This window comes from Lathyrus oleraceus, chromosome 5 (genome assembly GCF_024323335.1).
Source record: "Lathyrus oleraceus cultivar Zhongwan6 chromosome 5, CAAS_Psat_ZW6_1.0, whole genome shotgun sequence".
Lineage (NCBI taxonomy): Eukaryota > Viridiplantae > Streptophyta > Magnoliopsida > Fabales > Fabaceae > Lathyrus > Lathyrus oleraceus.
Window position 1 is genome coordinate 125,987,220 of NC_066583.1, and position 72,089 is coordinate 126,059,308.

At 32.8% G+C, this 72,089-nt stretch overlaps 4 protein-coding genes across 5 annotated transcripts; 3 read left to right on the forward strand and 1 right to left on the reverse strand.

Annotated features, from left to right (window-relative positions):
* The first annotated feature begins 17,180 nt into the window (after window positions 1–17,180).
* On the forward strand, window positions 17,181–17,657 carry LOC127079183 (uncharacterized). The gene has a single exon (XM_051019604.1). The coding sequence runs from the start codon at window positions 17,181–17,183 to the stop codon at window positions 17,655–17,657; it is 477 nt and encodes a 158-aa protein (XP_050875561.1).
* Window positions 17,658–17,786: 129 nt separating this feature from the next.
* LOC127079184 (uncharacterized) lies at window positions 17,787–19,034 on the forward strand. Its single transcript, XM_051019605.1, has one exon. The coding sequence runs from the start codon at window positions 17,787–17,789 to the stop codon at window positions 19,032–19,034; it is 1,248 nt and encodes a 415-aa protein (XP_050875562.1).
* An 8,693-nt stretch (window positions 19,035–27,727) lies between these two features.
* LOC127088256 (RING-H2 finger protein ATL43) lies at window positions 27,728–29,284 on the forward strand. Its single transcript, XM_051029170.1, has one exon. It carries the CDS (start codon window positions 27,814–27,816, stop codon window positions 28,999–29,001), a length of 1,188 nt encoding a protein of 395 aa, XP_050885127.1. The 5' UTR covers window positions 27,728–27,813; the 3' UTR covers window positions 29,002–29,284.
* Window positions 29,285–30,739: 1,455 nt separating this feature from the next.
* On the reverse strand, window positions 30,740–40,262 carry LOC127088257 (probable ubiquitin-like-specific protease 2B). Of its 2 annotated transcripts, none has more exons than XM_051029171.1 (16): window positions 39,942–40,262; window positions 37,994–38,310; window positions 37,803–37,905; window positions 37,644–37,708; window positions 36,905–37,099; window positions 36,748–36,823; window positions 36,446–36,554; window positions 36,060–36,116; window positions 35,391–35,522; window positions 34,684–34,884; window positions 34,550–34,605; window positions 34,377–34,470; window positions 33,286–33,379; window positions 32,700–32,819; window positions 31,910–32,305; window positions 30,740–31,540 (listed from the first exon to the last, which is right to left on the reverse strand). In XM_051029171.1, exons 1-16 carry the CDS (start codon window positions 40,063–40,065, stop codon window positions 30,956–30,958), a joined length of 2,724 nt encoding a protein of 907 aa, XP_050885128.1. In that variant the 5' UTR covers window positions 40,066–40,262; the 3' UTR covers window positions 30,740–30,955. The 2 variants fall into 2 exon arrangements, with proteins under 2 accessions (XP_050885128.1, XP_050885129.1); XM_051029172.1 differs by having other exon boundaries at window positions 37,662–37,708; window positions 39,942–40,259.
* Between the last annotated feature and the right edge of the window lie 31,827 nt (window positions 40,263–72,089).

Sequence of the window (72,089 nt, forward strand, 5' to 3'; positions counted from 1 at the left end):
TAAATCGTCGACATTGAACATTTTGCCTTTCACCTTCTTATTGTAGGCTCTGGCGACTTTTTCTTTTTGCCTTTGTATTGAATCCAAGGCTAACATTCTCTCCTCATCTAAAGCGACCAGTTCGTCTGCCATCATGCTCCAATAATCTTCAGAAGGTATTTCATATTGCCTTTGGGTTCTGACTGCCTGAACCTCAATCTCTACTGGTAACACTGCATCGTGCCCATATACCAGTCAAAATGGAGTTGTTCCAGTTGCTTCTTTTGGCGATGTTCGACATGCCCACAAAGCTTGATCTAACGTCTTATGCCAATTTCTTGGCTTCTTGCCTATATGTTTCTTTATTAGGCTAATGATCACCTTATTGGCTTCTTCGACTTGGCCATTTGCATGTGCGTAATATGGGGTAGAAGTCAATAATTTGATTCCCATTTCTTTTGTAAAATCTTGCACTTTTCGACCAGTAAAGACTGACCCTTGGTCGGTTGTAATTGTTTCTGGGATACCAAATCTGCAGATGATGTGACTTTGGACAAAGTTTATCACAGCCTCTTGATCTACATTTGTCAATGCTACGGCTTCGACCCATTTTGTGAAATAGTCGATACCGACCAAAACATACCTTTGTTGTTTTGACGAAGCTGGTTTTATTTCTCCAATCACATCCAATGCCCACCCTCGGAAAGGCCAGGACTTCACAATTGTATGCAACTCGCTTGCAGGCACATGCTGTATGCCCCCATGCAATTGGCATTCCTGACAGCTTTTAGCAAATTCAATGCAATCCTTCAACATTGAAGGCCAAAAACTCCTGAGCGCATCAAAATCCATTTCATCTTCCGTCCTGCCTGATGCGCCCCACACGCTCCACTATGTACACTAGACACAACCACATATGCCTCACTTTCTCCTAGGCATTTTAGTAAAACTCCTTCAGCTGTCTTTTTGAACAATTCATCATTCACCAGGACATATCTAAGGGCCATATATTTTACCTTTCGATCTGTCGACCCTATAGGATTACGTAAATACTCGACTAGCGGTTTACGCCAATCACTTTCCCCCTCGTCGTCGACGGTCAGAATTTCAAAATGGTATTTATCTACAGCTCCCAACTTTATAATCGACAAATCTGATGGTGATAATAATGTCGCTCGTACCTTCTCTCTTACTTGGACCTCTTCTTCATCCTGATCTTTCGACGCCTTGTACCCTGAAGCTTCCTGCGCTAAATCGTTTACTCTCTGGTTCTCTTTCCGTGGTACATGTCGGAGGTTTACTTGCTCGAACCTCTTGAGTAATCTGATGGTAACCACAAAATACATGATTAAATTTTCTTTCACACACTTGTATTCTTTTGATACCTGCTTAATTACTAACTCAGAGTCTCCCATAATTTCGACGTTCCTTGCCCCCAATTCTAGCAGTAGTTCAAGTCCTGTAATCAACGACTCATATTCTGCTTCATTATCTATGCATACTCCTTCAATTTTGTATTTGAACTCTGCTGGAATTCCATCTGGAGAAATTATGACTCCCCATATCCCAGATCTGTTCTTATGCCTTGAACCATCGAAGTATAATCTCCATGGCACTATGTCTACGTAATTTTGCGCCATTTCGACCATTGAATGGTCGACAAGGAAATCTGCCACTACTTGCCCTTTCATCGCTTTTAAAGGCACGTATGTCAGAGAGTACTCAGTTAACACTAAAGCCCATTTACCAATTCGACTATGCAAAATTGGTTTAGATAACATGTGCTTAATAATATCAAAGTGAGAAGATACATACACATCAACAGGCTTAATATATTGCTTTAGTTTCATACAAGAGAAATCCAGGTATAGACATAGTTTTTCTATATCACTATACCTAGTTTCAGGAGCATTAAGCATTCGACTAAGGTAATACACAGGCCTTTCGACACCTTTTTCATCCTCTTGGACTAACATACTTCCTATAGTTGATTCTGAAGCTGCAATATACAACCTCATTGGCCTATTCCTAACAGGAGGGGCCAGTACTGGAGGCTTAGTCAAATACTCTTTAATTTTGTCGAAAGCCTCTTGGTTCTCTTCTTGCCACTTAAAGTCCTCATTCTTCAGTCGAAGGAGTGGTGAAAAGGTCTTAGTTTTATCACTTAAATTTGATATAAATCTTCTAAGAAAAATTATTTTACCCAGCAAGGATTGCAGTTCCTTTTTGGTCGACGGAGGCTTGACGTCCATAATGGCTTTTGTTTTGCTTTGTTTTACTTCAATACCTTTTTTATGCACCACAAAGCCAAGGAAATCACCCGCCTGCACACAAAAAGCACACTTTAATGGATTCATTTTCAATCCATATTTCCTCATCCTTAAAAGGCCTTTTGGAGATGTTCGACGTGAGTGAGTCGACCATTTTATTTTATCACAATATCATCAATGTATACTTGCATGAAATCTTCAATAAAATCATGGAACATTGAGTTCATTACCCTCTGATATGTTGCTCCGACGTTTTTCAAGCCGAATGGCATGACAACCCACTCATATGTTCCCAAGGCTCCTGGGCATCGAAACGCCGTCTTCGGCACATCTTCTTCTACAGTAAAAATTTGGTTATATCCAGAATAACCATCTAACATACTTAGATATTCAAAAACAGCAGCCGAATCGACCAGCATTTCTGTTATGGGCATGGCATACTCATTTTTAGGGGTAGCAGCATTTAGATCTCTAAAGTTAATACATACTCTCAAAGACCCATTTTTCTTTATTACGGGCACAATATTGGCCAACCATTCAACATACCTTGCAGCTTGTATAAACTTGCTTTTGAGGAGCCTTTCTACCTCAGCTTTTATCTTTGCCATGATCTCTGGTGCGAAATGTCTAGGCGTCTGCTTTACTGGCTTTCTTCCAGTTTTTATTGGCAGTTTTAGTTCGACCAAATCCCTACTTAAACCAGTCATTTCCTTATAATCCCAAGCAAAACAATCTTTAAATTCTTTAAGTAAAGATATTACCTCAGATTTTAACTCTTTGTCGATGTTGGCGCTGATGTATGTTGGCCTTTTGTCTCCATTTTCGCCAAGGTCGACTTCTTCTAAGGGGTCTTTTGGTCGCATCTTCTTTGGCGCCTTTGGGTCTTTTTCAAACCCTAAAGGTTCATCAAATGCAGTCCAAACGCTGCATGTTGGCGTTTCCTTTAGCCAAAATTGGCTTATCTGGAGGTTCTGGCTCAATAGCCAAATTACCTTCTTTCTTTAACACATAGGCTTCGACAGCCATGTTTTCTTCAGCCTCTAGAGCCGATTTTATTTTGTTCTCGGCAATGTATGCCGAAATCCTTTTTAGAGCTTCTAGCTCAGTCATCATCAGTGACATCTCCCCAACCTGTCGGTCGGATACCTGTATAGGGTGGATCATCTAAATGTTCCACATCCCAAATGAAGCCATGAGTCTCGTGCAGAGTTAGAGAAACAAAAGTTTCACTCAGATTAGCGTACACATCTTTAGCTGGAAAGCAAGGAGAAATGTTGGCCAGCTTTCTCTCGAATTCCTTCTTGCCGACATTGTTCACGTCAGCCATGAAGTACCCTTGGTCGGCTTCGATGTTTTTGACCACTCCATCTTCTTTCCAAATCACCAATCTTTGGTATGCTGAAGATGGCACGGCTCCGACACCATGGAGCCATTCTCTGCCAAATAGCAAGTTGTAGCTTGGCTTGGCATCTATCACCATAAACAGTGTCGGTCTAGTTATTGAACCAACCGTGATATTCACCATGATCACACCCATGGTGCTTTTCGTTTTGCCCCCGTAGTCGGACAAGACCACGTTGTTGGATCTAATATAAGTATCATATTTGCCAATCTTCCTCAGAATATGGTGTGGCATGATGTTGACAGTGGTGCCACAATCTACCAACACTTTGTTGATAGTCACACCTTCCACTTTGGCCCTAATCAACAATGGTTTCAAATGATTTTTCATAGTCATCGTGGGCCTTTCAAAAACTGCTTCTTGGCTCTCAGCAGAGCCATCATTCAACACAAAGTAGAATCTTGGCTGATGTAAAGCCATTTCTTCAGCGTCGGCATCATCTACCAACTCATCCACATCAGTCACGCAATTATATTCTTGTGGTAGAATTGACACCACGTTGACTAAGATGTCCAGACTTGCTTCAGATTCTGAATTGAAGTCATCAGTAACTTCATCAGAACATTTCTCAGTTGGTCAGCGGACATACTCCCTGATCCGTTCTTTTGCTGTTGTGTCGACCTTCACAACAACTTTCTTTCCAGCATTCGCCCCACTGGCCATGCCTTTTCCAGCTATTCCTCTAGCAGCCTCTCTTTCGGCCTGTTTACGCCTCTGAAAGCGTCGCCATTGAGTCCTCGACATGGGGTTCTTCCCCAAATAATTTTCAGAGACATGAGTCTTTTTCTCATATTTGAACTCACGCCTGTAGTTAATTGCTAGACCTCCTCTAGCACTAGCAACCCCTTGTGGGGTTTCTTGTTTCCCCTGAGGCTTGACCCAGGTGCCTCTATGAACACTTGTCGACGATACGAAGCTCCTAGGCCTCGCCTGAGCACTTTTCACAGCTTTCTTTGGGACTCTTTCATTCTGGCGCTCTCTGTTCAGCCCATTTCTTTTGCTTTTGCCCAGTTGTAGCTTCTGGAAATTTTCAGCAGCTATTTTGTCGGTGACAGCGCCACACCTAGGGCACAAGAAAACTTGTGAACCCTTATTCTTGCAGCGGTACAAGAAATCTAGCAGATCTTCATCAGCCTTTGGGTGGACTTCAGCTATGTCGACATCTGGGCTTTCACCAGTTTGCTCCAGCATGTCGGCCTCATCGTATTCGGTGATCTCGACCATGTTGATCTCGACTGGCTCCACGAATAGAGCTTCCTCCTGGTAGAGAGGGTCAGCGTCGATCTTCATTCTGCGGCCAACACATTTCAGTCTGCCTTCTTGAATCGCTTTCTGAACCAGGTCCCTGAAAAGGTAACAATTAGAGGTATTATGACCAAGATAATTATGATACTTACAAAATCCTCTTTTCTGTCTTTGTTCTAATGGTGGTATTTTAGTACCAGGTGGCACCACCATTTGACCATCTTTGACTAACAGATCAAAAATTTCCTCACACTTTGTCACATCAAATGTATAAGTTTTCGAAGGGAATTTTGGATTGTTTTCGATAGGATTTTTTCCTTGCGCAGGAAGTAATGATCGACACTCATATGAAGATCCTGGCTTTAACTCAGCCACGTCAATTTCTAATTCGATCAATGAGGTATAATCAGCCTCATATATTGGATCTGTCGCGTCATAGTCGACAAACGCTACTTTTTCTTTCTTAGCCTTATTGTGTCTAACCTTTTCTAACCTTAGTCGTTCGAGATGTCGAACTCTATCAGCCAATTGTGACATACTTTTCACAAAAGTTGGGTCTATTTTCTTCCTAATGGAATAATCTAACCCCTCAACAGCCATCTGAACAAGTTCATGTTCTGGTACTTGCGTAAAGCACCTGGCCTTTAATGATCTGAATCTATTTAGATAATCGTCGATGCTCTCAGCAAACCTTCTCTTGATACTAGACAATTCTGCTAAACTATTTTTGGAGTGTCCTTCGTAAAATTGTTCATGGAACTTCTTTTCTAACTTGGCCCACGAATCAATCGAACTTGGGGCCAAAGAAGTGAACCATGTGAAGGTAGCCTTAGTCAGAGAGGAAGGAAAGTTTTTTACTCTCAAACACTCATTATGAGCTAAATCTCCTGACTCTGTTAGATATCTGGCAATATGCTCTATTATCGACTCACCATATTCTCCCCCAAACTTAGTGTACTTAGGCACTTTCATTCCTCTAGGTGCCTCAGTTTGGAGAATAAACTCAGCCAACGGGGAAGCATATAGTGGCCTTTGCAATGTGGCACTCATACCATTCCTAGCCATAATCCTTTCGACAATAGTTGTCAAATTATTTTCTACTGCTAAGTCTTCTTGTCGATGTTGATCGACAATTTGATCAACGCCTTGGTGTCGGTTAACCAACACCATTTGGTTACGTCCTGCTACTCCTGATTCAACGCCTTGATTTTGCTGGGGTCTAAGGATTTGTCCCTCGTGGACTGTCTCATCTTCTGCTGCCCCTATCTCCATCTGAACAGGAACGGTTTGTCTAACCACTTGTGCCATCTGTCGAGTCGGTGCCCCCAGAAAATTACACAAGCGCGCCAATTGATTCGCCACCTGCCTATTTGTTTCAGCAGATTCCTGTATCACAGGATTAAAAACTGTACCCATTTGATTAGTTAACATATTAACCAACTCATGGTTACTATCATCTATTTGCTGCCTCAACACCGCTATTGAAGTGTTCGACAGCGGCATGGTTCTATTCTGAGTATTATTCTTATTCTGAACATTGCCCCATTGCGTTGATCCTTGCAAGGAGGGATTAGTATTTTGAGCGTTGTCTGAAAACAATGTTACACTTGATGTCGACTGATATCCTGGCATTAAGGAATACAGCATTCCATAAAGAGGATCTGTGGTGCCAAAGCGAGGCACATAAGGTATGAACGTCGTTATTGTTGATCCTGAACCTCCTGGTGGAGGTAAAGGAATTGATGCTCTAACCGCACCCGTAGTCGACATCGTTGAGGTTGCACTTGTCATCGGCGGCAAAGTTGCAACCTGTGAGATTACTGTTTCCGTAGTGGATAAAGTCCCTTGTGGCACTTCATCTGTATTGGAGTTTGACATTTTTAAAGTTTCTTATGGCTTACTATATAGTTTGCCACTTCTAAGTTTCACGCAATTTCGTAACTGCACTAGCACGGTCCCACTGGGCGTGCCATTTTGTTTACTATGGAAATTGGTAAACAACCGCTGGTCCTCCCTAGGCCTTAAAACTAAGGGTTACTTGCAGGATCGACCAGTTGATCCTAAGACATGTGCTAGTGCAAGTGTGGCTTATTCAATTCGACAACACAACTTTGTGAAGAACGGCTCCTGACAAAGTATTGAACAAGCGCGGGCTTTTTCCACACGAAAGGTTTAAATGATGTTATAGCCTCTGGGTGACTCGTGATCGACATCACTACAACATTCAAAAGACGTACACGACGAACACGCTTTTGGTGAACTCTATTATCGTAATAGAATCAGTGTTTATAGCGTAGACGATAACGTAAAGTGATAACTCGAAAGTAAATGAAATTAAAATAAAATGTTCAACGGGAACAATTGAAAAGTAAGGAAGTTGCATTGAAATAAATGTGATGATTCACGTACATAGCACTCTTAAAAACTCTTGCTTCCTCGTGCTGGGAATGAGAAGTTTTTTACAAGTGATTTTAATACAAGGTGAACACTCCGAACCCCTCGTGGGATATCCTATTTATACTAAACTAAAGAAACTGCCTACAGGCCAAAAACTTCTAAAAAATAGCAGAGGCCGTGCCACACGATCTGCAAACTGCTTTGTACACGTTCTGCAAACTGCTTCATATTCTAGCGCTTATTCTTCTTATAACTGCTAGTCATTTTCAATTTCAAACTTCTCCCGCCCAGGTATTTAGGTCGACCCTGTCTTCTATGTGTTTGACACAACCCAAAATTCCTTAAGTCCCAATCTTCATTTCAGTCGACAGAATGGGCTTTCGATCAAACGTGATTCTTCTGTCGGTTTCATCTCCTAGTGACTTATGTTTTTCTCAACTCTTGCTTATCTTAGGCACATCTCCACCCCTTGATGGTATAAACTTTAAATTCATAAGGCACTTTCATTGATTATGCCTTCAACATGCCTTATAAATTTCTTGTGGTAACACACAGATGGCCTTTGCAACCTCTCATGCATTCATCCTAAAGTTTCCTTCTCTCGGGCATTGAGGGGAATCGCTACATTCCCCTAATCATCACACTCACGTAAAATAACCATGATAAAAGAATAAAGTAAGAGTAAGTAAGGCAAGAAGTAATACCTGAGACTTATGATTGCAAAAGCGATTCGTAGAAAGGCACAAAAACATGGTCAACAAATCTTGAAAAGAAACGAAGGTCGAAAATGATGAGCAAATGAACAAAAAGGGTAGGGTTTTATGGAAATAGATTTTACAACAATCAGGAAACCCTATCGAACTAGAGTCATGATAGCGATTGGCTTCCCCATAAAAGTCATCATGACAAACAGAGAGAAGAAATTTGACAAGACGATCATCATTATTACTCTTTAAAAAACCATTATCACACGTTAGCGGACCATAAAGGTGACTCTTGGACGAAAATATGACCTAATTCAAGAAGAAAATAATTCCAGGATTCTTTACCTGAACACTTCATCCCATTGAGCCTCGTGATCAGATGGCTTATGTAGATCTCAAAATTCTCAAAGTCGAGTTATAAGTCACGGAGGTCGATCATGGAGAGTCAATATGCAGAGTATTCACATAGAATGACCAAGTGTTGAGTTTCTATAGATGAAACAAGTCAGAAATCTATGTTGTATGGTTATTAGAGACACATTTTTAGACGACATGTATAGATCGGCGTAACGGCTATGGGGTAGTTCCAAGATTTTATGAGAGTTACAAAAGGTGATCAAGAAGACGTTACATGATAATAATGAGAGCAATAGTTGTTGTGACTATCATTTAACATGAAACTTGAGGAGAGACTTCTTAATCATTCTAGAGAGTGAGATAAGTATAGAAAAGCTTCTCACATAGAGGACACGAGACAAGCAACAAGTATCACTTAAATTGCAATACATTTGTGGTCTCACCTGACTCACCTCATGGAGATTATTCAAAAAGTGTTTATTAGAAACAATAATATATTATAATAATTTATTATTAATTGATTTTTAATTTATTTAATATTATTTATTAGTTTTATTTAATTTATATTTTTATTATTTTATTTCTTTAAAACATACTCTCTCCATTCTTTTTTATAAATAAATTTTGACTTTTAAATTTTTTTGATTAAATAATATATTTGGATTATATATAAACTAGATAGATACATCAATTATTCAATAAATTTAAAAAAAAAATTAAAAAGAGAATGAATAAAGTATTTGATAGTTGTCATTTTTGTAATATTAATTTACAATATATTATTTTATTACTTTCATAATATTAATATTAATAAAAATATTTATCATTTTTAATTTAAAATTTTAAAAATCGATTCAAATCAAATTAAATCATTCAATTTTTTTAAATAGTCATTCAAAATTAAATTAAATCATGAATAACTTTATCTTTATAATATGGTGAACTCTATAAATTTTTAGAACATTTATTACTCTTATTTTGAAATGTGTTATATTGACACCAACAATGTAATAGCCTATCCTTTACACTATAGCTACGCAACTGTGACACAAATCCCAATGCATCTAAATATAATAAAAAAATGGAAAAAGTTTATATTAAAACCTAATGTTATTATATAACTTCTCTTTTACTTTCTAAAATACTATTTCCTCCGACATGACCTAATTGATAGTTTTATATAGATTAAAAATAATGAAAGAAAAAAAAATATATTTTTACTAAAATAACTCTATTAAATATTAAAAAAAAAAAATTAAATAGTAAAATTATAAAAAAATATATTAAAAATTATAATAAATCATTCATAAAAGTGAATGTACAAAAAGAACTGATCTTAAGATAATACTCCTTACAAAAAATTAATCTTAACAAAACAAACAAAATTTATTTATTTTAAAAAAAATCATTCGTAAAGTGAAAAGGATAAATAAATAAAAAACACGTTAAACATCTATACCTATAGATAAAGGGCATATATGAAAATGGTATGGCATTTTTTTCTTTCAATTTTATCCTTTATCAATATTGTTACAATTACCATCAATTATTAATTTATACCTATAGATAAAGGGGATAGATGAAAATGGTATGATCTTTTTTTATACATATAGATAAAGGGGATAGATGAAAATGGTATGGCATTTTTTTCTTCCAATTTTATCCTTTATCAATCGTTACCATTACTATCAATTATTAAATTTTAAAAAAAATACAAAAAGAAATTCATTTATTAAATATGTAATCTCCATGAACACATCAAATAACTTCCTCCAACACATCAAATATACTAAATAACTTCCTCCAACACCAAATAGAGAGAATAATGGTTTCAAAATACAATTGCATAAGAGATTAATTACTATACACTGTCAGTGTAAAAAGTTTTACACCGTCGATTCATCACCATCACCCGTTTGTATTACTTTATAGATTTTTAAAATAAAAGTCAAACTTCTTTTAAAATCCAACGTCTATAATTAACTGATGGTGTAAAATCCTTTTACACTGACAGTATATTTCAATTAATCTCATTGCATAAAGGAAACATATATTTATATAAATAGAAGGAAACTATAGATTTCAAAAATAAAAACATTTCTTTCTTTCTCTCTTTTTTTTTCTCTCTCCTCGCTAAAGTTAGGAGAAAAAATCATAATCATACCAACCCCACCTTTGTCTTCTTCCTCTTTTACTATATATCTCTCTTCCATAACCAAATCATTTTCTCAAATTCATCTTTTCTTCATTTCTTTTCTTCTTTGTCATAGTTAAGTAACATTCTCTTAATGTCTTAAATCGAGAGTGGATACACACTTCTCCTTTATTCCAAATCAAATATCATATTATTCTCATTTTTCCCTTTTTCGTGTTGTTTAATTTTTTTTATTCAATCTCTTTTCATTCTCAAAATATCTCACAAAACCACATATATTTTAATTGTTTTTGAAGAACTCAGTTTCGATAATATTGTGGAGTTTTAATTTTAATATTCAAGATGGCTACTATCATATAATGTATTTGAGTGCTTCTTTTGAGTAAAATCTATAATAAATTTAACGTTTAATTGTCTTTGTAATTTTAAAAGTATAAACATAAAAAAAAAAAATAACTATATCGTAAGTCCACTACAAATTACTATCCAATAATGATATTTTACGTGAAAAGTTTTTTTTACGGATAATGTCAATTAAACTACATGAAACAAAGCAAATTGAAATTTGTGATCATAAAGATCAGTTCTTCATGTTAATAGATGGTTAATTCAAACTTATGTTTCATCATTTTTGTTTTGCTTTATGACAAGAGTTTTAATACTATTTTGGATGGGATACTTGATAATAAATTTTTACAAATCAAACATTTCTAAATTTACCATTTGTAAACATTTTCTTAACCACTTTTATGATAACTTCACTTTCAGTTTCCTTTCATTTATTTTACATTATAATTTTTTAAGTTTTATTTTTTCACTCTTTTCAGCCTTTGTAGTTAATATATTTATATTTTTTATTGTTTAAAATCTGTTTTTTTTTCTTATAATATATCAATAAGTTAGTTTTTTTTTATATAAGTGATATTTTCATAAAATAAGATTTTTATTTCTTATCAATTGCATAGACATTTAAAAAACTGTTGTCATCTCATTTTATTTTTTTTTATTATTTTAATTGCTTTCAAAAAAACTTGCAGTAAGAATAGATCATGGAAAATGTTTAGAAGAGCAAAAATTATTGTATGATTATATCAAAATAACTAACTTTCAATTTGTATTTACCTTTATATTTGTTTTCAGAGATCTTATATCAAGAAATACCGCAGGAATAAAGACAACCACCACCTTATCAATTTGCAAGTCTTGAGAGACATCAAGAGTAAGATTAGATTACAAGTGAATTTGTGTTCTTGAATTTTAATACTTACGCTTATTCATAAAAGGTAAATCCAACCACCTTATCAATTTGTATTTACCTTTATATTTATTTATGTTCTTGAATTTGTTGTTTGAAAATTTTAGAGTTTTGACTATCATACAATGAATGTGTAAATTTAATGTTTAGAATTTTTGCTCTTCAACCATAATCTTTATTTTAAAACACAATAAAAAAAACAAATTTTAGAATTTTTTCTCTTCAACCATTATTTCACTAATAATTTAATTATTGCAATACAAAGTTTATTACGCATTATTAAAATATAATTATTAAAATAATTTAAATTAATATAAGCTTCAAATTATGAAAATAATTATTAAAATATGACACTCTACTAATTAAATGGGTAATTTAATACTATAATTATTAATAATTGTGAGTAATAAAATATGCGATAATAATTTAATAATTATTTTCATAATTTGAAACTTATATTAAAACAATTATTATTTTATGCAACACTTAATATATTTTCATAATTTCATATAATCTTTATTTTGAAAAAAAAATATAGTAAAAGATATGTATGAAATATAAATTATATATTTAAAAATATAAAAAGGTAAGTTTGAATGACAAAAGAAAAAAAAATATTGAATTCAATGTTAAAATTCTAAAGTTTATAAATGCAGTAATTGTGTCAAAAAAGCACATTAATTAACCAACAAATTTTTTTCACCTGATGTTTAAAAGTTAAATAAGTATAGTTATAATCAACTTAAAAGTCAATGTAGCAACCTTAATTTGAAATAACTTGAAAAATATTGTAAAAACAAAAAAAAAATAACCTGAAGTTTTAAAATATTTTTTAATCATCTAAATAAGTATAGTTAGAATCAATAATTTTATTAATTTACTCTCTAGCAACCTTAAAAGTCGCTGTAGCAACCTTAATTTGAAAGAACTTAAAAAATATTTTTAAAACATCTTTTTATTAAACAACTTGAAAAATATTTTAAAAAATCAATAAGATATGTATGAAGAAGACGATTTATAGTAAAAGATTAGAGTAGAGATAAAGAAGGAAATAATATATAGTAAAATATTAGAGTAGAGATGAAGAAGAAGAAAATTAGAAAAATATATATTGTATTATTATTTCCACCTGACAATTTCCATTAACTTGAGAGATACCATATTAATCATATTTGATAGTGGGAGTTTAGTGAGGGATAACATATTAAACATTCTTAATGTACATTCATAATTATTTATAAGCATAATAAATAAATACTGGATTGATAAAATCATTTAAAAAAGAACAGAGAATATCATATATATATATATATATATATATATATATATATATATATATATATATATATATATATATATATATATATATATATATATATATATATATATATATATATATATATATAATATATTTGATATTACAATATAACGCCTCATAATGGTTTCAAAACTTTATTATAAAGAGGGAATAGTGAAATTTATTTTGTTTCTCTGACCAAGAAATTACATGTTAAAATAATAAAGTTTATTAAGTACAAAGTGTAATGCCTATTTTAATATATTTTCATAACTTGAATAATAAATTCATCTTATTCACTGCAACATTTATTTTAACGTATTTTAAATAAAGTATAATATAATAATATATTACATAATTATTACATAAATGATATATTTAATGTATTTTAACTGTGTTAGATTAAATAGAAATAATTTAATTATTAAAATTATTTTGAATGCGCAAATTCAATATTATGTGAAAAAAACAGAAATGAAATCTCACTAAAAAATATCACTTATACCTATTTATAATTATTTCACTTTTAATAATTAAATTATTATATTATGACTTCATCTGTTGTAGTGTTAACGTTAACATCAATTTATCAACATTTATGTACGTCATGCAACATATTATGACTAAAAAGCACAAAATAGGTTATTTGCGAAAATCAACAACATATTTAAATTTATAGTATACTTGAAATTGTGTGGTGTTCTTATAAAAACCCTCAAAGTTTAATGCAGGAACATGAAAAAGATGCATGACTCAATTGAAGTTACTGAAATAATTTAAAGTTTCTGGAAAAGTAACCAAAAGAGATAAAAAAAAAGTTAAAAACGTAAGGGAATAGAAAGTGTTAGAGAGAAGAAAAGTATCACTACAGTGAGTTGGATTAGAAAGGAAAAGGAAAGCACATAGAGATGCAAGAAGTGGGAGATTAGGATTGAAGCAAGTCATGGTGAGTAGTTGTGTTCTAAAGGATAAAGATGTTTTGAAGAGTTGATAAACTAAACTTGAGAAAAGTGTAAACTTTGAAGAGATGAAGTAAAAATGGAGCCTAGGTAGTAACATGTATAAATGCTTCTTTCACACGTGGCTGACATGCAAGTAATAGCTTAAACTCATTTACAAGTATAAGTGCATATTTTGTAGACACATGAACAATATAATGTGACTAGAATCTGTTGCATCCATTGATCATTTAAGATACATATAGAAACACCCCACACCACTAACAAAAATAAGAAAGGATAAGTAACAAAATACAAACGAATATAACTTCAAAATATTTGTATAATCAACTTTGTGATATGCTCTTTCATATTTGTTTTGCATTGCATTTTGACTTTGTTCTCTCTTATAGAATACAATTTTTTTTAATTTTAATTTTAAGGTAAATTATTTATCAAGTTAAATTAGTATATAGTATGAAAATAATTACCAAGTACACAATTTTTTTTAATTATATTGTGTTATTTATTTAAAAAAACTAAAGATAAATTATGCCATCTATATATAGGTATAGGTAACTTATAACATGCATAATTAATTTTATTTAGTCTATAATATGTAGTGATTGAAGAAGAAAATTTATATCAAATCATCTTCTGATGATATATCGGTTTTCGATCAATTGTTTTTGTAGAGGATTCGGTATAGTTTCCAGTTGACAATTACATTAATAAAATGGAAAATAATATCCATCAAATATCAAGTCAATAACAGAGGTCAAGAAGGGCCAAAAATGAAAGGAAGAGGAGACAAAATATGAGCAACGAGTAGAGAGAAAACAATTTGTCGAGACGACGTGAAAATTATAAGCGGCGAAAAAAGCAAGAGAAACAAGCTCAAACATCTCGCCCTATAAACAGTCAGTCGAGAGTTCCATTTCAAAATTTTACAAATGTGACTTTTCCAAGATCACACTTTCAAGGAACTCATGACAGTGAAGTCGGCCCAAGTAGAATACACATGTTAATGATGTTGCACTTGGTTGGTGATGATCAATATATATTATATATTACATTTCATAATTTTGTTCGCTTTCGTCATATCTTATTTTATGTATTTAAACCCACAGATCGTAATTGCACATCACCTAATCAATGAAACAATATGAGTCAATCTGATACAGGTATAAGTGATATAGTTCTAAGTATGCGAGTATTAATTTTTACAAATGTATATATATTAATTATTATTTTTGTATCAGATGATATGGATGTCGATGAAGCTTTAGAGGATGCAGTAATATCATATGTTAACATGGATGCCAGAGAAAATGGTGCATTATCACGTCGTCCTCAAGGTATGTTCATAAAAAATTTGCTTCAAATAAATGTAGCCTTTGCTCATGTGACATAAAATTTAAAATCATGCAATATTAAAATATAATAATTGAGGCATCTTGCATATGTTTTTTATTTGTATTTTAGATTTTAGATAATATTTAGTTATCAATATCAAACTCCTTCCTGTAGAATCAGGACATGCTTTTCGAGCAAAGCACAATATTGCTCGAAATTTCAAAAATAATATGATGATGGCAAAATTCCGGTTGCCTCATCCATTTACCTGTAGACACTACAATGCAAGATTGTTTCATCATGAATCATGTGACACGTGTTGTAATGGTGGAAAGGTATCATTCTCACGAGTTGATGCTCTTATAGAATTGCAACAATTATTTTTATATGGTTCAGCTGAAGGAAAACATTTTAGGCAACATATTCGAAGTTATAACCATGTGCTTTCATTCACTTCAATTGGTGTTCACATTGATGAGAATATTCTTGCATCTGGTCGTGGTATATGCACATTTCGTGCTCAAGGTGTTTTTTACCATAACATAGGAGGTTTCTATCCAAATGAGGGTGTCAGGCCGCGTTTCTTACAACTATACATCTACGACACCGATAATGAGCTACATAATAGAATGCAGGAAAATCCACAGCTGCACCAAAATGTAGTTCACAAATTACAGAAAATGCTCCATCAGTTTAATCCTTTTGTAATTAGGTTCAAGCAACTTTCAATACTTCCAAATATCAGTGAATGTAGCCTCATACTTAAGGAGCGTCTAAGTAATCACCATCAATACAATTTTCCAACTGCTGAACAAGTTGTGGCAATTAATGTTGGATGCGATGCAGATTCTATGGATTATGGAAGGGATATTAATGTCATTCGTTATGATGGAAATCTCAAGAAAGTTCAAGAGACAAAGGGATATTATGATCCTTTGCAATACCCTGTATTGTTTCCATTTGGGATGCATGGTTGGGACATCAACACAACAAATTGCAATGGACGAAGAGTGTCATGTCGAGCATATTACAGTTACATGCTTCAGGTAAACTTGGATTAATTTTAGTAGATAATCTACTTAGCTAAGCGTTGTTTAAAAAACTTTACATTTAACACCGACATTTTTTTCAATCAACTGTAGATTCGCCCAAATGATCAATCAATGTTGTTAAATGCGGGTCGACTGTTGCAATAATATGTTGTAGAAAATTATGTCAAAATTGAATCAGGGAGATTAAGGTGGATTAAAGAGCACCAAAGTGATATATGTTCTGAATTGTACCAAGGTTTACATTATGCTTTGCATGTTGGTGAAACTAATGCAGGTACAAATTCATATAGCATAAATATACAGTTTTAGATTAATAATTAGCTGTACTTCTAATGCTAATAATTCATATATTCTAATACTAATGCATTTCATGAATCATCGTAGAGAACATTGGAAAAAGAACAATATTGCCATCATCATTTATTGGCAGTTGTCGAGACATGACACAACGTTATGAAGATGGCATTGCTATTGTTCTTAATGGCGGTAAACCAGATATTTTTTTAACAATGACATGTAATCCTTCTTGGAGTGAGATAACATCAGAACTTTTGCCTTTTCAAACACCACAAGATCGTCCAGATTTGCTAACAAGAATATTTCGTTCGAAATTTGAGAAATTGAAGGATGGTGTTATTAATAAAGGAGTCTTGGGTAAAGTTAAAAGCTACATGTATGTCACTGAATTTCAAAAGCGAGGACTGCCGCATGTGCATATGTTTTTGGTCTAATAAAGTAACGATAAGTTGCGTGACCCAAAAGATTATGATAGTATGGTAAGAGCAGAAATACCTAAACTAGAATGTGAACCACAGTTGCATGAAGCTGTTGTAAGACATATGATCCACGGACCTTGCAGCATAATCAACCGGAAGTCTCCATGTATGAAAGACGGACATTGTAACAAAAGGTATCCCAAACAATTCTTGGATGAAACACGTCAAGGCACTGACTCATATCTCGAGTATAGGAGAAAGTTTGATGAGTCTGTATCGTTAGGTAAAGATAGGTCTGTCGATAATAGATGGGTGGTTCCTTATAACCCTTGGTTACTGTTAAAGTATGACTGTCACATCAATGTAGAGATTTGCAGTAACATTAAAAGTATCAAGTATCTATACAAATATGTGTACAAGGGTCCTGATCGTGTGGTTATGGAGGTTCATAAAGGATCATACATGGATGAAGTTCAGCAATATGTTGATGCAAGATGGATTTGTGCTCCCGAGGCATTATGGAAAATATTTTGATTCACTCTTTACCGATTATATCCTTCGGTTGAAAGATTTCATATCCACTTGCCGAACCGCCATCAAGTGCACTTTTATGATCATCAGCAAATTATAGATGTGTTAAATAATGAACGCAACTCCAAAACAATGCTCACACAATTCTTTGCATTGAATCTACGATATCCACAAGCAAGAAAGTATCTATATAGAGAGATTCCAGAGCATTATTATTGGAACAAGCGGGATATGGAATGGCATCATAGACGATCAACAAGAAAAGTTATCAGGAGAATCTATACGATATCACCTTTGGAGGGAGATAAGTTTTACTTGCGACTGTTGTTATCTCATGTCACAGATCCAACTAGTTGGGAATATCTTTTTACAAATAATGGCATGACTTTCAGTACATTCAAAAAATCAGCCGAGGATATGGGATTTCTAGATACTGATCATAGTATTCGTGATTGTTTGGTTGAGGCTACGAGTCTCCGAATGCCATATGCTTTACGAAGGTTATTCGTGATGATTTTAATATTTTGTGAACCTACTGATGTTAGAGGCCTTTGGAATGAGTTTTTTACACATATGGTAAAGGATTATCAAACAGCTAACAATGTTGTGGAATCAGACTTAACTAATATGTTGTTAAAGGACTTGAATGAACTCCTAAACCTGCACGGTAAAAAGATTGAAAATTATGATCTCCCATCTTTACACCCTGATACAATAGACAGAGGTGCAGTTCCAAGTATCATACAAGAGGAGTTAGCGATCGATATCCCCAATGAAGATATTGAATCTGTTGCTAAGTTAAATAATGATCAAATGATTGCATTCAACACCATTATGAATGTAATTATTCAAAAACACGGTGGGGTATTTTTTGTTGATGGTCCAGGAGGAACAGGTAAAACATTCTTTTATAGAACATTAATGGCAAGTTTAAGAAGTAGAGGAGAAATTGTCTTAGCAACTGCATCATCTGGTATAGCTGCAACATTGTTACCTGGTGGTAGGACTGCACACTCTCGATTTAAGATACCTATTGATATTCAACTGAGTTCCATTTGTGGTATTCAAAAGCAAAAGGATCTTGCAAATCTCATTAGAGTTGCTTCCGCAATAATTTGGGTCGAAGCACCAATGACAAACAAAAATTATTTGGAAGCCTTAGATCGATCATTACAAGACATTTGTAGCAAGAATGCTCCATTTGGTGGAAAAATTCTGATCATGGGGGAAGATTTTCGTCAAGTTCTTCCTGTTGTAAGAAAAGGTACTAAGGCACAAATGATTTTAGCGTGTATTATTCAGTCTCATTTATGGAATCATACCAAGATTTTGCGTTTGCGTCAAAATATGCGATCATTGCACGATCAAGAGTTTGCATAATTTCTTATTCGCATTGGTGATGGTGTTGAACCTACCAAACCAGATGACATGGTGAGGATACCTTTACATATTGCAATCCCATGGGAAGGTGAACATTCCATACAAGTACTTATCCAACATATTTTTTCTAATTTAGAATTGCATGGTTGGGATGCCCCATATATGGTACAAAGAGCTATTTTGACACCAACAAATGATGATGTCCAGAAATTGAATGATATGATTATTGATCAGTTTCAAGGAGAAGAACATAATTTGTTATCGTTTGACGAGGTTGAAGGAGATAATCATAATTTATACCATCAAGAGTTCTTAAACTCAATTGCACAAGGTAGTTTGCCACCACATATTCTAAAGATAAAAAAGGATGCACCATTGATGTTGTTACGAAATCTAGATCCTAGATATGGATTGTGTAATGGGACCCGGTTATTATGTCGTGGTTTATTTATGAATATGTTGGATGTGGAAATCTTGACAGGAAGCAACGCAGGAAAACATGCTTTTTTGCCTAGAATTAAAATAAAAACATTTGCAAGTGATGGATTGCCTTTTGTCCTTATTAGAAAGCAGTTTCCTGTGCGACTAAGTTTTGCAATTACAATAAATAAATCACAAGGACAAACCATTCCAAATGTTGGAATATATCTTCCACGACATGTTTTTAGTCATGGACAGTTATATGTGGCTTTGTCCAGGGGTGTTTCACAGACTACAACAAGAGTTTTAACCAGGGAAGGAAAATTGAAAGGAGAAGATGGCGACTACACAAAAAATATAGTCTACAAACAAATTCTTTTATCGCACCCGCGGGTATTTATTAAGTACATTGAAAAAATTGCTCACACGTTGATTCTCATTTTGGTTACACGACATACCAAGCTTATATTGTATTATTTATATCATAGATAGATAATAACTAAATATAATTTTCTTTTGCAAATATACAGCCAAACAGAACACGGTGAAATCTTTCCATTATGTAAGGAGTTGAGACGAAAGAATGTTGAAACTTGCTTCGATATGAAAGTAAGTTATATTTAATCATTTATTTTATGCTTTTATGTTAGATATAAATGGGGTGATAGTTAGTCTCACTATTCTTATGCAATAAATTTTAGATAACAGACTTTGAAGATAAATGGAACACGTGGAAGGATGAACAAAGTATTTCATCCATCGGCAAACTCGACAATAAGGTGTATTTATCTTTTCCGTAATACGTATAAAAAAAATTCTTGCACTTTCATCACTCTTTCAGTAACATTTTTATCATCCTCATTGAAACAGGTCAAACGTTTGAAAATTTACTCTATCGATTGGAGCTCCACAATGATCACAGATAAAACACAACTTTGGAAAATGGTGAAAAGAGAAATAATATCTCAAAGGATTGAGAGGTTTTTATTTAATTCATTTAAGAATATATTTACTCTAGATTATTTTTGAATGCATGAATTTAACTGCTATTTGTGGTTTATATAAATAAAACCATATATATTTACTAAATCCATTGTTTTCCTTATTTACCAGAAATCCAGGTAATTCAGAAACAAGTCATAATTGTTGTTCTATCAAATCTAGACTAAAACAAAGTATCTACATTCTTCAGGTATTATTTGTGTCGCAATAAACCATATTATATTCAAACGAGTCAAGTGTTCTGAATGTATTTCTTTTATAATATGACATTTCGTCTGTATTTGTAGTTTTTTAAATCTCAAGAGCGCATTGATAGAGGGATATGCGAAGAATTGATTCGAATCTTTATAAGGTAAGCAAATACTTGATTACACTACTTACTATTAATTTTACTATCTTTTTTTCTAAAAAAAATCTAATTTAAGAGTCTTACATTTTTTCTTTACTACAGAAAACAATTGCAGGGAAAAAGAAAATACTTCGAATAGAGATTTCATGTTCGGCATTCCTCTTAAAGACCATCATTGATTACACAGTATCAATATTACTTTACAGACTTCGATATAATTTTGAATATTTTTATTTACCATTTCAAAATGTAATAATATTATTTTTAATGCGACCTACAATAGAAACCTCATAAAAAGAAAAACAAATATTTATTTTTCTCTGTTGTGCGCATTAAAAAAAGCGGGCAGGCGGGCACGGGAGTGCCTGTTTGTCCGCTTTTTTTACTGCGCTAACGCGTGAAAATATTAATAGCGTCTTTTTTTATATGTTTGATTTTAATATAAATTATTTATATGATGAATTATATTGGTATTTATTCAGATACATATTAAGTTTTGTTTGCAATATGTAATATTCGTGCATTAAATTTTGTTTGAATTGAGAAAACCGCATTTTGACGTGACTTTGTTCAACCAGTTATGAGTGGAATAATTTGGTGATTAGGAATACCATATATTATGAAAAAAGGAAAATACGTTACACCAAAATTAAGTTTTGTCTTTATATAATTTTATAGATAGTTGAAAATCATAAAAAGATTTAGATAAAATAAGACAAAATGTGTTTAATAAATAATTAAAAATAAACATTAACAGAGACATTAAGTGACATTTTTATATTTTTTATTGCGCAAATGTGTAAAAATATTAACAATGTCTTTTTAAAAAAAATATATTTTAATACACATTATTTATATGATCAAACATGTGATATTTATTCAAATATATATTAAATTTTATTTATAATATGTAGTATTATGTCAATGTTTGAAAATTAAAATAGATATGTTATTTTTAAAGTTGTCAATAAAAATGCATTATTCAGCCTATAAAAATATATAGATTAAATCATTAAAAATTGTATCTCTCAATTTACTAAACAAATTAACATAAACATAAACATTAAGAGCCTGTTTGATTCTCTTTCTAAAACAGGTTTTTAGTTTTTAAAAATTTAAATATTAAAAATTTGTTTGGCTATATGATTTTGTAAAATAGTTATCAAAAACTGTGTGCAATTTTGATGTTTTTAAAACTAAAATATTGAAACATCAAAAACTAGTTTTTGTTTTCAATTTTACTTTTTAATTTTAAAAAAACACGGAGAAACATGACACTTTTCATTAATGGTATTAAGGTAATAATTGTCAATTTAAAAATAATAAAAATATATTTTTGTAATTGGTTTAAGTGTGGAGAATAACAAGATTCAATATTCTTTTATTTTATTATCATTATTTATAAAAAGATTTCACTGAATTTGAATAGCATTTTTTATTATTAATATTATAATATTTTTCTTTTCTTTTAATAATATCTTTTCATTTTTATGAGAAAAATAGTTTTTCATAATTGATTAAAAATTAAACAAATTATAATAATGAGAAAAATGTATATTTAGTTTTTAAATATATTTTAAGCAATTAAAATTAGAGTCTCGTGAATTAATTAACTCAAAAAATAATGGAAAAGTAACAAAAATAGACAATTTTAAAATTGTAAGAAAAAAAGCCAAATTTAAATATATAATATGTTAAATTTATTAACATATTTTTTATATGTTATATATTAATTTTAATTGCAGTTTTAATCTTATTTGATCTAATTTACAAAATTGATTCTCTTATTTTAAATTTAAACATATTGTTCCACTTCTCATACATTTACACTTAAAATTAATGATATTTTTTTTATTTTTAAATGACAAGTTTCTTGTTAAACATGACAAATTAGCATATATAAATTTATTGTGAAACATGATGAATAAAAATATAAGTTAAAAAACGAAAATCTCATCGATTTTTTATAAAAATAATATGAGAGGATATCAAAACTATATGAATTTAAAATAGAAGATTAATCTCGTGAATCACATAAAATTAAGGGATCACACTGTAATTTAGCTTAATATTAATACTGGGTTGAACATTGTTAAATCTCTCGTTGTTACGGGCTTCTCATATGTTGTGCAAAATGTAAGTTGAGGCAAATATCAACAACATGGAGCATTGGTTGGATCAACCTCTGGTACATAAATTCCACCAAGTGTCCAAGTCTTGAGGATTGTTTCTCAACTGAGCAGTATTAATGAACCAGGACCAAACTTTTTTTGAGAAAGAACGATCGAAAAATAAATGTTGAGATGTTTTAATGGTCATTCTGCAGAGACTGCAGATGAAGACAATGTTGCAGCCCCTGAGACAAATATTATCGTCAGTAGAAATTTTGTCTAACATCAGCTTCCAAATAAAAGTTGATTTAGAGGGAGGGTATTTTGTCTCCAAATAACTCTATCCCAATGAAGAGGAATGAAGGGAGCTTTGAATTTATAAGCATCTTTTAAGGTTAAAATCTCAGGTTGCAAAAAAGGTTTTGGTTAAGTCTTTGCTCTAAGAAAGACAACAAGTAAAGCAATAATTCTATCAACTATTGACCTAAAATGAGATGATTTAGGCTTACCTTTGAACAGAGGCACCCCAAGATACATGAAAGGTAATGAGCCTCTGAAATAACTCATCCTGCTCAGAATAGTTTGAAATTTGGAGCTGGTGATAAAGCCAGAAAAGATGTATGACTTAGAAGTGTTAACCATTTGATTAGAATTGATCCGTTGTCGCACACAGGTTAAACACGAGTAAATAAATTGTAGAATAAGGAATCGACACTCGAGCCGTATCACAAAGACTCTAAGTTAATTTAACCAAAGAAAAGAAACTAAAAAGGGTTAGATTTTCAGACAATTGAAAATAAAGAAAATGATTACAATTATGATTAATGGATTAATCTACTGATTCGTTAATTTCAGATTTATCATCGGTTATTATATCACAAATTCCCTAAGCGGATTCAATTTCTATTTGATTATAGTATCGATTAACAATCGTGATCAACACTTATATGAATTATATTCTTATTTGCCGCATTAAACATGACGGATGAAGATAAAGGAATAGGGTGTTAGTGAGTAACTTCTTGGGACAATCAAAACAAATTAGAGGACACTTTACCAAAGAATACATCATGAGTGGCAAGATCCTTACTGGATAAAAATATTCTCTCACTCTCAAGTGTTTAGGTTATCTGTTTATACTCAAAGCACATAATGAAAGTTAGCACTACCATAAGCTTGAAATGAGTCTAACATCCACACTTGTAATACATGCACACAAAGATCAAAAGGACTTTATTCGGGTTATAACGTGGCCAAGGTAAGGGTGAGATAAATCCTAAGGGGTACTAGGCTAAGATTTAAAGGGATAAAAGAGAATTGGAATGGACTGTGGAAGTTGAACTAAACAATATTTCATTTACTTTTCATCAACTTCTTTGCAGTCATTTTTTCTTCTCTTTGCTTTTTATTTTTCTCTTTTCCTTTTTTAAGGGATAAGATAAGAACATGAATTTTCTTCATTCTTTCTTCTCTTTTTCTATTTTTTTCTTTTCTGTCAACTTTTGAAATATCATAGTTATGCTAATTCAACCCCACACAACTTCAAACAAGACTCATTCACCCCCTTAAATAAGATGATATCATTGTTTTCACTTTAGGCTTGTAATGAGAATAAACAAAAAATTAGATAAATATACTCAAAGGGACTTCAAACAAGGGGTGATAATTTCATGGTTGATTTTTTGGCTAAATGGATAAAAAAAATGCATTTATCATATTAATGTGCACAAGTATACAAAAATGTTTCTTGATACCTTAAACTCCTTCTTGCCCCCGTTCCCCAGAGTAATATTAATATCTTTTATTTGATAATTAATTAGTAAAAAACTATTAGTATTTCATCTCATGTAAATTAAATTATTTGAATAATAACTTATCAAAAAATATATATTTTATTAAATAAATATAATTTTAATCCATGGATAATATTTAATGTAATTAAATTATTAAATTAAATTAAATTAAAAATTAAAAATAAATAAATTATTATGAATTAAAATATCATTAATGACTATTATGTAACTGCTTTCAATGAGGTTTGATTTTTTTTTTAATTATAAAGTCAAACTTGAATTAACACATCTACTTATTTTATATAAATATTTATTTGAATATGTCATTCATTGGATTATTATAAGAACTATAATATTAATAATAAAAAACATTATTCATTTTTATTTAAATAAATCCACATGATATATTTAAAATATTTTTTTATAATGTACTTATAGTCTTACATTTTTAGTTAAGTAGATTTATTAAAAAGAACATTTACCTTCTTTTAAAATATTTTTTAATTGATTTAAAATAAGTTTAACATTTAAATTACAATGTCAATTTATTAATAATAATATCTACGACACCCTATTTTTTTACATGAAATATTTGTGCCACATGTATATATTGGAAACCAATCAATAACTTAGATAAACATTACTAAAAAAAAAATGTAAACAATAACCTACAATTATATTTATTTAATAATATGAGGCAAATATAATTTTAACTTTTTAATTTTAAAAAATATATAATGAAAACAAGTTTACAAAACAAATATTTTCTCTTTTTTAAAATCATTTTCAAAAATAGAATGACCAAACAAATTTTTTCTTTTTTCTTTTCTAAAATTATTTTCAAAAATTAGATTACCAAACAAGTTTTATTCTTAAAAAGAGTTTATAAAAATTGATTTATAATAGAATTTTCAAAAACTAAAAATCAAAACACAATCAAACAAGCTCTAACTCTCTCTCTCACTCTCTCTCCTCTTCCCCCTCTCTCTATCTCCTTTTCCCTCTTCCTCTCTCTCCTTCCCTATCTTTTTCTATCCCTCTCTATCCCTCTCTCCCTCCCTCCTTCCATCTCATATATGAGTGGTGTAGTTGAGAGTAACCTAAATTTTAAAAAATAATAAATAAATAAAATTAATATTTAAAATAAATGAATTCATAAATATTCAAAATTAATTTATACATAAAAAAACAAAAAAAATTGAAAAGAAACAAAAACTATAACATATTAATCCAAGAATTTTTTTTAAACAGAAAGAAATAAAAGAGAGATAATAAATAGTGACAAATTCTTTGATACTCATGATAAGTAATTGAGTATCGGTAATGGAAATGTGTCCAAGTAATATTCTTTTTAACATATGTGAAAAACATCATAAAAGATATACACACGTAAGTGCAATAAAAAAAGCGGACAAACGGGCAACGGGAGTAAAAACAAAAACTCGATGTAGCGCAATAAGGAGACTTGAAAATGGCAACGGGCTCAAATTAGATTTTCTTGATCCCACATTGATTAGTTGAGATATATTTTGAATGTATTCTTTGATGTTATGACATTTCTTCATGTATTCGTAGTTTTTTAAATTTCAAGAGAGCATTAACAAAAGGATGTATGAAGAATTGATTTGAATCTTTATAAGGTAAAAAAAGCTATATTACACTACTTATTATTAATTTTACTATCTATTTCTCTAAAAAATTCTAATTTGAGAGTCTTACATTTTTTGTTTACTATGGAAAATAATTGCAATGAAAAAGAAAATACTTCGAATAAAGATTTCATATTCGGCATTCCTTTTATAGAACGTCATTGATTACACAATATCAATAGTATTTTGCATGCTTCAATATATCTTTGAATATCTTTGTTTATCATTTTCAAACTGTAATAATATTATTTATAATATGACGTACAATAGAAATCTCATAAAAAAAATAGATATTTATTTTTCTCTCCTGTGCGCATTAAAAAAAGTGGACAGACGGACACGGGAGTCCCTGTCTGAACGCTAGTATCTATAAAACAAACAAACATATTTATTAATTACACTATAAAATATTTTTAGTATTCACAAAATATGTTGTAAGAATTTGTATATACAGAAATAAAGAAAATAACATATTTATACTTTTTTTGTTTGTATTTGACAATTTAAAACATATTAAGAAAAATAAATAGGAGAATAATGTTTTAACAAATTTACCTTTTCTAACTATTAACGTAATCTTATTACAATAAATATAAAATAAGAATAATAATTTGGAGCAGTATACATAGACTGTATTAATTATACATAATTAGGAAAAAATAATTGAAGATAAATGAAAAAATAAAATCGCATTTTTTATTAAAGAATGATATCTTTTTCAATAGGACAAATTTTAATAGTGGCAATCATTATTTATTTTATTTTTCTATTTTATATGGCCGTGTACGCTGTACAGATTTCTATCATTGAATTTTTTTTTAAAAATGAAAAGAAAAAAAAATGGTTCTGTATGTATGCTTATTTATTTGTGAGTGTTTTTCCTTACCATAGAATCTGTCCTAAAATAGCCATAGATTCTGAGCGCTCACTCATTATCCACTCCTTTCACTTCAGTGCACTGCACTCCCCCCAAGATTGAAAATTGTTGTCATTTCTAAAATATTTACTTCTCCGCACTGAATAATTCAATTAACAATTTTAAAAAATAATAAATAAACAGAGAATAATATTTTTATTAAAATAATATTTATTAAAAAATAATATTAGAAAATATATAATAAAACTAAAATTAATTATTTATTTTAAAATACTTTTTTATTTGAAATGAGTCTCATTATAGAAGGGATTACAATACTAAAAATATAAATAAAATATTTAATATTATTTATATATTTTTATTTACTAATGTAATCTCATTTGATTATTTTATGGATAATCAGGTAAACTTGTGGAAAAAAATTGTCAACAAATTTAATGATATAGTCATGTTTTTAAATTCACCTATATCCCGATTGACGTAATTTAAAAAGAGTTATTAATACACAGTACTATACTGTACCCCATTCACATGCTTCCAACTTCAATTTCAATCGACCACTCTCTCTGTCTCTCTAAATGGTGACAAACAACCACCGCCACCACATGGCTCCTTCACCTTCATTCTTCAAAACTCTCACTCTATTATTACTACTATCGCAACACTTTTTAACCCTTGTTATTGCTTTTACGCAGAACAACACAGAAACCAGTCCACCTCCGTCTCCCGTTCCCGATGAAGCCACCACCAATTCTCAACCTCAACGAATAAAACCAAGCGTCGCTATTCTCGTCTGCGTTTTCACCGTGCTCTTTTCTCTCACCTCGGTCCTCCTTCTCTACGTGAAACACGTTAATTACATCGCCAACACCGGCGAGATAGTTAATATCGAAAACGGCGGAGCCTCGTATTTTAACGGCGGAAGAAAAAACTCCGGGATAGACCGTTCGGTAGTTGAATCGTTGCCGATTTTCAGATTCGGATCACTTACAGGTCAAAAGGACGGTCTAGATTGTGCGGTTTGTCTATGTAAATTCGAATCCTCGCAAGTTTTACGGTTATTGCCGAAATGCAAACACGCTTTTCATGTGGAGTGTGTTGATACATGGCTGGATGCACATTCAACTTGTCCTCTTTGCCGTTCTAGAGTCGATCCTGAAGATGTTCTTCTCGTAGTGGAAGATTCTTCTTCATCATCAACAACAACACTGCGGGAGATTCACAATCAGAATCAGAAAGAAGAAGAAAATGATCATGCTATGGAAATTGAAATTGAAAGAGGAAGAATGTGGAGAAACGAGATTGTAGAGAATTATCGAAAGAGACATTCGTCGGTAGGGGAAAAGGAATGGGAAGGAGAACGAGAAAGGAAGAAAACGGCGTCGTTTAGATGGTCTCTGGATAGTTCTAGAAAGAAGAGCGAGAGTAGCATTGGGCTTGGGCTGGGTTGTTTTGCTGGGCCGAGAAAAGACGGGATGTTGTTAACGAAAGAAGAGAGTAGCGTGGAAAGGAGAAAAAGGTTGGAGCACCGGATAATTGTGTCACCGAAGGTGAGAAGTGGGCTCCACCAGAATCAACGGTGGAGTGATGTGCAACCGTGTGATATGCTGTATCTAACATCAGAGATGATGATAATGAGTGGAGTAAAGAATGTGAATAGGAGGAATAATGAAAGTAGTTGGAATGGCAGGGGAGTAATTAATTCGAGAAGTGTGTCTGAAATCACGGGACTCAGCAGGTTCCAAAGCAACAACACACAGCAATAATTATTAGTATTTCTAATAAATATTGAAATTCATTAGTAATGGCAGTGTTATGATTTTGTTATTTATAGTCGGTTTCTGATTTACTAAGAGGGAGAACCTAAACCTACTAGTATGTGTTCTGACTCAACAATGTACTATTCCAGGCCACTCCCTGAACTCGACCTGCCACCTTGTTGGTGCATTTGTATCTTACCGTAGAGTAGCATAGCATTGCCATTTCTTATTGAGAACCTAACACAGCAGAATATAAAAGTACCGGTACTTTTTAATATAATTTTTTTTATATTTTTGTGTATCATTTTGAAAATGGCGACGTTTGTTGGATTTATTTGGGTGGAATAGAAGCAGGGATATGGAAGGGATGGTTGGGTGTGGGGTAAGCTAGAGAGACATAACTGCGGATACCGAAGCGTAGAGTGGGGTAGGGGATTTGTGGTGCGTGGAAAAGCACGTGATGTTAAATGGAGATCCCTTTGTCCTGTCTTTCGCAGTAATCAATTATTTTTTACCTTTCTCTATTTCTATCCCTCCATGCATCACATTCATCTTCAACACAGCATAGGTACAAACTGTACGTTAGTAAAGGCTAAAGTTAAGAGTTACAATTCGTGTTCTATTGTAGAGCTCGAGGGAATATGTGTATGTATGGCATCATCCTTGGATTTGAAGTTGAAAGAAAATGACCCAACAATTACAAGCTTTTGCATTTTATATTTTAGTTCAACATAACTAGTGTCTTTCATTCTTTAGTTACTACTACTTGAGATACAATCCGAAAACTATGAGGAATAAAAATAGAATATCCATCCAACTTTTGAGAAATTAAAATTACAATCAATCTGTTACACTATTTTATTCTCATTTAAAAACAGCAAGTTTACCAATTTATTCTTTAATGTGTCTAACATTTTTATTTTATTTTTTATTTTCTAGAAAAGAGTCGGTTTTTATATAATGTAAACAGTGAAGGTTTACGTCAACATTATATTATAATAAACTAAATATAATTTGTGCATATAAATGAAATTGTAAGTAAAAATTAAATGTCATAAATTTTTAACATGATAAACATGAGGATATAAAACTTTATTAAAAAAAAGTGAGGTTTAATTTTGTCTACAAGTACATTGTCACATGTGCCACACTGATATCTTTCACGGTATTATGTAGTTCTTTACTCCCTCTGTTCCTTTTTAAGTGTCACTTTTTTACTTTTTACACATACCAAGGAAGCTAATTATTATTGTTACTTTTCAAATAATAATTCCTCTTTTACCTATAATACCCTTAATTATTTATTACATTCACTTTACTTTTTCTCTCTCTGCAATCATTATATAGGGGTAATTTTGACAAAATAGCAATTAATACTATCTTGAACTTTGCAAGTGACAATTAAAAAGAAACAAAAATTTTACAAAAAAGTGACACTTATAAAGGAACGGAGGGAGTATTATTTCATTGATATATTATGATTTGCTTTGATGTTTTTATTATTGGACCTATAGAGTGTGCACTATCATCTTAAGCTTTGTTTGAGAGATTGGAATAAAAGAGAGGAAGAGCTTCCAAGATAAAGATAAAAGAACAGAGGAAAGGACGAACTTGTACCCTAAATATAACAAGTAACATTCGGATCCACCCCTAAAAAGTTTCACTTTCACAAGCAAAACCAGAAGCCACCATTATAATAACATATAACATGGATCTCAGGATGCAAGAAATGGAGAAAGGAGAATGAATTTGAACGGTTTTTATCCATTAAAAAATTACTACTACTGAATACCAGATAGTAGTAGTATCTAAAGTCGCAAATATTTTCCCAACCTAACAAGTACCAACGGTATGCACATATTACAAGAGTAAACAAATGAACAATTTTAAAACTAAGTTTTAAGAGCCATATTCATACATATATCTACAAATTATATTTTTGGATAATGCCCTCACTTCTTCATTGCGGAGGCATAACCCGCCTCCTCTTTGCAGCTTGTTCCTCACAAATATCAGCTCCCATATCATCAATCATCTGACCAGCATCACATGCGGCCTCCTCATCTACTGCTTCAGAAACTTGATGCAACCCTATTGTGGGAGCTTCCTGACAGGGAGAGTGAATATCTCCATTCTTGTAACCATCACAATTCATGGAGTCTTTAGAAATTCCCATGACCGAGGGTATTGATAAATTGTTGCTAGCAGAACCACAGATATCTATAAAATGCTCGGTATTTTCTATGGGTGAACAAATTTTTTCACCTTGTTCTGCCTCATTAGATGTTATGGGTTCATTCCCATAGTCTGGACAGTTTTCAGTGACCCCTATGGCTTCTGTATCTTCGGAACTGCTGGGAGATGACACATCCTCTTGCAGAGAGATTTCTAGTATGTGATTAGTCCCATTTCCACAATCCCTAGGAAGGTAAGGCAAAGAACATGCTTGAGGTGTAACTTCAGCTACTTGCTGGAAGCTGGTATCTGTGGCTAAGTTGGTATCTGTTGCTAAGTACATAAATTGTTCCCCAAGATCGGAGTTTTCCTATCAAATAGAACAAAAAGGTGAGGGTATTAGCTTCAAAATGAGTAAAAAGAGGGATACGGCCTAAAATAATTCTCTCTATTCAGAATGTGATTGTAGAAATCTGTGCATCACTGAATAACTATGTGAAATAATATGTGGCCTAGGAGAGGATAAGCCCCAAGCTAAATGTAATTGGATAAAATGCAATTAAAATTTACTCTAGGAGCCTTGTTTGGCACACAAGGACTCAAATCTCAGCAAGTGAAATGAGGGATCTGGTCATTCCAGTAAAACATGCTGAAAAAGGAACATTCTACAGGCCCAAGGCACAAATTCAAATGATATCCAAAAAACAAAATGCATGTGCAGACAGATAAAAGTGCATACCTCCATCGAAAATATCGAATTATTGAAACGATAATCAGACGATCGCTGGTCAAAAGAATGACACTGTGCCGATGTTGCGGCTGAAGCACCTGGCTCAAAGAGATCCTTAAGAACCATGCCCGAGTTGTTTAAAGATTGAGGATCCAAAGACGATGATCCAGACAATAGAGTCATTTCTATTCCCTGTCCATCAAAGGAAGTTTTTGACTCCCTATTGACTTCAGGATGCTCAACGCAGATTCTGTTTTCATTATTTTCTATGTACTGGGGGTCATCACTACAGTCCGAGGACGAGATTTCACGTGAACCATGGTTTTCCACAAGTTCGGAAATCAACTTCTGGATCAGTGTTCGCTTGAGATATGCCTCAGCAGGCAGAAACCAATCCGCGTTGAGCTGGAAAATACTAGCTATGTCAGGCCAAATCCATATAAGAAACCGTACAAATCAATAATAAATTTGTCAGTGTTACCCTTAGAATGTTAAAACGTGTTGATATAAAACAACTAGGCAAGGAACTACAAAAATTGGGAGATGTAATATTCGATAGGCATGATCATAGCTCAGATAAAGATAGATCAAATATAGTAAATTGAAACAAAAGAATTATGGATAAAACTTTAAGGAAATGGTGATAATACATCAAGTGGTTAATTAAGTCGAATCGATGGCTAATCATTACCCAATCTTTGAATATTGATAATCAGGCAATGTTTTTTCCAATGACCTTTTATGGCTCTCCCTAAAAAAGATTGACATAAACCAAAACTAAGTTAAGAAAATCACTTACAAAATTGGAAAACTTGGTTAGTTTGAATGGATTGAAAGTAAGAGGAGCTTCGGCAAGGAAGAGCTCTAGGTAGTGCAGCAGAAAGAGGCCACAATCATATGAGTTATCCTGCTGTGGCAACTGTCATAAAACAATAGTGAAACCAAGCATAAGAACAGATAACAAAAAGGTGGTCAATGTTCTCGGCAACCCACAATAAGCACGGTATATTCCTGCCTGTTTTTCGACAGCATATGAAGGGGAAAATCAAAATTATCAAGTGTACCTACAAAATTGGTTTGCACAAAATCTCCTAGCATATTATGGATTGAACCAAGTACCTATATATTTTATAAGGACAGTACAAACTCATTTCAACAGTGAATACAAATATTTTTATATTCATCAATATCGTTATCTAAAAGTTTTTTTTTATGTGGAGACACCGCTTTCTTTAGTAGTTCCCTGAACTGTGTAGAATCTACTTATGTGCAATATAACTAAAACTTGTTTCGTTCAACACAAGTATAACTAATATGAATTGAAAAAAGAATAAGTATCCTTGTGCTTCTCATTTGAGAGTCATCAATATATCAGCAGACAGTACCGCAAGGGGGAGAAAACGCAAATTTGAAAATAATGCTGAAAGGTCTTCTTCCGGTGCATCTTTATGTCTCTCTTTCCATTCTTCCCACAAGTAACTGTCAATATCAGATGAGAAGGCATTAATGAATAGCACTTCGACTTCAACTTGTAAAATGAGAATACAAAAAAATACAAGGAATATGCTAGAAGTAGCTATAGAAAAAAAATGTATAATATATAGACATTAATTTGGGACATAGAGCAAGGTAACAAAAGACAGAGACAGACTAGAAATAAAAATGTATAATATATAGACATTAATTTGGGACATAGAGCAAGGTAACAAAAGACAGAGACAGACAGATACTAATGAAATAGAACATGATAATGCAGAATGTGTGAGTTGGGTCTAACTCATCCACGCAAAACCGACTTTTAAGGTGAGGATTATCCCAACTTATAAACACAACACAGGTCATATCTCTAAGCAATGTGGGACTAAATCCACCCCTTCAAACCCAACACAATGAAAGGTGTTAAAGACTGCAATGAAGGCAAGTCAAATGCCGCAATTTTAGGCGACTAGGGGCGGACTGCAATGAAGGCGGAAATTCCAACACGCCCCCTCACGCTCGGGCCTCAATGAGGCAAGCGCGGACAATGCGAGAAGCCCAACAAGTGATCTAGGATAGGCTTTGATACCATCTTAGAATGTGTGGATTTGGTCATTACTCATTCCCACAAAGGGATGAGCATAGAGAATGTAAGCTAATTGATTCAGATCAGCATTACATACAGTAACAGAATCTTATAACAGAAAACTGATTCTGTTATGAACTACTCCATCCGTTCCTTTTTAGTTATCATTTTAGGGTTATTTACACATACCAAGGAAACTAATAACCCTTTGTTACTTTTGATTGAATTAATTGTTTTTGCATATATTACCTTTAACTATTTATTATCTCATTCCACTTCTTTCTCTCTTTGCAATAAATTATGGGTATTATTGATAAAACAATAATTAATTTTGCATTAAACTTAGAAAACAATAATTAAACATGAACAAAATTTTACTAGAAAAGTGATAAGTAAAAAGAAACGGAGGGATACCTCTGCAGCAGGTTTTTCAGACCGCTATGATTTCCTTTTATAGAATCCATATGTAATATACAGGGTACTCTAAGCGAGTTAGCCAACTCTTTATCTGAAATATACATATGTCTCAAAACATCAATATTTGAAAGAACGTTCCACATATGAAATATCACAAATCGAGACCTCACCATTGAAATTAACCACTTCACCAGGATGACATATGACAATTAAGCTCCAATGAAGACTGCCATAATTTAACACTAATCAGAACTTGAACACAAATAGAGACAATAAGAAAAGCCAAACTATGATGGAATCATACTTGAAATTCACAGGAATGAAGATGTAATCCTTTTCAAATAAATTTATTTTTCTTGTCCATTTACGAACACGTAGAAATGCTGCTTTTCCATCCGAAGCACTAGATGGATTTTTGTCCAAATCAACCAGCTTTCGAAAGAAAAAACTATTAAAAAAATGAAATCTAGGTTTCTCCTCCTCTTGTATCTGATTCTTCAGATACCTGCCAAATTAGAGATTTTCAGAACTGTTAAAAACCATCTTCAAGAATCAGAGTGTGGATCAAGAGTGTCCTACAATACAACTTTCTTTTCTTAATACTTTCCACTTTTAACCTAATCCTGCAATCTTCAATCCTTTTAGGTTTTACTATTCTTTCAACATACACATGACATATCTTCCTGTTCTTCTGCCCATAAGTACTTATATACATGATTACATATTTTCAACTAAAAAAATGCATGTCACATATTCTCAGAAATTTGGGTTGGGCCTAACTCATCTCTACAAACCCATCACAATGAAGGTGTTGGAGGCCGCACGGAAGGCAAGCCAAATACCGCAATTAAGGCGACTAGGGGCAGACCGCAATTAAGGCGGAAATTCCAACACATATAATATGTAAAAACACGTCTATTTTTAAAAGGAAAAAGATAAAGGAAGCTCCATGGTGGACATAGTTACAATTTAAAAGAACGTTGGCGCACACACACATACACACAAACTTACTGGATGTAGAAGTCAATTATTGTGTCATTAATGAATGTGTCAGGTTGTAATAGATCAAAGTCTCTCTTGCTTAGAGAAACAGCATCTGGATCCCCTTCAGGATATATGACTTCATCAAAAGGCTCCTCAAAACTGTTTCAGATCATCAATTCTCAGAGTTAGCAACCATAAGGTATTTGGAGCACCCCCAAACCACACAGAATAAGATGACAAGTGCATGTGAAGTAGAAAGGAATAAGTTGTAAAGAAAATCAATAAGACAACATGCTCGTTTATATGCAACTTAACAGAAACATTAAAAAGGACCGAGGATTAGAGAAATTATGGATTTTGTCATAAATATAACAGAAATCGTGTAAGTCTCTACCTAAAGACATGGGAATCATGAAATAGAATATACAAACCGAACCAAGGACTCCAAGAAACAAATCAACAAAGGATTTCTGCAACATCCTAGGCCAAATATCTCAGAAACGCACATTAAAACATTGAATAGGCCAAGGAACATGAAAAGAAGAAAGACATTGTATACAGCATATACAATGTAAAAAGCAAAGGGAATAGGTTACCAAAAAGCACTAAAGAAGACAACATTTTTAAAACAAGACAATGACATTAATACTTCTAAGTAAACTCGCCTAAAAAGGGAAATTAACAATTCTTACTCACTTAGGAAAGTAGCATCTTGATCCACCCGATTTAGTTTCATTATCTTCTACATCCATACTACAAGAGAAAAGTTTAATTGCAAATATATCATGTTGGATAAATTGTACAAAAAGCATTTTGAGCACAAAACATATCCACTTCAAATCAGTTTTAGCCCAAAAATAAAATTTACTATGAGAAATGGAAACAAGTATTATGACCATATGCAAAACACAAATACTATGATCAACTGGGTCTTATCAAGACTAGTGCTTTGCAAACTACCCAACAACTATAGTTGATGGATACCAAAAGCCAGCAGTTGCATACCTGAAATCTCTGCAACATATTTGATGATTCACTTACCAAGGGAAAAAGTAATAAACATACACAATTTTATGACTTACTTAAGCATGACGTTCCAAATAGCTAAGTATTTTACATTAAGAGTTGTGATCTTTTTATGTATCAGGGACCAATTGGAATCAACAACTGCAATCTCCAACTCCTCAATGCCTAAAATAAATATATGCATATAATACATTTATAATCAGTAAAAGAGAAGCTATCTGCAAATACTAAAATCAAAATGCTAGAAATTACCCCCAAGAAGTGTACAGTTGAAATTTAAATAACAATGTCAAGCATGCCAAGGTGTAATGAAGAAGCAAACCATCCCACATTGATCAACTAAATTAGCTACACTCACCTGAAGTGTCGCTTAAATGATCTAACTGATTTGCATTCCTTGATATTACATTAATCTTTATGATGACCGTTCCACTCTGAAGAAAGTACACATCAAGAATATAGAACTCATACAAAAACAAAACAAATAATGCTAGCAACAAAACTATAAGACTCACACTTTGAAACAACTGACACTTAATATCAATAAGATCATCAAGTCCCCATTCGAGATCAAAGGCCCCTTGCTTCATACTTGCAGTTGAAACATTGATCTTGATGCAGCAATGTGAAAAAGTTAACATTGGCCCCATATAATAATTATCCTGGTAAACTATATAATCAGGACGGAGAACAACTTCGGACGTGTCATCCTGAAGATTGCATGAAAGGAAATAATAGTTAATACAAAAACAAAATGAATCAATGCAATATACTACAAAAAAATGGTGAATGGAACGTGATAGAAAGCATTTTATATAAAAAATATGAATTTTGAAGCTTCAATGAGTTTTACATTGACGTATATTCTAAGATCAGTTAGTAAAAAAATGGCCGGGGGACTCTCCACGCCCCTTATTATAAAACACATTCATACATTTACCTAATTCACATATATTAAGAAAAGTGGTTAATATGGCTGATAGTAGTAAATTTGTCAATAACGTGTATTAATTTTTCAAAATTTCCCTTATACTATCTTACTTTTTGTACTCTTTTAACCAATCCTCACAAGAGAGAGAGGTTAATATTTCCTGTGTAAAATAAATGGGGGCATTTTTGCAAAGAAATATTTAATGCGATGAACAGCTTGAAAGGAAACTTAAAAAAAAAAAAAAGGAGTACTAAACAAGTCTCAAAAAAAGAGTCTAATAAGCATGGGAGCATGGAGTAGTAGACAAAAGAGGCGTAAATTACTCTAACATTAAAAGGTACCATGTCAGAAGTGTGTGCACCATCCAATCCACAACCATTCAGTGAAACTGAAATTATGAAAACTAAGTTGTTAGTAAGCTGCAAAATAATATTTCAAATCAAATGCCGTAGATTTGACGAGTAGCAGGGATCTAGCATTACGATGAAATACTCCATTCTCCACAATATCAGAAGCAGCACTTGTTGGAGCACTCTCATGGTTCATGCAATCATCAGCATCAGAACTAACATCAACAGATTCTTTCTGCAAAAAAAAAAAAAAATTAACATATAAGTCTCACAATAGAATTGTTTCCTTAAGATGTAATCTTTGCAAATAAAAGTTACACTACACTGGATGGAGATCCTGAAGGACCAATCTGACTCGTCCCAGGTGTAGATGCACCACCACTTGTATCCCTATTCTTTTGTCCGTCATAGTAATCAACGTTTATTTTAAAATGACAGTGATTTTCCTGACTAATGGAATTTGTTTGTTTGTCAGTGCCTAACTCGGAATTCTTCACTTTGCTATCAAATGTATCTTCCATTGTTTTGAAAGAGGGTTTTGAACAACCTGTTTCCATCTCTGAAATACCCCCAACTACATCAACGCCAACACAAGGATTACTGGGGACATTCTTGACACCAACCTCTTTGATCTGGCCATCTGGAAATATATTACGTGAGCTATGTACATTCAATTCAATAAAAAAACTAGCTTAGAGATGGATGGAAACAAAACAAGAACATTTATGTTAAGGAAACCACTTAGAATTGAAAAAGTTGTATAATATTTGAAAGAACAAAGGGAAATGAGATACATGTAACGACACAGTGGCAGATCTTTCTTGTGAGAGCGAGGTCATTGCCACCCCCAAAATCGTCTTTTTTCTTAATAGGTATATTCACATAGTTACACATTTTAGTTATATAAGTAATATGTTAAGTTTTTCCCATGTTATTTCACTTGTGTCCCAGCGGTAAAACGCTGTTCCGACTCCAAAAGGCTCATGAATCGACTCCTATATACGCTCCTTTTTTCAATAGTTTTTAGCGAAAAAAAATTTCTACAAGGATTTGAACCTAGTAGTGAGCTTTGAAAAAAATGCCGACGTAGCCACCAAGCCAACGAATCAAATATGAAAACTTGGTGAACTAACAATAAAAGCAAAACTACTTCAACTTGAAAGCTCCGCCACTAACGACAATTATTTCAACTTGAAATCAAAACTACTAAACTAAGGATTATCTGACAAAACCAGACCACACTTTCAACAATAAAAGCATGGCTCCCAACCTTTTAATACATTTTCTTGTTTCACTTCACTATCACCTGAAGATGGTGAGTTGCCAAAAGAGTGTCGTTTTTACGTGATCAATGCACTGCATTAAGCCATATTGATGCCATTTCCGCCAAAAGTATGCCCAAAATGGTAATAGTAATAACAGACGTATTAATATCATACACGTGTCAGATATGGTAATGTCACGTGTGTGTGTGTGTGTGTGATATAGTTACATAATGGATTTTGACATACATGTGTAACATAATATGAACATGGTGAAAACAGTTATTTAGGATATGATGAGATCTTCCATTCTGTAGAACAGTGATCGGTCAATCTTAAATATTGATGGTGTTTCATAACGCAATTAAGACACCAGATCTTCATCCAGATCGTATGCATATGCATGGGTATTAGTCTTTTGTTATCTTTAATTCTTTTCCATTTCACACTAAACATCCTTCACTATTCATCTACTTAATAATCTAAACTCTTAAGTTGTGTTCTAAATTCACAGCCCCTCAACAAATTCAACAGCCATGCCGTGGACTATACAATAACACTGCCTGTGTTAATGTTTACAGTTTACTTAATAAAGATAACCAACCATCATTACGATATTTTAATAGATCCTCTCCTTGTATAATTTCATGACCTACTCAAGTCAACATTCTGTATTCAATTAATATTCATAACTTCATTTATATTGAGAGTGAAATAGGCACAACTATCACGCGACAAAATCATGTAAAATCTCAACATGAGAAAAAGAGTAAACAGTATCCAGGTTTCAATCATTCAATTTTGCATGTATTAAGCCTTAAACTCACACTACACTTGAAAATTGAAATTACTAATACCTAAACCTAACACAATGGCTACACCTATAATTCACACACGGAAAATTGATCAAAATCACAAAATTTAACAAAAGGAGTACTAAATACGAATGATTCCAGCTAAGATTCTAGCTTATAAGGTATAATTGCGAATTTCTGTGAAATCGTCTTACCGTGAGCGAGAGAATCGTGGATAGGGATTTTGCTGAATTTGTTGAAGATGAGTTTATCGGAGTTAATCGCATCGTCTTCATTGAAATCGAAGACTTGTAGATCTCTTCGCGGAGACCCGTTCATCGTCCCCAATAAACAAGGGTTTTTGAAATTCCGTACTCGGACTCGGTGAGACCTTGTTTGTTAGAGCGCGAAATCGATGCTAGCTGTAAGAGACGAAACTTGGATTTGGTGGTGCGTTGAAGAATGCGCAGTGCCCTAAATACTAGTCGCTCTCACCAATTAGAACAAGCCACGTGCGCTACACCACAGTTGAAAACCTCTTCCATTTTTAAGTATAAGTTGTCAACTTTTAACTATGATTTATATTCTATGCTTCATCTCATAAAAGTGTCGTAAATGACTCCCAAAATAATTGTGCTTTTAGAAAAATTATTACTCCGAAACATATTTGTCATTTGGCCTTATCAAAAACATATTTGTCATTTGGCCTCATCAAAGCAATTTTTTTTATTATATTTTTTAATTAATATTTTTAATTTATTATTTTCTCACTTTGTATTAATATTAATTTAAATCTATTAATAATAAGAGATTAATTGTTATATACTATCAGGATAAAAAAATTTACACTATCAATACATCACAATCATCCGTTTGTATTACTTTTTAAATGATTACAATAAAAATCAAACGTTTTAAATAAATCAATGGTTATGATTAACTTACCGTATAAAAAATCTTTACACTGTCGGTATATATCAATTAAATTCTAATAATTAATAAAAATAATTTTATAAATTTATTATTCTTCTTTTTTATTTATTATATTTTTTATTCTATATAAAAATGTTAAATATAATACGGAAGGTATTATTTATTAAAATAACTTTAGCAATGCTAATTAATAGAATAGTTGTGCAAACTAAAAAGTTAATAAATATGGATAAACTAATGAAAAAATAAAAATAAATCACCACATATATATATTTTACGATGAATAATTTTAATAAATAAAATTATTAATATTTAGATGATTTTTATTTAATATTTATATTTTTTTCCAACTTTCGTGTAGTTTTATTTTTTTAATTGTCATTTGATAATGATTTAGGATTTTTTTTTCTCAATTTTAAAATTTTTACTTAATATCTTGGATTGTGTCTTTTATTTTACTTTTATGTTAGTTTTTTTCTCAATAATCTGAGATATACCGGATTAATGTTTATACTTAAGAAATGAAAAGGAAAAATAACGGTGTTGGAACTCCAAGATTTAAAAAAAAAAAAAAAAAAACACATCAAGATAACCATATTTTTAAATTAATCGTCAATATAACAACTTTTCAAAAAAAAAGTTACACATCCAAAACAATCACCATACAAAATGGTTCATACATTGTTTTTTGCACTATGGCGTCATACATAGTGACTACTCCATTCACCACAAACAAATGTTTTAACTTATATATTATCTCGGCCTTTTTATTGTGTCTTAACTTATATAACTGTTAATATAACAACTTTTCAAAATAAAAATATTATTTTTGTTTCATATTTTTCATGAATTTTTTTATTAAAATATATTTATGCATTTATTATTACACCTATATTTATATTTTAAATCAGGTCAAATGTATTTTAAAAAGGATACGACAATGAAGATGATGACAAAGATCTAACTACTGAAAACGGAATATAACATAAAAAAAAATGAGGTTATCACTACTCAAACAATATTAGTTTTATTTACTTTGTGAAAATTTGCTAACCTTATATGATACATACATTGATGCCTAATCATTATCATATTAATTTAAATTGATTTATATGATACATTGATGTTACATTTACATTTGTATCACATTCTATTAAACAGTCTCATGTCATTATCAATGTGAGACAATAACTTTGCTTATCTATATTTGTGTTAATTTAATTTACCGGCTCATAATTTTTCAATTTATTTTTATTACTTCCTGAATATTATTTCATACCCGTGTGTATGTTTGAGAAGTTTAATTTTAAGTATTTTTATGTTTAAGAGTTGTTTCGATGGATGTGCTTGAGGTGTTGGTTGTGTGTTGCAACTCATTTATCATTTATAATACTTAATAAAAAAATTTAACTCAAAATGAACCTTCTCGTGCACATGAATATTTTATCGAGTAAGATAATGCATCAAAGTAGTGGAATCCTTAATATTAATTCTTATTATTGTTTCAACGAAATTACATCTCTCCCATTTTTAATATTTGTATGTGCATGTCAAATTAATTAAATATTTTTAAAATTATTAATATTTTGAATAAACTATTTTGCAGTAAAATGCCAATATAATGAAGGTCATAGGAGATGATGCTTACAAATTCTCTATTTCATGGTTTATGGTTCAACTTTTGATTCTCAAATTAATTATTTGTATTAACTATTTCATGTTCTCAAGGATAATTGGTAGGAAAATTAGAAGGTTCGGTCGGAAAACAATGTAATGAAGGAAGCAATGGCAAATTTAATATGTAGTAATTACGGTGACTCAATAATTTCAGGACAAATTTTAATGGAGGAACACCATATTAGAATTGAGAATGCTTTGCAGAAGGAGAAATTGACCCGAGAATGAACCTAACAAGTTCCTTGATAGTCCACTCTGTCTTCCACGTATATTCATATTCAAAATTTTACTATTGAGTTTAATATGGGTAGAAGCCGTGTTGTTGGCTTAAACAATTTCAAAATATTGTTGTTGATGAGATTTAATAGGGGGATAGAATAATGAGAACTTCTAATCCATATCATAGATTTTTAACACCAATAAAAATGATGGAAAATGTTCCTCAACGGAAGATATTTATGCTTAATGAACTCGCATGTGTTGCTATGGATGAACTAATCAAGATGTCAATGCTGAATTCCTCTCTCCGGATTAATAATTCTTATTTCAAGATGTCAATGTTGAATTTCTCTCTCCGGATTAATAATTCTTATTTCTCCATTCGTCACTGTATAACAATACATTTACCAAAGGTATTGCAAGTAGCATGTTAAAGGTGTGTGGATTGTAGTTGATATTTCGATCGACATTAGTCATAATGTTGCCAACGAAAATCTTTACATGAGTTGTATGAGTCTTCCTTCCGTATAATTTTGTTAGGATATGGTCAATGGTTTATTCAAGATAAATGCTTATCTAAATCGTTTTAAACACCATTTTTTTATAATTTTAAGTTTGCTTTTATAACCTTCAAAATACTAAAAAGCATTTATAGTCACTACGCCAAAAACTGGAATAGACAGCGCACCTTAGAGGGCGCTTTATTACAAAAGCGCACTCTAAAGTGAAGCGAAAAAATAAGGAGCGAACAACTGGAATAGACAGCGCACTTTAGAGGGCGCTTTTGTAATAAAGCGCCCTCTAAGGTGAAGCAAAAAAATAAGGAGGAGATAGAGGGACAACAATACAGGGCGCTTTTAAAAAAGCGCTCTATAAGTCCATGTGCATTTCCAGTTGATAAAGCGCTTTTGGAAAGCCTTAGAGAGCGCTTTCATAAGCGCCCTCTTAGGCCCCCTTTAGAGGGCGCTTTTTTTCCACAAGCTCCCTCTAAGATCCCCATAAACATTAAAATTATAACATACTGTGCGTTTTGTTATTTCACTCTCTGTTATTTTCGTTCTTTTTCACGTTAGGGTTCTCACTGCTACGATTTTCGCTACTTCTAAGGCGTTCTCCTTCCACCTCTGTTAGATCTACGACGTTTCCTCTTTCTATTAATTCATTGTTAGCTGTTCGATTTTGACACCATAGGTATTTTTCTAATCTTCATATTACTTGGTTTCTCTTCTGACGTTCGCTATTGTTCATTTTTGGTGTTGTTCAGGTTCGACCGAAAGGAAACTAAATTTGTAACGTTCCAAATTTATCAGACCATAATCTGAACAATATTTACATGTCATTTAGGTTCTTGCTACGATTTTAACTTTGTGGTTAGCAGACAAATCTGGTCGCCGGCTTTTACTTATTGTGAGTCTGAGCTTTTTCGATAATTTTTGCATTCACATTACTATTTGTTTGGAGGGTAATAAGAGATTAATCAAAATCACCTATTGCAGGTTTCTTCATCTGCAATGGCTTTGAGTCTTTTGGTTGTTTCAATATCATTCTACTTGAAGGTAATAATAATTTTTTTGTTTGTTATATTTTTTGAACATTTTTTTTGTTTATTTTTATATATACATAATACATTAACTAGATATTACACATGCATTCATGCATAAATATTCAGAAATTTGTAACACAGATTCACAGGATTATATATCAGTAAATTCTTCTTTATATTTTTGGTTTTTTATATGGATAATATATTTTATGTTGAATTTGCTCTCAGGAATATATATCACCAGATTCTGATTTATATGCGACATTGAGCCTCATATCGGTGGCTGGAGTTGTAGTGTGTAAATACAACTTTATTACACAAATGATGGTTTCTATTGTTTGTTTCCCTAACTTCATTATTATAAACTTTCAATTTCTTTCAGGTCATGGTTATTGCATTCTCTCTGGGATTAGGAGCAATGCCATGGATTATAATGTCTGAGGTACAATTTTCTTCAATAATAATATGCATGACAACCCTATATGAACAAACCTTTGTTGTAATATAATATGATAGTTTATGTGTTGAATATATTTTACATAATAGATTCTTCCGATTAACATCAAAGGCCTAGCTGGAAGTTTTGCAACACTTGCCAATTGGTTCTTTTCCTGGTTTGTTACATTCACTACGCCAAAAACTGGAATAGACAGCGCACCTTAGAGGGCGCTTTCTTAAAGAAGCGCACTCTAAAGTGAAGAGAAAAATAAGGAGGAATAGACAGCGCACTTTAGAGGGTGCTTTTGAAACAAAGCGCCCTCTAAAGTGAAGCAAAAAAATAATGAGGAAATGGAGGGACACCAATAGAGGGCGCGTTTATGAAAGCGCCCTCTAAGGATACCCTTAGAGGGCGCTTCTAAGAAAGCGCTCTCTAAGTCCATGTACAACAGCGCACTTTAGAGAGCGCTTTTGTAACAAAGCGCCCTCTAAAGTGAAGCAAAAAAATAATGAGGAAATGGAGGGACACCAATAGAGGGCGCGTTTATGAAAGCGCCCTCTAAGGATACCCTTAGAGGGCGCTTCTAAGAAAGCGCTCTCTAAGTCCATGTACAACAGCGCACTTTAGAGGGCACTTTATTACAAAAGCGCCCTCTAAAGTGAAGCGAAAAAAATAATGAGGAAATGGAGGGACAACAATAGAGGGCGCGTTTATGAAAGCGCCCTCTAAGGATACCCTTAGAGGGCGCTTCTAAGAAAGCGCTCTCTAAGTCCATGTACAACAGCGCACTTTAGAGGGCGCTTTATTACAAAAGCGCTGTCTAAAGTGAAGCGAAAAAATAAGGAGCAATAGACAGCGCACCTTAGAGGGCGCTTTTTTTCCACAAGCGCCCTCTAAGGTCCCCTTTAGTAAACATTAAAATTATAACATACTGCGCGTTTTGTTATTTCACTCTCTGTTATTTTCGTTCTTTTTCACGTTAGGGTTCTAAGGCGTTCTCCTTCCACCTCTGTTAGATCTACGACGTTTCCTCCTTCTGGCACCAAAGGTACGTTTGTTTCGTTTTAGCTTTGCCCTATTTCTTGCTTTGTTTTAGCTTTGCCCCATTTCAGTTTTATGTTATTGTTGTCTATGTTACGTTTGTTTCAACCTGTAAAGTTTCAATATTCATAGTCATTTTAAATTTGATAGCGCATGCGTTAAATTTCAAGCCCTACGTTTGTTTGGGTTTATTAGGCAATTGACGGTTGGTTTTTAGTGACCATGATAGCGCATGCAATGGGACTACATTACCCAGTAGTTAGGGTTATACGACCTATGAATATCTGATTTTGTGTCAACACCAGTATCATTAGAAACCTAGGTCCGAATGTGTTTGAACTCTTCTGAAATTGTTTTTTGTTTATTCTAATTAGTAATGGATAATACATGGATGTCTTCCAATCGATTGTCGAGAGAGTACGAGAATGAGGTATTAGAATTCGTTAAGTTTGCCGTTGCGCACGCCGAAGACCCCAGTAGAATGATATGTCCTTGCTTGGGTTGTTGTTATGGGAAACGGGTTGACGCAGTTCAGTTGACATCGCATCTAATGAGGCATGGAATTGATCGAAGTTATACATGTTGGAATTTGCATGGTGAGAAAAGTAACGAGAATGTTGAACCGGGGGATAGTACGACCTATGCCTCAAACTATAGTGGCGCAGATACATACGATTGTGATCGAGTTGAAGAGATTGCAGAAGCACTTGAAGGAGATCTTAAGGATTGTCCCGAAATGTTTGAGAGGTTGGTAAGTGATGCAGAGAAACCTTTGTATGATGGTTGCACTAAATTCACAAGATTGTCTGCGGTATTAAAGTTGTACAACTTAAAGGCGGGCAATGGGTGGTCGGATAAAAGTTTCACAGAGTTATTAGCCCTTTTGAAAGATATGCTTCCTGAGGATAATGTTCTTCCCAATCGAACATATGAGACCAAAAAGATGTTGTGCTCTATTGGCATGAGCTATGATAAGATACATGCATGTCCAAACGATTGCGTTTTGTTTCGAAATGAGTATGCATCGTTAAATGAGTGTCCTAAATGCGGTGTCTCGCGATATAAGAACAAGTTGTCTCCAGCAAAGGTCTTGTGGTATTTTCCTGTTATTCCGAGATTTAGACGCATGTTTTGTAGTGAAACTGATTCAAGACACTTGACCTGGCATGCAGATGAAAGAATTATACATGGAAAGTATCGACATCCGGCAGATTCACCACAATGGTTGAAAATTGATAATGATTATCCTGAATTTGGAGAAGAATCAAGAAACCTTCGCTTGGCATTATCTATTGATGGAATGAACCCACTCGGTATCCAGAGTATCTCACACAGTACATGGCCTGTGATTATTATGATTTATAACCTACCTCCATGGCTATGTATGAAGCGTAAGTACATGATGTTGTCTATGTTGAATTCTGGACCTAAACAACCAGGGAATGACATAGACGTGTACTTGAAGCCCTTAATCGAAGATTTAAAGATTTTGTGGGAGACCGGTGTGGAAGTTTATGATGGATATAGGAAAAAAAGTTTCAACTTGAGGGCGATGTTGTTTGGCACAATTAATGATTTTCCAGCATACGGAAATCTATCAGGGTATATCATAAAAGGTCAATGTGCGTGTCCTATTTGTGAAGATAAAACAGATTGGAAGCGCTTGGAGTTTGGTCAGAAGAATGTCTTTCTCGGTCATCGGAGATTCTTAAATTCAAATCATCACTACCGTGGATGGAGAAAGGGGTTCAATGGAGAGACAGAACAAGGCAGAGCTCCACCTATATTGACGGGTGATCAAATTTTTGAAAAGGTGAAAGATTTGGATACTCAGTTTGGCAAGCCTTTTGCCCACACACTTGTCAAAAGTGGGTGGAAGAAGAGGTTAGTTTTTTTTGAATTGCCGTATTGGAAGTCCTTGTATGTGAGACATTTTCTTGATGTTATGCATATTGAAAAAAATGTATTTGAAAGTGTTATTGGCACGTTACTCAATATACAAGGAAAGTCTAAGGATGGCCTTAAGGCAAGAAAGGACTTGATAGCGATGGGAATAAGAACTGAATTAGGACCCTTGAAGAAAGGAAAACGAACATATCTACCGCCTGTTGCTTATACTCTATCTAGAAAGGAGAAAAAAACATTGTGTAAGTTTCTAAGTGAAGTTAAAGTTCCAGAAGGGTACTCTTCAGATATTAGAAGACTTGTGTCTATGAAAGACCTCAAGTTAAAGAGTTTAAAGACCCATGATTGCCATGTTATAATGGAACATTTTCTCCCAATAGGTATACGTTCTATTCTTCCAGAAAAAGTAAGAAGCTCTATAACTAAGTTGTGTTCTTTCTTCAAGTCAATTTGCAGTAAGGTGATCAATCCTGCGATCTTACCAATGTTACAAAAAGAAATCGTTATTACTATGTGTGAGCTTGAAATGTTTTTTCCTCCATCATTTTTTGACATAATGGTACATCTAGTTGTTCATCTTGTGAAAGAGACACAATTGTGTGGACCAGCTTATATGAGATGGATGTACCCTGTTGAACGTTATATGAAAATATTAAAAGGGTACGTGAAGAACCGAAGTCGACCAGAAGGTTGTATGGTTGAAAGATACATTGTTGAAGAAGCGATTGAGTTTTGTACTGAATATTTGTCTAATGTTCAGTCAATCGAACTCCCCAAGTCTCAGCTTGTCTAAAAGAAAGAAGGAAAAAATCTAATTGGAAATAAAATCGTGGCAGTATCAAGGGTCGAACGGGATCAAGTGCATTTGTATGTTCTGCACAATGAGAATGAGGTTGAGTCGTATGTTGAAATTCACAAGGATGTTCTCCGAGGTTTAAATCCCAATAGAAATGAAAATTGGATAGTACGAGAGCACAATCGATGTTTTATACCTTGGTTTAAGGATCATATTTATTCAAAGTATTATTTAGATCCCGCTTCAATAACAGAAAGGTTGAGATGCTTAGCATATGGTCCAAGTTTCCATGTTTTTTCTTATAGCGCATACGCGATTAATGGATACACATTTTATACCAAAGAACAAGATGATAAAAGTACTATGCAGAATAGTGGTGTCACCGTGGTAGCTGAAGCAATGCACATATCAAGTGTGAAGGACTTAAACCCCAAATTTGCAAATCTGTCGTATTTTGGTGTTATCGAGCGCATTTGGGTGTTTGATTATGAGAAGTTTCAGATTCCTATATTTGGTTGCAAGTGGGTTGAAAATAATAACGGCATTCGAATGGATAAGTCAGGATTTTTGCAAGTGGATCTTAATAGGGTGGGATACAAAGATGAGTCTTTTATTCTAGCCTCTCAAGCTAGACAAGTGTTCTATGTCAATGATTCGAAAAGTACGAAATGGTCTATAGTTCTTTTTTCCAACAAAGTAATTGATGAAAACACTGGAGATCAAGGTGATATTGATGTTGAGATTGAATCGTTTACCAGAAATGATCAAGATGAGAATAATATATCAAATGATTCATATATTAGAAATGATCATAATGAGGGTATTTGGATCAATCCAACCGTCCGTGTTGTTAAGAGACATGTAGAACATATTCCAACCAAGAAAAGAAAGAGAACTTAGTGAAAAAGGTACAGGTCAAATGATTTTAATTGTTTTCTTTATTACAGGTAAAATGACTTTTATGATTTTAATTGTTTTTACATTTGTCATCTGATTTTAATTGTTTTCTTTTTTACAGGTAAAATGGTTATTATGAAGTCAATCATTCGTGCAAGGGGCAAGGGATGCTCGAAAGTATCAATTGATATTTGTTTAGATGGAGATGCTCTATTATCGTCAAGCCTCGTTCGCGTAGATGATGATGCTGGATATTTGAAAGTATCCCTCTACGACAATGGAACATGTCCATCTAAACATATATCAATTCTATCTTCAAAAGATAAGGGTTCAATGTTGGCAAGTTACATTGGTTTCCTTGTTCGACAACATATTCCGATTACATGTGATAATTGGAGAAGTCCGGACTTGAAGGTTGGCAAAGAAAAAATATGGTCGGAGATACAGGTACTTACCATATATTGTTATATGTTTTTTGTTGCATCAACTTTGCAGCCCTGTATTGTAGGCAGAATTTAGGACTTCTCAAAGTTGATTTCTTGATACTTTGTCGTTCATAAAATACACCACTAAATTCTCTGCGTTTAATTTTTAATTTTTTTCATCAGGCTTGTGTCTCAATAGAGGATGGGTATCTACCTAAAGTTACTTTTGTAGTGGTCCAAAAGAGACATCACACCCGTCTCTTTCCTGTCAACCCCAAAGAGACCGATAGAAGTGGAAAAATTATGCCAGGTTTTTTCAATATATTTCTCAACGCAGCTGGTATATATTATCATTTGAATTTATCACTTTTTGCTGATTTTGTTGTTCTAAATTGTCAAAGGAACCGTGGTAGACACCGGCATTTGTCACCCTAGGGAATTTGATTTTTACCTTAACAGCCATGCAGGAATTCAGGTAATATTAGCTATGTCATTTAACTTTATGCCATTGTTTACTATTTGTTGCTCAATCGCCTTTTGACAGTTCTGTGTTATTTGCATTTGGACGTGTTCTTTTTGCAGGGGACTACTTATGCTGCCATCTGTTATTTTGGTTGAGCCTTATTTTGTATGGATGTGCGATAGAACTACTAGACAGCTTTTGGATATACAGAACATGTTTGCCACCATGGGTGGATGGGCGTTTTTGTTTAGTATTGGTTAGAACTACTAGACAGCTTTTGGATACAGTGGTCACTGGGTGTTGGTTGCTATGTTTTATTCTCTTAATTGTAGTACTTTGAGAATATGTTGTTGTATATTGTTGATCAAAGAATCATATATTAATGTTGTATATATGGAGGATTAATGTTGTATATAAATGGATTCATGTTGTATATATCAATAGATTAATGGTGTATAACATTGGATTAAAGGATGAAATCAATATGAATTTTACACTTTTGCAGCATGCGAACAGGTTACCAATTAAATATATATCCACTGTTTTTCAAACAATTTTTTTTAAAATAACTAACACTTTAGAGAGCGCTTTGTCCAGAAAGCGCCCTCTAAACACTTTACATTGACAACTTTAGAGGGCGCTTTTTTCAGAAAGCGCCCTCTAAACACTTTACATTGACAACTTTAGAGGGCGCTTTTTCCTGAAAGCGCCCTCTAAACACTTTACAATGACAACTTTAGAGGGCGCTTTTTCCTGAAAGCGCCCTCTAAACACTTTACATTGACAACTTTAGAGGGCGCTTTTTCCTGAAAGCGCCCTCTAAACACTTTACAATGACAACTTTAGAGGGCGCTTTTTCCTGAAAGCGCCCTCTAAACACTTTACACTGACAACTTTAGAGGGTGCTTTTACCAGAAAGCGCCCTCTAAGGTGTCCCTGTATGGACCACTCTAGAGGGCGCTTTTTTCTTAAAGCGCACTATAATGTGGCCACTTTAGACAGCGCTTTCTCCAGGAGAACAAAGCGCTGTCTTTACCTATGCCAGCGCCAGATTAGAGGGCGCTTAAAAGCGCTGTTATAGGCCAAAATAAGCGCCCTCTTTTCCCTTATTTGGCGTAGTGATTAACAACAAATTTGCTCTTGGATTGGAGTTCGGGAGGTTTGTGTGCATTGCCTATGTTAATTTTCTATAAATATCTATTGTTTCTAACCAGAAGCTTCCTATGTTTTTATCAGGAACCTTCACAATATATACTGCAGTGTGTGTTTTCACAGCAGGATTTGTTGCCATTTGGGTCCCCGAGACAAAGGGAAAAACTCTTGAAGAAATACAACAGTTTTTTAGATGAAGTTTCCTTTCGAGTAGCACTTCAGCTAGTGTTCACTCATGTATTCACATTCATATTTTTTTTTCTGAATCAACTCAATTCATTTTTGTGCTCTTTGGTCTTGTTAAATATGAAAAATACCAAAACAGTGTGATTTTCTAATCTAGCAACATATTTGCATTTTTGTTGTAATTGATTGATTATAAACAAATAAATGAAAGAGAGTGGTTATATACATTTCAATTAGAGTAGCAGTGGTTTCGGTTCATAATATTTCAAATAGCAAGAGGATCATATAAACAATAAGCATATATCAGTATTTGTATTTTAATATTATAAAAGCATAAAAAGAACCTTTAGTTGCTCTTGTGAATTATAACAAGCAGCTGTATGCCATTTTCTTCTGGTTACCTCTTGTGGCTGCAACATAACCTGAAATGAGAATATGGTCACAGAGACATGTGATGCATGTAAATGTTAAATAACCACCCACTTTAGAGGGCGCTTTCCAAAATAAGCGCCCTCTAAACCCTTTAAATTTCCACTTTAGAGGGTGCTTTCCAGTAAAAGCGTCCTCTAAACCCTTAAAGGTTTCCACTTTAGAGGGCGCTTTCCAGTAAAAACGCCCTCTAAACCCTTAAAAGTTTCCACTTTAGAGGGCACTTTCTTTAAAAAGCGCCCTCTAAAGTGGCTCTTAAAGGGCTTAAAGAGCCACTTTAGAGAGCGCTTTCACCAGGAAAAAAAGCGATGTCTTTACCTATGCCAGCGCCAGATTAGAGGGTGCTTTAAAGCGCTGTTATAGGCCAAAAAAAGCGCCCTCTTTTCCCTTATTTGGCGTAGTGAGTGCTGAGTTATTAAAGTTATTTTGTGTTTACAATGATTAGTGTAAGACATAACGAATTTTACTTGGGAGTTCAATCCGGTTACATCCACCCCGTTATATTAAACTTAAAATCTTGTGATTTTCTATGTGTTGTATAATATAGATTTTATATTTTTGAATCATAAAAAGAGTATTATTATGCTACAAAATAAAATAAGGTCGCATTTTTTTGGTTCATATGGAAATAGATACAAATTTATTAATTAAATTTGAAAAACACCTATTCCATAAGATAATTGACCCACCAATAAAATGTTCAGGTTCTATAATCCAAAAGATCCATAAAAAGGTTATTATAGAGTTTATCTTTTAGTTTCCTTCATGTACAAATAAATATAGTATTGAAAAATTGGGAAAATAATGAACTGAGACATTTTTAAGTTTTTGGGAGCATCACATATTTTTATTTTTCTTATTTCGACATAATCATATTTTCCCATTCTATTTAATATAAATATCTTCAAGATGTATACTCAAAATTCTAGTATCGACTTTGGTATGTGTGGAAATTATGTTGTTGACTCAAGTAGTTTCAATAACCCAATGTGAATGGGATATGATATAAGGAACAGGATTATCGGAACTTCTACCCCATATACTAGATTTTGATCGCCAATGGGAATGTCGGGAAATGATCCACATTAAGAGTGATATATGCTTAAGGAATTTGCATTGGCTGTTATGGATGAACTAATCAAGACGTAACAGCCAGATTCCTCTCTTTTGATCAATTACTTGTATTTATTCATTAGTCTCTCTACTACAATATTATCTTAAGGTATTGCAAGTAGCATGTTGAAGGTGTGTGGGATGTGGTTGATGTTTTGAAGGACATAAGTCGTAATGTTGCCAACGGAAACCTTTACCTGAGTTGTAGGAGACATCCTTCTGAATATTCAAGGTAAATGTTTATCTAAATCATTTTAAACATTGATTTTACTAAAATTTTAAATATGTTTATATAATCTTCAAAATACTACCAAACGTTTATAGTGATGTCAATTGTCATTCATGTTTTTTTTTGTCTAAAGTGATTAGTGTAAGATATAACGAACCTTATCTAAGAATCTAATCCAATTACATCCACCCCGTTGTATTAAACTTAAAATATTGTGATGTTCTATATGTGGTATAAAATAGATTTTATATTTTTGAACCATAGAAAATGTATTATTATGTTTCAAAATACAATAAAATGTGACATTTATTTGGTCCCTCTGAAAATGGATACATATTTATCAATTAAATTTGAAAAATACTTATTCCACAAGATAATTGATCCTCCAATAAAAAGTCAAGGTTCCATAATCTATAAGATCAATAAAAAAGATTGATTATAGAGTTTATCTTATAGGTTCTTTCATATACAAATAAATATAGTCCGTCAAAATTCTGAAAAATAATGGATTGAGAAATTTTTAAGTTTGAGAGTTGGACAATTTTTTTTCCTTTTCTTATTTTAAAAGAATTATATTTTTCCAATCCATTTAATATAAATATCTTCAAGAAAAAAATTGAACCTTGAATATATGAATGATGAAGAAAAGTTGAGGGGTTGCACGATGAAAACAATAGAGGGTTTACACGATGACACTGTTTATATTCTATATAATTGAATATTTGATAGATATTGGAAACTTATAATAGCGTTTATAGTTATGGGATATTTTTTATCACATGTTACAAATGATGTCATCTATACGAAGATCTTCATTCAAAAGAAAAGAAATTGTCATTATTATATGGCGTTATGTCTAAGTTCATGATAATTTTTAAATTGAGACATATTTTAAACAAACTTTTAAAATTAATGTGGTCTAACAATATTGTTTTCATATTTAGAACAATTTTATCTAAGTGTAAGTTATTAAAAATATTTTTGAACTTTTGAATTTATTATATATGATTAATGGGTGTGTATCATACATTTCACATTGTAACCTAATAAGACATAAATTAATTGTTCCATCATTTTATCTTTGAAATTAATATTCATTTAATTTAAGAGAAAAGGGGTGATGCACTGACAGTGTAAATTTATTTTACAGTGTCAACCAATGACGATCATGCATCCCGCCAAGTCAGACTGAAAATTTTAAAATACTAGTATGATATGGCGAAATGATATATTCTTATTGGATGACAGTGTAAAACTATTTTACACTGTCAGTGCATCACCATTAAACCCTTAATTTAAATATCAACTAACTACCTAAGATCAAAACAAGTTATTGAGTTTTCTAAAAATATCTTTCCATGATTTTGAAATTTACACTTCAAATTATCCTTTTTCATATTTAGCTTAATAAGGCATAAATCTGTCACAAAACACTCTTAATAACTTACTTGGCAACATCACAATAGTATTCAAAGAGAGAAACTCATTCTCATGTAATTTCTTTCTTACTTTATTTTTTTATATCATTTTAAATAAAGAGAAACTCTAATACACACATATAATACATGTCTATAATACATATTATACATAGTGTAATTCTGGTACTGAAATACATAAGATTCTATCGACAATAGTGTACACATATAAATGCCCAAAATAAAACTACAATCATGGCACAATATATACAAAAGTGTCTAAAATAAAACTATAAACTAGATCATTATGTGAATGATCTCAAAATAAATATCTACACAACAGAATGCCATCCAAAATATCGATTAGTCAGGGACATCAAGCCATTTTGTCCTTGCCCTTCACCTGCATAGAATTTCCTAAAAAATAACAAAAATCATGGGGTGAGATATTAATCTCAGTGGATTCCTTATCTTATGGATTCACTCGGCTATACAGGGTTTCCTAATCGATTCCTAACTTAAGTCAAGAAGGGGTAAGAAGACTTAAGTAACAAGGAATTCTCATATTGTATGGAAACATGTCACTTGAATTCATATAACTCAAACAATCAATATTCAGATTCATGAAACATTGAGATGCGCCTGGGCCTATGTTTAGGTCAAGCTTGATTCACATATGCTCGTATAATTTGACTTTTGTGGTGGATATCAGGTTCTCTGTGGGACTTAAACCCAATTCAAGCAATTGTCACTTGTATGGGACTCGAACCCACTTTGAGTATCTTTCACCATATGAGACTCGGACCCACTTAAGTGTCCATCACTCCTCCATGTCTTGCCATGATTGGGACTTAAACTTAATTGAGGCATGAATCATTGGTGCAACATATCATTTTCTACTTTACATAAGCATCTAAAAAAGGGGATGTACACTATCAAGGGAAAATTATATGAATAAGTGATTAATTCCACAAAAAGTGATTGAATTCGTCAATCACTAGGTGACCTCATTCACCAATACTCACATCATTATCACATGTTCCACACAATGCTTATCATTCCTAAATTACTCCCTCCGTTCCTTTATAAGTGTCACTTTCTTGTAAAAAAATTGTTTCTTTTTAATTGTCACTTACAAAGTTCAAGGTAGTATTAATTGCAATATTGTCAAAATTACCCCTAGATAATGATTGCAGAGAGAGAAAAAGTAAAGTGAATATAATAAATAATTAAGGGTATTATAGGTAAAAGAAGAATTATTGTTTGAAAAGTAACAATAATGATTAGCTTCCTTGGTATGTGTAAAAAGTCAAAAAATGACACTTAAAAAGGAACGGAGGGAGTAAATAATTACTCTTTCACGATACACACTGAGTTATCATTGTGTACAAGCATTAGCATCTAAGTTATTCTTGTAGTATAAGTTATCTTTTTAATATAATCAAGGCACTATGTTAAATCACTTTACTTATCATGAATTTCACTCAATTATTGTTAATTAAATGCATATATAACATGGTAGGTGTTTAGCAGTTGTTATAGTACATTAAAAATAATCCAAAACAAAGATATGAAGCAAAAACACATAAGTCAATCGATTAGTTGAACTCCCTGGCCGCACTTTCATAAAAAAAAATCACTTGAATCAATCGATTGTAGTGGGAGCCAATCGATTTATTGGACTCCCTGTTTTCCATTCTTTCAAAATCCAAGAGAACCCAATCAATTGTGGTGTGGAACCAATCCATTGGTGCAGTGCAAAACTGTAGTTCTCCTCACAAATCCAACCTAACCAATCGATTGTCTGGTAGAAAAGCCCAGTACCAATAAATTGGTCCATATATTTTTTTCATAAAATCGTACCTCTGACTTCTCTTCTTCTCAATCCATTCAAGTTCAGTCATTTATAACGGATACCACACCAGGTACACAAGAAAGCATATAACATAGTTTCATCAAACAACACATACACATCATAGTTCTTCAATTTCATGGAATATGTTTTCATGGTAGCAACAACAATATTGAATAATAGAATAATCACAACAATTATAGAAACTATATATTCACTTTATTAAGATGGAACACATAACATATTATCATGAATCATCAACCATCATATGCCATTAGCATAAAACCCTAATTTCTATTCCAAGAAAAGGACCTAACTAGAACCCGCCTCAAGGGATTGGATGAAAGATGAAATGGAATGGTTTGGTTAAGGACTCCCACTTCTTCTTCAAGCTTCCTCTTATTTTTTCAAGTTTCCTTTTCCTTTCCACAAATTTCTTTTCTCTTCTTATCTTGTTTTTTCCTCTTACTGATATGTTGAGAGAGAGGTAGGAAATGAAAAGGTACAAAAACAACTGGATGGGAATGAGTGGACAAGAAAAGAGAAGAAAATTATGTGGTTGGAAAAAAAGGTTAATAAGAAATATCTTAGGTGGTATTTCTTAATAATATTCTCTCTACTAGAGCAATTTACATGTTATTAATGTTATCAAAATATCCATTCTTGTATCAATTAATAAAAGGTCAGACTCAAAGAAAATTAATTAAGTCAATCTGAATTCACTAGTTACTCTATTTGTCCCAACTGATAACTTTCAGAGCATATAGGAACTCAATTGATCTCAACTGATATGGATTTGAGTATTTAAGAAAACATGGGGTATTACATCTCCCCCTAATTAAAAATTATTCCCTAAATTTAAAGATTTCTTGGAAAAGATGAGGATAAGCTTCTCGCATCTTGGACTCAAACTCCCAAGTATCATCGCCGGGGTGTGGTTCGTCCCACTGAACTTTAACAAGAGGAATCTTCTTATTTCTCAATACTTTATTTTCTCGTCCTACCACGCGACTTGGTTGAGGCTTAAAAGAAAGGCATGTTTCAACTTACACTGAGTCTGGAAGAATGGGATGAAAAGAATCAGTAATGAATTTCCAAAGTTGAGCTACATAAAAAACATAATGCATCTCAGATAGAGAAGGTGGTAAGGCTAGTCTGTAAGATACTTTGCCATTCCTCTCAATGATAAGATATGGTCCCACTATCTAGACTAAACTTTTGTTACTTAAAAGGTCCTTTCAATCTCAACCTTGGTGTAACTTCCAAAAACACGTGGTCACCTTCCTCAAATTCTAATGGTCTTCTGCATAACTCTTCTAACGATCTTGGGCTTTCTTCACCTTCTCAGAAATCATTCTTATTTTCTCTATGGTCTCTTTAAAAATTTACAGTCCTAAAATCAATTCTTCACAAACTTCCATCCAACAAAGAGATGTTTTGCATTTCCTCCCATAGAAAGCCTCATAAGGAGCCATAGTGATACTTGCATGGTAACTGTTATTATATGCAAATTCAATCAATGCTAAGAGCTCCTTCCAATTTCCTCCACTTTCAAGCACATAAGCTCTTAACATATCTTCCAAAGTCTATATTATTCTCTCAGTCTGACCATCCGTCTGAGGATGATTAGACATACTCAAATACAACTTCGATCTCATGGCCTGCTGAAATGCTCCCCAAAATCTTGAAGTAAACTTCAAATCCCTATCTGACACAATACTAGTGGGGACACCATGTAATATTACAATCTCTTAAATAAATAACCGTGCAATATTAATTGCCTTGTAAGTAGTTTTCACAACTAGAAAATTGACTGACTTAGTCAACCGATCCACAATCACCTATATAGAGTCATAACCACCTTGTGTAAGCAGTAAACCAACTGCAAAGACCATTGAAATATTATCCTATTTCCATATCGAAATCTCTAGGGGTCGCAACAATCCACTTGGCTTTTTATGTTCAATCTTTACCTGTTGGCATACCACACATTCAGACACATACTCAATAATATTCTTTTTCATGCCAGACCACCAATAGTTCTTCTTCAAGTCTTGATACATCTTTGATGAATCTGGACGAATGGTAAATACACCTTTATATGCATCTTCCAAAACTTTTATCTTCAACTCTGCATCATTCGGTACATAAATCCTTTGATTAAAAAGAAAAACTTTGTTTATGGCTCGAGTGAAACCTTGTTGAATTAACATCACTTGCAATATCTCATCTAATAATTCTCCTTGATGGATTTCTGCTCTTATATTAGAAGTAACATTCAAAATTCCCATTATCTCACCATTCCGAGTCCAAGTAAACTGGAGGTCAAGATCTTGAAAGTTTTCCAACAATGTATACTTTAACATCATCAACTTAACCTTGTGTATTTCATTCTGACTTAATGCATTTGCAACTTTATTCACTTTACTCGGATGGTACTTTATCTCAAAGTCAAGATCTTCTAGGTATTCCATCCATCTCCTTTGCCTTATGTTTAACTCCTTCTGATCAAATAAGTATTCCAGACTCTTGTGGTCACTAAACATTTCAAAGCATACTCCATACAAGTAGTGACACCATATCTTCAGGGTAAATACAACAGTTGTTAACTCAAGATCATGAGTCAGATAGTTCTCTTCATGAGCCTTTAACTTAGAAGCAGCATACGTCATAACTTGAACACCTTGCATTAGCACTCCACCTAGCCCCTTCTTAGAGGCATCACAAATACTTCATAAGGCTTACTAGGGTCTGGAATAATTAAAACAAGTCTAGTCATCAACCTTTCCTTCAAACTCATAAAACTTTGTTCACACTTTGAGTCCCAACTAAAAGAAATCTCCTTCCGAGTAAGTCGAGTCATCGGTAAAGCTAACTGAGAAAACCCTTTAATGAATCTTCTTTAGTAACCTGCAAGTCCCATGAAACTTATAACTTCAGAAGAATTCTTTGGGCTTTCCCAATTAATAACCACTTCAACTTTAGATGGATCCACTGCTACTCCTCCTTGTGATATGATATGACCAAGAAACTTAACTTCAATCATCCAAAATTTGCACTTACTCAACTTGGAAAAGAATTGCTTCTCATGCAGTACTAACAAAACAATTCTTAGATGTTCCCTGTGCTCTTGTCGAGTACGAGAATAAATAAGAATGTCATCAATAAATATTACCACAAACTGGTCCAAATAAGGTTGGAATATCTGATTCATATAATCCATGAAAACATCAAGTGCATTCGTCACTCCAAATGACATTACAAGGAATTCATAATGGCCATATTGGGTTCTAAATGAGGTATTTGGTCTATCAAAACTTTTAACTCGGGTTTGATAATAGCCTTGTCGTAAATCAATCTTTGAGAACACACGAGCTTCTTTCAATTGATCTAACATGTCGTATATCCTTGGTAGGGGATACTTGTACTTAATGGTGGCTTTATTCAACTTGTGATAATCAATACATAAACACATATCACCACCATTCCTCTTCACTAATAACATTGGAGCTCCCCGTGTTGAAACACTAGGCCGAATGAAATGCTTTCTCGACAAGTCTTCCAATTATTTCTTTAATCCTATCAGCTAGAGTGGTGCCATATGATACAAAGAGACGCATATTGGGGTCGTCCCTGGTATCAGATCAATAGAAAACTCCATTTCCCTTTTAGGAGGGAGGGAAGTGACATCCTCGGGGAAAACTTCTAGAAATTCACAAACTATAGGAATTTTTCTGATCTTCCACGTCTGAAAAGAAGGATACTGTTGTGAAAGAGTTATTGAGTTACACTCACAAGTTCTACTTTGTAGTTTGGGCTAGAGAGAATTGAGGAAATAATTATTTTAAATTGTGGAAAGTTTAACTCAAAGGCGTGTTGATACAATTAGGATTACAAAAGATGGCGGTTAATGGTTTATACATGAGCATTGATTGATATTGATGCAAGGCGTACTATAAGATTATGTCGATGGTTGAAGAGTTTCATGCCAACATGGAAGTTACACCATAAATTTCCAACTCGGTATTCGACACGTGAAACTCTTGAAGTAATTTAGCTTCGAGTTGAACATATTTCTTATGATATAGTATATGATTGTCGGTGATTACAAAGTGAAATTCTTGTAATAGTTTAGCTTTAAGTGAAATATATTCTTCATGGTGGAGTATGGTAGTTTTTAAAGTATGATTGTCAGTGAAGACAATATGAACATTATTGGAGTATTGTAGCTTCAAGTGACTATACTATTTATGATGGAGTATGATAGCTCTTTTGAATAATGATTATTGATGAACATAATTAAAGTTAATGTATTATTTTCAATCAAGATGGAGATTATTGGGGGTTAGTTGAAAATATAAATGCTGAAGAAGTCTCATATCACTTAGTTTTATACATAAAAAAAGAGTTCAGGGCAATATAAAGAATTCAAATTTTTCATTTCAAAATGCATTAGTCAAAAGCACTTTAAACATGTATTTGACGTTTTTTGTTTTCTTATACTATGGTGTTAGAGTCTTGTGAGATGTAGTTAAATATTTATTTTGGAATATGGATATACTAAGAGTTTTGGGGTGGTTGATGGCAAATTATGTGTTGTAATAATTTTCACGTAGTTTTACTCTCTTGTTGTCATTTAACAATGACAGTGGTTTTTTTTATGGTTTTTTCGATAGTTTTGGAGTTTCCATGTTATGCTCTTATGTTGTGATTATGTCATTTATTTTCTCTATGCTGATTTTTTCCAACAACCCTGAGGTACACTGAAGTAACGGTTATACGTGGAAAATAAAAAGGGAAAATAATGGTGTAGAAGTTCATAAGTAAGTGGATTTTGGATCTCCAAGTTTGTACATTCTTTCCTCAAAATCACTTAATAATTTCAATCAATTCTAAAAAAGCTCATTTTTAAATTTCAATTTTGTTTTGTTTTAAAAATATACTGAAAAAAAATATTATTCTATGTTATTCCCTCTCAATTTTAAGTTTCTCTATTTTTTATTTAATATATACTCCTATTTGGTTTTGGAATTTTCCCACAATTAAAATTGTATAGTGCAAGCATGGATAAAATTCCATTAACTCCACATTTAGTTTTTATTTTTTATTTCTACCTCTTGATTTAATTTACTCCACATTCTTACCTTAACTTATATATTATTTTGGCCTTTTCGTTATGTCTCGGTCTTCTGTTAAACCAAAATGAAAATATTATTTTTGTTTCATATTTTCCATGAATTTTTTCATTAAAATATTTTTATTATTGTACACATATTTATCTTTTAATATAGCATAGAAAGAATGAGGTTATCTCTACTAAAACAATATAAGTTGTATTTACTGTGTGAAAATTTTCTAACCTTATATGATGCATTGATGCTACATCAGTATCATATTAATTTAAATTGAATAGCATGATATGATACATTGATGTTACATTTTTGACACATTCTATTAAATAGTCTCATGTCATAATCAATGTCGGATAATAAATTTGCTTACAAAATTATTGGTGTTAATTTAATTTACTGGTTCATGATTTTTTAATTGATTTGTATTACTTCCTAAATATTATGTTATATTTCGTGAGTATCTTTGAGAAGTTTAACTTTAGGTGTTTTTATGCTTAAGAGTTGTTCTGATGAACGTACTCGAGGTGTTGGTTGTGTGTTACAACTCATTTATCACTTATAATATTTGATAATCATTTTGAAAATTCAAAAAAAACTTTCTCATGTATGAATATTTTATCAAGTAAGATAATACATCAAAGTAGTGAAATCTCTGGTATTGATTCTTATCATTGCTTCAATGAAATTACTTCTCTCCCCTTTTTAATATTTAATATTTCTATATGTATATAAAGTTAATTAAATATTTTTTAAATTATTAATATTATGACCAAACTATTTTGCAGAAAAATGGCAATATAATAAAGGTCATAGGATATGATGCTTACAAATTCTCTAGTTCATGGTTTATGATTCTATTTTACGAGGGATATTCAAAAGTTTTAATTCTTTTGATTCTCAAATCAGTTGTTTTGATTAATTACTTCATATTCTTAAGGATGATTTTTTGGTAGAAAAATGAGAAGTTTCGGGCAGAGAACAATGTAATGAAGGAAGCATGACAAATGCAATATGTAGTACTGATGGTGGTCCAATAATTTCGGGACAAATTTTAATGGAGAAACACCATATTAAAATTGAGAATGTTTTGCAGAAGGAGAAACTGACTCGAGAACATACATTGTCTAACAAGTTCCTTAGTAGCCCACCGTGTTTTCCACGTATATTCATATTTAAAATTTTAGTACTAACTCTGGTATGAGTTTAACTATGTTGTTGACTCAAACAATTTAAACATGTCGTTGTCAATGGGATTTGATACGGGGGACAAAATAATGAGAACTTCTACCTCAAATCCTCGATCTCTAAAACCAATGGGAATTATGGAAAATGATCCTCAACATGAGAGATTTACGCTTAACGATCTCATGTTTGCTGCTATGGATGAACTAATCAAGATGTCATTATCGAATTCCTCTCTCCGGATTAATTATTCTTATTTCTTCATTTGTCACTGTACAACAATATATTTTTCAAAGATATTACATGTAGCATGTTGAAGGCGTGTGGGTTGTGATTGATGTTTCGATCGACATTAGTCGCAATGTTGTCAACAGGAACCTTTACATGAGTTGTAGGAGACTTCCTTCTTTATAATTTTGGTAGGATATGATCAATGGTTTATTCAAGGTAAATGCTTATCTAAATCCTCTTGAACACCGATTTTATATGATTTTAAGTTTATTTTTATAACCTTCAAATACTAACAAGTATTTATAGTGCTGACATTTGTCGATAAAGTTATTTTGTGTTTACAATGATTAGTGTAAGACATAACAAATTTTACCTAGGAATCCAATCCGATTACATCCACCATGTAATATTAAACTTAAAATCTTTTGATTTTCTATGTGTTTTTATAATATAGACTTTATACTTTTGAATCATTGAAGATGTATTATTATGTTACAAAATAAAATAAAAGGTCACATTTATTTGGTAATGAATACCGATTTATCAATTAAATTTGAAAAATACCTATTCCATGAGACAGGTCACATTTATTTGGTAATGAATACCGATTTATCAATTAAATTTGAAAAATACCTATTCCATGAGATAATTGACCCTCCAATAAAATGTTCATGTTCTATAATCCAAATTATCTCTAAAAATTTGATTATAGAGTTTATCTTTTAGTTTCTTTCATATACAAATAAATATAGTCTTAAAAATTCGAGAAAATAATAGATTGAGAAATTTTTAAGTTTAGGAGCATCACATTTTTTTCTTTTTCTTATTTTGACAAAATCATATTTTCCCACTCCATTTAATATAAGTATCTTCAAGAATTAAATTGGATCTTCAATGTATGATTGATGGAGAAAAGTTGATGAGTTGCATGATGATGAAGAAAATAGATTCTTCATATTCTATATAAGTGGATATTTGATAGGTATTATAAAAATTGGGATATTGTTTTTCATGTGTCACAAATGATATAATATATGCAAAGATCTTTATTCATAGGAGAAATTGTCATTATTATTTAGAGTTATACTTAATTTTATGACAATCTTTTAGAATTGAGGTGGTAACAATGTTTTTTTCATATTTAAAAGAGTTTTATGTAGGTGTAGGATAATAGAACTACTTTTTTCAAAAAAAATTTGTATAAACTTACTCTTGGAGATTGAATTCAAATGATAGAATTTTTATTGATGAATTCAAAATGGAGTGTAATATTATGTTTAGAGAAAAAACCCTCTCTTCAAAACGGAGAGTGTGTTACTTTATTTTATATTTTATTTTGATGTCTATATTTTTTATTTATTATATCGTTACTATATTTACACTAACATGTATATGTTTTTTTTTTTGTTGAAAATTTGCCATTGTTTTATGAAATCAATTTTATTGTTACCAATATTTATTACTTTCATCAATTTGACATCAATATATATTAAGCATAGTTGATGCATTATTGATTAGATTACCTGATATGCAAAATTTTATGTAATAGATATCCATAATTAGTAAGATAATATTATGGTGAAAATGGATTACGTTAGGTTGGGTTTTAGAAGGTCTGAATCTGGTCTAGATAAATTTATAAGATTTGAGTTTGGTCTATAATTTATTATACTTTTTTTATTTGATTTGATCTTTTTAAAAGTCTGACATGATCTAAAAATTTATTTAAAAGTTAATATTATTTAAAAAATCTTATATGTCGATCTATATATGCATATATATGTCACCTATTAGCATTAATTTAATCTATTTCACATTTTTCTAATATATATATATATATATATATATATATATATATATATATATATATATATATATATATATATATATATATATTAGATATAAGACTTCATATGCTATTTTAATTAAATAGATCTGATTTGGTTTGACTTTAAATAAATTAGATTATAGGTGGAGAATAGACCAATTTGATCTACTTCCCTAATTAAAACTTGCTTACTTTAACACAATCTTGATCATATAACTTAATGACATATAAATTAAGTTGATGATTAGTTGGATGAGGCCATAAAAGTTAACCTAACACAATGTTCAAGTTCATTGATGTTTCAAGTTAGTTAAAGTGTAGAAATTTGGTTTCTTAACAGCACACAATCATCAAATATCTCCATTGATATCATATGTATAAATTTTGTATCTTTAGTCAAGAGGATAATGACATTACATAATTACCTTTTCAGTTCTTTTAACAGTTACTTTATGATTCAAATATTACAGTTCTACTTATATTACAAACAATATCCTTTTGTTCACAATTTGGAATAATTAATGAAGTCAATATTTAAATCTGATTGTAAATAGGTTAATTATAAGACAGTTACAAAAACACATATCCTTGAATCCTATTTTATTAATCTTAGATTTAATCATATATTTTATTTTTCTTAAAATAATAATCTAAATAGAATGATAACATTGACAAACACAAACACATATATTTTATCAGTCGTAATCACTTGCAGCCATAAGCATTAACCATACCTTGCTTGAAGAAAACATTTTCTTGCAAGCTACCTGCAGTGATAGGGGTGGCAATTGGATCCATTTAGAGAAAATTCATCCAATTCATCCATCAAAAAATCCATTCAATCCATCCACTACATAAAAAATTAAGTTAATGGATTGATCCAATCCATCCATTTATAAGCATGGATTGATCCAATCCATCCAACACATTTTAATGATCAAATGGATTTTTTTATCTAATTTTAAAAAAATATTTTTTTTCAAATATTATTTTTTTTTCGAAAAAAAATCTTTTTTTTTGAAAAATAAAAATAAATTTTTTTTTTTTGGAAAATACAAAAAATCGTTTTTTTTTCAAAAATTTAAAAATAATTTTGAAAAATACCAAATTTTGATTTTATTTTCGAAAATTTTATTTTACGAATATAAAAAAAATATTTTTTTCGAAAAAGAAAACAATTTTTAAATTATTTTTTTTGAAAATACAAAAATATTTTTTTTTTTGAAAAAAAATGATTTTTCTCGAAAAAAGTTGATATTGTTTTATTAAAAAAAAAAAAAAAAATAAGTGATTTTTTTCAAAAAAGAAAAATTTTAAAGGAAAAAGAAATGGATGGATGGATATCCATCCACTAAAAATATGATAATGGATGGATTGAATGGATTTTTATTCTTAATGGATGGATTGGATTGGATATTTTTAAAAAACTTTTAGTGGATTGTTAATGGATAGTGGATTGTTTTGATCCATCCATTAACGATCCAATCCATATCCATCCAATCCATCCATTTTGCCACCCCTATGCAGTGAGCTCAGTGGTCCAACAGTCATGGCCAACATCCTGAAAGTCATCAAATACAAGCATCAAATTATCACTTTGGTTTATACTAAGCCATTTAAAATAAGAGACTAGTTTTGGTTCATTCTTCACCTAGGTAATTCTTTTGGCTAATATGCATAGCATAACCAACCCAAGTGCACAAAAACTCATCACAAATAATCAGCATAACGAAAATTCAACAAAACCTGTTACAATAGGTCACCATTCAAAGCAAGTTTAAGATTGCAACCTGCAATAGGCAGTCAAAGGCAAGATGGAGTCACTAACCAACTGAGTCCAAAGCAATTAACTAACTGAGTTAACTACTAAATCAGTGAGCCAATCCCAACTAACTTCCAAACCTGGGTATAACTAACTTCCAAACCTAAGTATAACCAACTCCAAACCTTTTCCAACCTGAGCCTAATCCCTATTTAAATCAATCATCATCATCATTCTACCACCTCTTTTGAGAACCTGCAAATTCACACTCTCACTCTCATTCTGCAAAATCTCCCAATCCCTCACCACACGCTCATCACGTTTGTGACTGCTAGAGCTTCAACATCAGAAGCTCTAATGAGTCGAGGTTTAACCTCTCTCACGACACAACACCATAGTTCATAAGAAATTCAAAGAAGAAGAAGAAGTGGAAGAAGAAATACATTAGGACAAGCAGGGATTCGAATCACAATACCTGGATAATTACGTTTTCTCTGGTATTTTCTTGGGCTTCATCTCTCCTCAATCTCAACAAACACCGAAGCACACCTCCGCTTCGAAGGTTGGTGAAAACTATTTTCTTGCTCATTTCTCGTTGCTATGATGTAAAACATGATGTGAGGAGCCAAACCCATATGGCTTATACTCTGTTTCTTTACGCTTTGACGTTTAATTTTGGATTTGGGATCTAGGGTTCGTCTCTTATTTCTCTCAATTCTTGGTTTAGATTGAGATTCTGCAAGATGAGACGATTCCATTAGGATTTGTTTGGGTTGATTTGATCTTCCTCCGCCGCCGGAGGCGACTGCCGGTGTAACACCCTTCTACCCAAACGACATATTTAAATTAATTATCAGAGTACAACATGTAGAAGAGTTTACATTTCTTACAACATAACACTTATCGCATCACATTATAAAACATGTATTTATTTTATTAAAACTTCGCAGCGGACAACAACACAAATATTATCATTCATCATATAACAATTCATGATAATGTTTCAACAGTATCTCAACAAAGCATCTCAACATATTAGTCATCATAAACAACGTAAATAATAACCAATTATCTATCGAATCCCATAACCCCGGTGTCACATGACCAGAGCATTTGACTCGACTCTGTAGAATAACTCTACACTTATTCTTCAAACCTCAACAATAGCTACTCCTCTTTATCTGCACATTGCTCATCATAGATGAACATAAACACATGCAGAAGGGGTGAGAATTACATTATTAAATAATAATATAACGACAGAAATATAAACATAATTATGCCAACTTAGCTCATCATAATCATCATAATCAACATACTCATGAACATCAACAAAACAACATATCAAATGCAATGTACACACCCATGCATGACTCAACACGACTCGGTATACCCATTTTGTGACCAACTACAGGATCACCACTCCCAGATTCATCACCATAGAATCCGAGTTCCCCGCAAGGAACCAAGCCTCTCAACAAGCCCGGAGTCAACAACATCATTGGAACTCAGTCCGTTCATCACTAGGCATCGGCCTTTCATGAATGCATGCACACCAACATGCATCATAATCAACATAGCAACAACAGCATCATATAGTCATGTTATCATCATCATTAATACATTTTATCGCAAGAGCATGTCACATCATGCCACATAATCAAACACATTATTAGCCCACTCTACTAATATCTATACTACTCAAAACAACGGAAATGAACCCTCGTATATCTTGCATCAGCTAAGTTACCTCGCTCAGCCTAAACAATCAACAACTGCACGACAACAGTCCAGGAAAACCGCAAGTCTGCCCATACGCGTATTGCCTATGCCCATACGCGTATTGCCCGCGCATGCCCAAATCCATACGCGTATTGCCCATGCCCATACGCGTATGCTACGCGTATCACATTCCCATACGCGTACCAACAGAGACCAAAACACGTTCAAACATCATCTTCCTCATCCATACGCGTATTGCCTAGTGCCATACGCGTACCAGCAATCTCATACGCGTATTGCCTAGTGCCATACGCGTATGACCAGAAACCAGATTTCCAGATCTGCAATGGCTTTCTCTGCTACGAGATCTATCCAAATTCCTCCTTCCACAGTCCAAATTTCACACAAAATCACTCATATCATCTAATACATTAGTCCCCTATTCAATTTCACAAATCCTAACATCATTGCATATAATTTCTACGAATTCCTTCGATTAAAATCCCAATTCCGTTCATCCAATATTTCACCATTTTCAGCATATTATTGTTTAATAAGGTTCAGACCCCTTACCTCTTTGGATTGAAGGAAGTTCTGAGCAATCTTTGGCCTTTTCCTCTTCCTTCTCTTTCTCTTCAGCGCTTCTCCCTTTCCCTGACTCTGAGGCAAAACGTGAGAAAAACACCCTGAGTTCTCCCTTTGGCCTCTTTTATCAAATTCCCCTTTTACCCTTCCACTCTTCATATTCCATTTATTTTATTTATTAATTATTATAAAATAAATAACATCTATAATAATAATAATAATTCCCATATTATTTAATAATTCATTTCACCTTCAAATAATCATATTAAAATAATATTTAAATTAATCTAACAATATTCGGGGTGTTACAACTCTCCCCCACTTTAGAAGTTTTCGTCCTCGAAAACATACCTCAAGCAAATAGAGCCGGATACGACTCCTTCATCTGATCTTCACGCTCCCAAGTCAAGCTCTCACCAGCTGGACCTCCCCAAACAACTTTCACTAGAGCAATCTTCTTACCTCTCAGGGTCTTCTCTTCTCGGTCATCTATCCGAATTGGCAACACCTCAACGGTCAAATTATCCCTCACCTGGATATCATCCAACTGAACAACATGCGAAGGATCCGCAATATATTTTCTCAACTGAGATACATGAAACACATCATGCAGGTTAGAAAGCGACGGCGGTAAAGCTATCCGATACGCCACTTCCCCACCCTCTTCAAAATCTGATACGGACCCACAAACCTCGGAGTAAGCTTTTTAGACTTTAAAGCTCTACCCACACCTGTCGTCGGAGTAACTCTCAAGAACACATGATCTCCCTCTTGGAACTCAAGTGCCTTTCTCCTCTTATCATGATAACTCTTCTGACGACTCTGAGAAATCTTCATTTTCTCCTGAATCATCTTAACCCTTTCAGTCGTCTGTTGCACAATCTCAGGTCCGAGTACAACACTCTCACCTGATTCATACCAACACAATGGAGTTCTACACCTCCTACCATACAATGCTTCATATGGAGCCATACCGATACTAGCATGAAAACTATTATTATAAGTAAACTCCACCAACGGCAAATAACTATCCCAAGAACCACTCTGCTCCAACACACAAGCTCTCAACAAATCCTCCAAGGATTGGATAGTTCTTTCGGTCTGACCATCAGTCTGAGGATGATAAGCTGAACTCAACCTCAACTTAGTTCCCAACGCTTTCTGCAAACTTTCCCAAAATCTAGAAGTAAATCTGGGATCTCTATCAGACACAATACTGGATGGAATACCATGCAGCCTCACTATCTCCTCAATATACAACTCTGCCAACTTCTCTAAAGAGTGATTAATCTTCATCGGCAAGAAATGCGCCGACTTAGTCAATCGATCCACAATCACCCAAATAGAATCATTACCTTTCGTCGTCCTCGGCAATCCCGTCACAAAATCCATGGAAATGCTATCCCACTTCCATTCAGGAATCTTCAAAGGTTGCATCATACCTGCCGGTTTCTGATGTTCAATCTTTGACTTCTGACAAGTCAAACAGGCATACACAAACTTAGCAACATCTCTTTTCATACCAGCCCACCAAAACAACTTCTTCAAATCTTGATACATTTTAGTTGCACCTGGATGGATACTCAATCCACTCCTATGGCCCTCTTCAAGAATACTCTTTTTCAATTCAGACACCTCAGGAACACAAACTCTACCTTTAAATCGCAGGATGCCATTCTCATCAATCTCAAAATTACCACCATTACCCTGGTTAACCATAGTAATATGATCAACTAGAGCGACATCAACTTGCTGACCATTCCGAATATCTTCCAGAATTCCACTAGTCAACTTCAGCATACCCAACTTTACACTATCAGCGGAAACTTCACAACCCAAACTCATATCACGGAACTGTTCAATTAACTCAAGCTCCCGAACCATCATCATAGACATATGTAGAGACTTTCTACTCAGCGCATCTGCAACTACATTAGCCTTACCGGGATGATAACTCAATTCAAAGTCAAAATCCTTCAGTAATTCTAACCACCTTCTCTGCCTCATATTTAACTCTTTCTGATCAAACAGATACTTCAGACTCTTGTGATCACTGAACACTTCGAATCTGGAACCATACAGATAATGCCTCCACATTTTCAACACAAATACAACAGCTGCAAGTTCTAGATCATGCGTAGGATAATTCCTCTCATGAACTTTCAACTGTCTAGAAGCATAAGCTACAACTTTACCATTCTGCATCAAAACACCACCAAGACCCATCAAAGAAGCATCACAATAAACAACGAAGGACTCACCAGGATTAGGCAAGATCAACACTGGAGCACTGGTCAACCGCCTCTTCAACTCAACAAAACTCGCTTCACAAGCTGCATCCCACACATACACTTGACCCTTCTTAGTCAACTGCGTCAACGGCAATGCCAACTTAGAGAAGCCCTCAATAAATCTGCGATAATAACCAGCTAACCCCAGAAAACTGCGTATCTCAGTAGCAGACTTCGGAGTCTCCCACTGTAATACAGCATCAACTTTAGCAGGATCAACAGAAATCCCACCACTCGAAATCACATGGCCAAGGAAACTCACTTCCTTCAACCAGAACTCACATTTAGATAACTTTGCATATAATTTCTTTTCTCTTAACACCTGCAAAACAATTCTCAGATGTCCTGCATGCTCTTCTTCCGTCTTAGAATATATCAATATATCATCTATGAACACCACAACAAAATTATCAAGGTACGGATGAAATATACGATTCATATATTCCATAAACACACCTGGAGCATTAGACACACCGAACGGCATCACAGTGTATTCATAATGACCATACCTCGTACGGAAAGCAGTCTTCGCAATATCATCTGACTTCACTCGGATCTGATGATAACCCGACCGCAAATCAATCTTACTGAAAACATGAGCTCCAACCAACTGGTCCATCAAATCATCAATCCTCGGCAATGGATACCGATTCTTGATAGTCACCTTATTCAACTGCCGATAATCGACACACAACCTCATCGTACCTTCTTTCTTCTTCACTAACAATACTGGTGCACCCCAAGGAGAAACACTTGGACGCACAAACTTCTTCTCAAGCAATTCTTCAAGTTGCTTCTTCAATTCAACTAATTCAGTTGCCGACATTCTATAAGGAGACATCGACACTGGACTCGTACCTGGTACTAAGTCAATGGCAAATTCGACTTCACGTTCTGGAGGTAAATCACTTACATC

Coding starts and splice junctions, on each gene's coding strand:
- LOC127079183 (XM_051019604.1), top strand. CDS start 17,181: ATGGTAAGAGCAGAAATACCTAAACTAGAATGTGAACCACAGTTGCAT.
- LOC127079184 (XM_051019605.1), top strand. CDS start 17,787: ATGCTCACACAATTCTTTGCATTGAATCTACGATATCCACAAGCAAGA.
- LOC127088256 (XM_051029170.1), top strand. CDS start 27,814: ATGGTGACAAACAACCACCGCCACCACATGGCTCCTTCACCTTCATTC.
- LOC127088257 (XM_051029171.1), bottom strand. CDS start 40,065: ATGAACGGGTCTCCGCGAAGAGATCTACAAGTCTTCGATTTCAATGAA. Junction 33,380..34,376: donor CTGAAAAACCTGCTGCAGAG/GTATCCCTCCGT, acceptor TGATATTGACAG/TTACTTGTGGGAAGAATGGA. Junction 32,820..33,285: donor TGCGTTTTCTCCCCCTTGCG/GTACTGTCTGCT, acceptor GTTTTATGACAG/TTGCCACAGCAGGATAACTC.